Source organism: Telopea speciosissima, chromosome 4, assembly GCF_018873765.1.
Source record: "Telopea speciosissima isolate NSW1024214 ecotype Mountain lineage chromosome 4, Tspe_v1, whole genome shotgun sequence".
Taxonomy (NCBI): domain Eukaryota; kingdom Viridiplantae; phylum Streptophyta; class Magnoliopsida; order Proteales; family Proteaceae; genus Telopea; species Telopea speciosissima.
The window spans coordinates 37,213,647-37,285,044 of record NC_057919.1 but is presented as its reverse complement, the minus strand read 5'-3'; the positions used below and the strand labels follow the sequence as shown (position 1 = coordinate 37,285,044).

The following is a 71,398-nucleotide window of genomic DNA, read 5'->3' as shown; positions in this document are numbered from 1 at the left end:
CACCCATGCCTGTTACTTGTAGTTACTGATGAGATAGATCTAACATGAGGCATATTTGGATTGATCAGGCATGTTACACATGCATTGCTCATGAGTCATGCTCTCATGCCTTCCCAGTAGTAGTAGAAGTTAAAATAGGAAGGATTACAAAGATGACAAACATAACAAACAAACTGTTTTCCTTTCTGTAATCAACAAGAGAAGGATTACACATGACTTCACTGCCTCAAGAAATAATCTTTGGAGAAATTCTTCCATGAGTACTAGCCAAAGTCTATTGTTAGATTCAGGTGTGTCTGCAAGCTCTGGTGTGATACTATTGCAGTTCAATGGTTCGTGCAAGCCCACCTCCGTAGATGGAAATCTCAAGCCCCCAGAGACATAGTTTTTCCTTCTTGAACTCTGAAACCAACGAAGAGTTTGAAATGTGCTTAGGAAAGTGCTTGGAGGAAGAGGATGCCTTTCTATCTCTGAGGGCATCTTGTAAATGTAGAAAGGATCTTCGAGCAAAGATATTATGGGTACTATTATGTTTGTAATCCCATCATTAGACGTTCCCTGAAGCTTCCCATTCCTCCATCCCAATGGTTTGGGGTCTTTGGGTTAGCCTATGACCCTAAAATCCGACAGTATAAGGTTTTAAGTTGGTTTTTGGTTTTGGACATAATGGTTGCAACTGCATGGTGTTCACCTTGACTGATGATAGTTGGTGGGGTTACAAACTTGTCTGGTTCAATGGATCATTGAGATGTTGGAGGGAATTGGGTCTGTAGGTTACAAAGATTTGCTGATCCTGTTTTTGCAAGAAGGGGATTGCATTGAGTTGCATTCAATTACGAGCTTAACGAACCTTGCAACATTTCAATGGATGTGACAAGGGAGGAATTCAAGAAGATTAAACTACTGATATTCGAACAACCGTGTAATCATCCAACAACCATCAACTTTGGTGGGGTTGAAGGAATCACTGTAACTTGCGCACTCAACGTTCATCCCCAACACGTACCTGTTTGGTTCAACATCCTTATGGGTTCTAGAGGATGACGGCGACAAGAAACAGCACCCGGTTTAGACCAAGTTATGCTACATTGAATGTGGTGAATGGTGATTGTGATTGTGATAGTTGTCTTAAGGTTGATAAATTTGTTTCTTATGATACAAGCATGCTCTTAGTTCCATGGTTAATGGTTATTAACAAAGATAGAGTGCGATATATGGGTTCTTTTTCTGAAATCCATGTTAATAGTTTTTTGAGTTGGGATGGATTTGAAGAAACATTAAGATAAGACTTAAAACTTTCAAATACATCATCAATATCAATGTCTTCCTTGCTATTCGTGTCAAGCTTTTTTGTTTTTTTGGATGAAATAACAAAGATACATCCCCTGCTTTTTAAAACCTTACTTTCAAACCCTCTGGGACTAACAGAATACCCATTCCGTTAGGTTGCACTTGTTAAATGATGATGTCAGCAAGTCATAAATTTGTAAAATACCAAAATACTCTTATGGAGATAGGAGTTTACTATAATACGCTTTTGGATAAATTAGAGAGGTGGAGTAGAGTATTTGGTGGAGGACGGTTGCAAAGACACCGGAAAAGAGGGCGGTGACACCTTTAGTTAGGACGATCTTGATGCCAATGGCGATGGAGTCCATTCTTGGTGTTGAAGATGGCGGTGGAACATTTATGACGCCTGGAGTGGCGGCTGAAGATGAGGCATTGAAGGCGAAAGTTGCGACGGAGAGTCTGAATTGCGGACATGGGACTCTCCCTGGAGGCTGGAGTTGCATGTGGACCTTGATGAAGTCGAGTGGGTGGGTTGAACCCCTACAATAATCGAGCGATCTTGAGGTGGTCTCACAGGCGCCAGTAGCAGCAATGGTCTCACCAACTTCATAAGGCTCGATGTCAGTCGGAGCCTAAGCACATAAGAAACAGTTAGTAACCAAGATAAAATAGAAAGACAAGAAGCAAATGAGGTCAAAGCTTACCCGCGGACCCAAAGGAGTAAGCCGTACACACATCAGCTCCTTCAACCTATACCCACGGTAACAACCCCACAAGTTAGGCTCAACGAAGGGTTGAGCATCAATGCCCATCATGAACTGGTTCATCTCCCTCTTGGAGAGTCTCTCCGGCTCAAGCACCAAGCGAGGAGGCCTCATGGGAATACAAGGCCTCTCGACACCAGGCCACTACCTATAGGCCCGGTCTCCCAGATACCAGGCATACCTTGATGCCCCGGTAAAGACCATGTGCCATGGCACAAGCCTCCTAGCTGCCTCTAGCCGAGCCTACATGCCCAGCTCAAGAGACTCGAAAGGCTGCCACAACTTGTCAACATAAATACATCTAAATTGCGGTCAAAACCAAAAATCAAAGGCAAAAAAGGACAACATGAGCAAAAGAGAAACTCTTACCTCTTGAGGGAGAGTCACTCTAGCATCTCCCTCACCGGCCGACACTGTGCCTTCCTCTCCATAGGGCGGTGTTATCGGACAACCACGTCCCTACCCTAGGAAAGAAGGAATTGTCCCTAGTTATCAATCGGGGAGCCCACACTCCCAGGTAATCATAGCACCAGCACTGTAATCAAGACAACAAAAATTAGTACAAACAACTACAAATCAATTCAAAGTATAAGAGAGGAACAACGGATTACCTCTGGTATGAACCAAGTGCCACCGACGCACTGGGTGTGTCGCATGGCCAAGGAATCCAAGCATCCTTAGCATATAAGCATAGCCTGCTCTAGCCTAATCGAATTTCTTTAACTTTGACAAATCCCAAGTACCACACCATGGACATGTGGATCCTCATACCACTGTACTGAATAAGGTGTTCCCCAAGAGATAGAGGATGAAACACCTAGCCTGCGATCCAGCTCCTCACGGTTGGATGAATCGGAATCGTCTTCTTATCCCACTCCCGACGGAACCATTTTACGCCCATTGGACTCGAGAGGGGAGGGATCCCAAAAGCCTCATCAGCTCCTCATCTTCGAGCACCCAGCCATTAGGACGCCCAACCACGCTTCACCACCAAAAGAGAGCCCCATATATAAGAAATAGCACAAGGGGGTGATCGCCATCTCACCTACACGTAGATGGAATGTATGGGTAGTAGAGCCACCACCTCTCTGCCAAGGCCGACGCCAATGATGTGTTGAAGGACCTAGTCTGGAGAAGAGCTAGATCCTCAAAGTTAGCTGCGACAATCCACTGAGTGACAGCACCGCATAGCTGACTGTACCAACTCAGAACAGTCGATCGTGACCCATATTTATGATAAGTCACCAGTCCCTGCAAAACATGGCAACGATTTCAAAATCCCTAGTTGGTCGAACCAGGCGGTGATGGTAAAATATAGCACAAGGATCCATATAATAGCCCTAAGACAAGGACGGCATCCCCCAATGGTTACCAAAACCCCCAAAACATCTCAGGCAAGCATCAAAAGGCATCAAGAGCATTTAACCCCAATCGAACCCACTTCCAAATATGGTCAATCTTGAATAACAACGATTCCACCATAATCACATTAGGCAATACAAATACAACAGAGCCTAAGAACAATTAACAGATATCAGCATATGGCATTACACGCATACAAAGATTCATATGAAAAGGAAGCAACATGGCATCCAAAATAAAGAAATTCAAAATCTTACCTTGGGCAGCTTCCACGCCAGTGTTACAGATGTGCGTGGGTGTCTCTCTTAGTAGACGGCCCTCGTGCCATGGAGCCGTCGATGACTCCTTGCAATCACCCAAGACATCCTCATCGGGCTCGAACTCCGGATGGTGAGCCAAGTCATCTCTCTCCCAAATCACGACACCCAAACCCCTCAGCCTTTTTGGGGTTGGAGTTCTGCTATCAGATCCCATTGGTCTCTTTCCTTTGTCTCTCCCAAACATGGTGAAGAACACAAAAAGCAATGGGAAGAATGAAAAATCCAAGGAAACTTGGGCTTTTCTCAAAAATCCACACGGATGGAAACAGAGAGGAAGGAAGCATGATCGATTGAAGCCCTAATATGCATGATTTGATCCACTCTAGGTCTCACACGACCTAAATTGGTGCAAAATCTACTTTAGAGCCCTACAAATCCAGAAAGATAAGAGTTTGAAATGGAAACAAAGAGTGACTCTTCATCTTCTTAACAGAAAATTTTGCCTAGAATCAACATCGAACAAGGTATCCCTCGACATCGATGCCCTGTCGAGCAAAAAACTTTGATGTCGATGCGGGCTCTCACTGTCAAAGAATCCTTCTTCAATATCGAATTGCACATTTTGCCACCAATTTTCAAGTTTGGAGCAAGTGAGTCCACCCCCATGGTGACTTAGTACCCCTAGTACACCAATGCTCACCTTACACATGGCCCGTGCCTTCAATCAGGCAAGGTTCCCAATCTCCAATCACGCCCGCACAATCAACGATTACCAACTTGGGATTACAATCAGCATATCGTGTACGCCCTACATTGGAAAACTTACTACACTACCCTCACCATGGTCAGAGTTGCACAGCCATCCATTGTAATTATAAAATTACCCCTACAACATGCCCTATCAATGATGAATTAATCCCCAGAAGTGCCCGAACTATCGGCCTACAAGTACACCGTGCCCTATCAACGGTGATTACTCCCCAAAGTGCCTGAACTATTGGCAATCTTCACGCACCTTGCCTTATCAATGGTAATATTCCCAGTATGCCCATACCAATGGTAGATACTATTTACAACCCCAGAGAAAGAGCCCGCATTATCGGCCAAACTCGTCACCCCAGCCAGCATAGGTTTTACTATTGGCAGCCAGAGCATTACTATAGTTCAAACGATGGAGCCACCTACGTACGTACACCTCTATCCTGCACACTCCAGTGTCTCTGAGCAAGGTACTTATGAGTTTTTGCTCTATCTAATGAGGCGAAGTGTTCGCAAAATAACTTCTTTGACCTTCAACTGTGCACAGTCTCAGTCACAGAGGGGCATTCTGTAGCCACCATATTTTGTCTTTCCTCCCAGAGGTTTTTCGTAATGATGATGAGCACCCTCCAAGGCCTAGAGCCGATGTATCTGTAGATGTAGCGTCAGTGTGCATTTCCCGAATCCATTTATTGATCGTCCTTTCCCCTTATCGGAGTCCGAATCAGAGCCTCCAAGCCCTCCAAGAACCCCTGGAAAGGCTAGCCCTGACCCATACCCATTAGAACCAGCCTGGCCCAACTCAAAAACCTAGTCCAAACCACTCAAGCCATGCCCATCAACACTAGAACCTACCTCGACACTCAAAGGCCCCAAGTCGACACTGAACCTACCTTCTATCAACATCAAGCCAAACCTTCTCACTGTCGAGCAGTACCTTTTGACTGTCTATCTCTTTCTTCTTGCTTCATTCTTATGTTTCCCCATGCATATATATTAAAATAATATCTTTATTTACATGCATGTATCATGTCATCACATTTAGCCTAGAGTCAATCATGTTTAGGTTATTTAGGTTCATGAGTCCTTAATTTTACTTTCCTGTATACTAACCCTTACCTTGCAGCCGAACCTCCGGGTATGTGTTCCCTTCACCCTCCTTGTATTTTACTTTCTTGCATTTTACCTACATCTTATACACTGTTAAAGCATGTTTTTCATTCCATAATGCCTAGCAATAGAACGATCAACAAGTCCGGGAAGACTAGGGTGCCTAATTCCTTTCCCGAACCGTTACTTGACCCGTATCCAGACTAATGGACCATTTGTCCCCAGAAGGGCATAGCATGAGAGTCATTACATTTACATCATGGGTTCTAGACCTTCCTCTAGGTGGCGACTCCCAATGCATCACATATCCAATCCACCCCTCTCTCTCTTCTCCCCCCAAAAGAGGGACGAGGTGGAGGACGTGCGGTGATCCCCCGCCATGTCATTGTCCTTACACCAGGCCTTTTGCAACCATTAGGTGGATACTGCAAATCTCAGATCCAACTAAAAATATGTTTAATGATGCTGGCAGCCTTACGAGGATCCTCTCCATGTCTTCTCAAATTTCTCTCCCGCCATAATTCCCATAGAATAATGAAGGTAGTAAACCCTTGATAAATCTACACACCCCCTTGTGGTTTGCATTCTCAATCTAGAATAAAATTCTATGTCCTGAGAGTTAATAATGGTCACATCCATTAATTGACCAAAAAAAGCCCATACCTTAGAAGTTGTTTCCACTGCCAACAAGCAGTGATAAGCCGTTTCCCTCCAAAGATTCCCACAACAACAGCAATTGGAAATTAAAGGAATTCCTATCCTCATCAATGCATTGTCTGTTGGGATTTGACCATTAAGGATCTGCCAGCTAAAAAAACCAATTTTGGGTGGGAGGCTACAATTCCAAATCCATTGAGAGTACAGAACCATGCCGCCCTGAGATCTCACTTCATTCCAAACAAACTTAAAAGAGAATATTCCATCCGGAGCAAGCATCCAGATGAGCTTATCTAGCCTCCCTGTAAGCTTGATGCTATTGTTAATAATTGTTTTCTGGATTTCCATTTAGTCAATAAGCTGCAAAGTCTGAAGGTCCAATTGTCCCTCCAAATTGATCACCTCCTTGACATTGTAATCCTAATGTATGTGATCCACAAGATGAGAAAAGTCCCAAAGTAAAAGACAACTAAGGACCTAAATGAATAAACCCAAAAAACTAAGAGGTTTGACTAAAGTCATCTCAAATGGAAAATTGTGCTTAATATTTTGAGTCCATAGAAGGATATGACAGTCTTTTGTGATGAGCTTCTGACTAACCTCAGAGCATTGGTTTTGAATACTTGTTCCATGGACTTCGATGGGCATCGTACAGTCTTCCATGAAAATGCTTCGATGGGCATCGTACAGTCTTCCATGAGAATGCAGTTAATGTTGTAAGATTTTGAATAACCATTAATAACCACTTGGACTCTAACCACTTAAGTAGGATTCCTAAACATATCCATTGATGTCAAGGAGCTCCAACAGCTAGTTTTCTTGGAAAATACAGATTGATTTTTTGAGATCAAAATGAATTATTACTGCCAATTGATTTGAAATTAAAATGGACCTCCAATAGGTAGTTTTCTCTTAAAAATGAAAAGAAAATTCAAATATTTTAAAAGGAAAACTAAGCTTGACTCTAACAACTTGTTTTGTTGACTCCAACAGACAATTTGTTGCTTATATATAGGCTGAGTCATTTGACTATGATATATGTAAGACAAGAAGAAGATCAACAAGAGTATATCATTGTGAACAAAGCTAACACGATTATTATCTTAAGAAGGGCTATTTTGTGTTGATCATCTAAGCTTGAAATGTGTACAGGTACAGGCTTATAGAAGAAGAAGAAGTTATTTGCTATATTGGAGCTTAAGTTACTCATTGTATTGTGTGTACTTGTGGAGGAAGTCATTGGGCTAAGTAGCCTGGGTAGAAAATCCTTAGCATTTGTGGCTCATGTGTTCAATTCGATGACTGTGATTTAGTTGTGAAGGGCTTGATTCCTGCCAGTAAAAGGGATCCTAAATAATGGATTAAATCCTTTGTCCATATCAAGATAGTGGATGTAGGATCAGTTGGATCTGAACCACTCTGTATCTTTATGTCCCTCTCCTATCTCTCTTGCACATACCTTACTCCATGCATCTGCTAATACCATCCATGACACTCAATATGTTTGTTCCTTATTTATTTTTTATGTTTTTCCATTGGATGATGATTGAAATGTTTTTGAGTTTATGTTATATATTGTTTAAATTAGTTAACACTCAACTCATGCCTCTTTGGGTTGCATTGATCTAAAAATGACATTAAGAGCTATATGAAGAAGAACGAAGGCTGAAAAAGGAGCTCTACAAGAGCGAGACTGACGAAGAGTCTTGGGCTTTCCTTTTTTCTTTTTTTTTTTGTAGTTCTCTTTCTTTTTGTAATTTTGTTACTAACAATTGGATGTAACTTGACATTTTCACTTTAATGAAATTTTGATTGACTGATATCACAATCTTTTGCTTTCTCCTTTTTCTTATGATAAATGAATGCATTTGAATAGTTTGTGCTTTGATTTTTATCCATTCTTGTTATATGGATAGCCACAAGTGTTTTTTTTTCTTTCAAAAAGAACCCTAAATAGGGCCATTTTACTATTGTAAAAGGATGATACCAACGTCGAATAAAATATTGCTGACATCGGATGATTCTCTAACGACATCGGGGAGTGATCTACTAGCATCTCAGTCATACTATACTCTATACAGAAGGCGATAAATGTTGGGATCTCTCTGTGATTCGTATACTTGACAACTAGGATTGGATGGTCTTTGGCCAACGTCAATTACTCATTAACCGACGTCAGTGTACACCTTTTATGTCAAACATAACCTATTTGGTGTCAGGATCTATCAATGATCCTTCACATAGACATCTGCCATCAGTTGACTTTTTTTTTAAGTTAATTGGACCCTCGTCGACGTCGATTAATCCACTTTTCATATTGAGAAGAGTGCATTGGATGTCACGATTCCTCCATAGGGGCTGCCAACATTTTGGAGGTCTTGGCTAACATGTGATGGCTTGATAACGACGTCGGATGTGTGTATCATCTGATGCTTTAACAACGTCGAAAAGTTATCTTTGAGCGTCGCCCAAAAGGAATTCGACGTTGGTTATGACAATTTATCAATTTGAAAATGATTCTACATCCTTCTTATCCATTTCTTTTGGGATTTTGAAGGCCAAGCACCACCACTAGGGATTCTCATGCTATAAATACACCCCTAGGTGTAGACAATAATTTTTTTTCACTCTAGAGGACCCTCGAGATGATGATGGATTGAATCTGACACTGCTCTAAGATATCACATGTTAGAAAATTATTGTTTTTCCCCTAGGGTAACTTGGGTTTCTAAACCTTATCAAAATTGATCGACAGTTCTAGGATAACTCTATTTTATCATTTCAAGTCCGAATATAACCTTTGGTGCCAAAACGACACCGTTTGATTATCATTTCACATGAATTACTGTTATATGGGTCCCCTACTTTGAGCACACTTTTGGCTATGTTCCTGGTCAAATTTATACGAGTCCCCTACTCCAGCCCTTGCTTTGGGGTGTAAGGAGCATATGTCTCTAATAGATTATTTGGTTGTGCCGTTCGAGGCAATACCCATATTGATATGTGATGTTGTTTTTAACTCTCATACATCTACAGCTGGATGGGCTTCAATTGTTATCTTTAAATTTAAATTTCACTCTACTATAGTAAGTTATGGAATTTTACAGAACCTGTTGACAACGAAAGTCACAAACATTTTGTAAGGGCTGCAACCAGTATTGGGATAAGGATTTTGTCGAGTATAAGTGTGGATTGGTGATAAGTTTTGGTTAGATGGTTGACTCAGGGATCGACAAGATGGGTGGATAGTGGAGTTACTTAAACTTCTTTTGGTTATGTCCTTTTTGTTTAAACTTATGGATATTTGCATTCGTTAAAGATAACCAATATTCCTCGTTGGACGAGTTAACCTAGTCTCCACTACCAATATTCCTTGTAGAATAAGTTAACCTAGTCTCCAGACCTTCGAAGTGCCTGAAACAAAATGTCAGGACATTCATCTTCAACATATCCTTCTGCGGTAGATCCTTTTGGTTGACTAGCATTACGTATGTAGTCTTTAAGAGTCTTGTTGAACCTATGTTCACACACTCTTGAACTTAATTTCATACACTTTTGCAATTCAATACAAACATAACAAGTTGTGAATTAAGACTTCGGACTAACCTTTCGAAAGGATACATCCATCTACAGTGGTCCATCGAACAATGCCTCTCGTGGTAAATGGATCAGTAAATGAACTATACATCAAAGAATGCAGGTGGGAAAATCCTCTCAAGATGGCATAATGTTTCTGCGATACGTGCTTCAGGTTTTTTAAAATCTTCTGTTGTACCAACCTTAGTACCTAATCCACGAAAAAATCTAGACAACAAAAGTAACGCTAACTTAACATTCTTTGTTAGATGTACCCATAGGGCTAAAGGAAAGAGTTATTGCATTAAAACATGGCAATCATGACTCTTCAACCAAGAAATATTCCTCTCTTTCACATTCACACAATGTGATATTTTTCTAGCATAACCTTCAAGGAATTTCAACCCCTCTAAAGCTCTGCAGAATAGCTCTTTTTCTTTCTTAGACATTGTGTAGCTTGCAGGAGGTAGAATCATTTTGTTACTGCCCTCAATCCTTTGTGGATGTAGAGATGGCTTGATGTTCATTTTCACCAAATCTTGACATGCTTAGGTGTTATCCTTTGATTTATCTTTCAAATCCAATAATCTCTTATAAACATTGTCGTAAACATTTTTTTCTACATGCATTACATCTAAATTGTGGCGTATTAGATTATCTTTCCAGTAAGACAATTCAAATAATATACTTTGTTTCTTCCAATTAAGTGGCAACACTAGTGGACCTCCTCCTACCCTCTTTCTTTTGCTTGGATTTTTCTTCTTATTTGGATCCTTACCAAATGCAGAAAACGTGAAATTTTCCAATTGAGTTAATACAACAGTGCTTGAAGGTGGTTGAGGTGTTTTCCTTAATTCTACATGACCATTAAACCATCTCTTATCTCTTTAAAAATTTATGATTCTGGTCGAGGAACCGACAATGGCCGAGGTAACAATGTTTACTAACATGTTTCAGCCAAGTTGACATATTTTCTTGGTTTCAACAAGGACAAGCAAATGCCCCTTTAATGCTCCATCCTAATAGATTAACATAAGCGGGAAAATCATTAATGGTCCATAAAAAGCATGCACATAAATGGAATGATTTTTTCTTAAATGAATTATATATCTCAACACCAGTATCTGACAATACCTTCAACCCATCTATCAGAGGTTGTAAATACACTTCTATATCATTTAGGGGCACATAAGGACCTGGAATTAGCAATATTAACATAATTGATGTTTATTTCATGCACACCCATGGTGGCAAGTTATATGGCACCACAACAACAAGCCATGTACTGTGCTTACAAGTCAACGATTTAAAATGACAAAAGCCATCACTTGCCAAGCCAAGTCTAACATTCGGAGGATCTTCGCTGAAAGTTGGATGTAGTTTGTCAAAAACTTTTCAATCTTTCGCATTTGCAGGATGACGTATTTTTCCATCATCTGAACGCTGCTCTTTATGCCATCTCATCAAAGGGAAGTGGTGTAATATTTTTTCTGGTGACTTCTTGGAATCATACCTTGATCTGCCACAATTGAGACAAGACTCAAGTTTAGTTGTCTCTTTCCAATACAACATACAATCGTTCGAACATGCATCAATATTGTTATACCTGAGTCTCAAGTCTTAATTACCTTATTTGTTTCATATATAGACTTCGGTAAAGTATTATCTTGCGGCAGAGCTTCAACCCAAAAAAAATCTTGCGACAGACCTCTCTTCAATAAATCCAACAACATAGAGAAAGACTTGTTATTCAAATTATGGAGACATTTTATGTGATAAAGTGCAATAGTGAATGACACTTTATCTAATTTTATGATATGGTTTTATGGCTTTAGCCTTTAGTCTTTAGGTTTCAATGTTTCATTATATCCCCTTATTTGACATTTAAGATTTCATTTTTATTTGTCATTTCTCTCCCACGTCCCAGCCGATGAATGAACTATTTGCAATCTTGCATTATCAAGCCTACCTGCCTATGCCTTACTCTCCCAAGTCCCAGCACCTCTGCATTTCCTTGAGGTAAATCCTCAGTTTTTTAAGGATTCATCATCAAGCCTACGCCTTACTTCCTCTCCCAATCTCAGTTTTTAGCTTCTGCAACTCCTCTCCCAATCTCATCTTCTAGCTTCTACAACTCAAGAGCACGGAGTAGTGGAGGCTGTGGAGCACCTTTGTGTTTTCTTGAGGTAAAACCATAAGTGCATTATCTATATATGTTATATAGTCATGATGAATGCTATTTGGGTTCCTGGAATTAAAACTATGCTTCTAGTTCGATTAGTTCCAATTTGGAATCAAAAAAAAAAAAAAAACTTCAGCTGTGAGAGTTGTGCTTCTGGTTACCTAATTTCAATTGAAAAGGGAGTCCATGTTCCTATGATTGGTTCCATTTGAGAATCAGGACAGATTCATTCGAATTGCTATACTACTTTGATACAAACTAGAACCAAACCAAAACTTTGATTGGAGCAAGACCAAAGAAAAATAATAAAAAAAAGAGCACAAATACAAATGAACATATGTGTGCAACTTCTTAAAAAAGCAATTGGAATTGATCGTGAAGAGTCATTCCTATACCCAAACTCTCATTCCTCAAAAGGACAACTCTATCACAGAGTTTGATGAGACATTCAACATATCACCCATAAGCAAAATCCAATTCTGTAAAATGGCCAAAAAAATTATGATGTCTATGTTCTGCCCAGCATTTTTAAGTGCAAAACCTCTTCCAGTTGAAGATCAATCTTATTGGGTTGTTGAGGACTAGGAAAGGGCGTATAAGGTTTTTTCTTCTGACCCTTAACTTTCTTTCTCTTAATATTTTTGTTCTTGAAATTGGGGGACTATATTATTTGATTCGTTGTGCCTATTTGGGCATATAGTGCTATGATTTAAAGAACAGGTGTTTCACATTTTTTATTGCATAGGATGACAAAAATGACAAAAAAAACATCAGGGCCAACCCGGCCCAGCCCAGCCCGACCAGGGTCAATCAGGGTAGGCCTAGGCTGGGCTAAGCTAAGCCCGAAAGGATTGGGTCTGGGTTGAGTTTTTTAGACCCTGAGTCAGGGTCAAGGCGGGCTTGGGCTAAGCTAAAGGGTTCCTGGGTTGGGCTAAGGTTTTAAAAAACCTGGCCCAACCCAGACCTATTTCACCCTTACTGGCTAGTGGAATTGTTTAAACTTCTTTTGGTAATTTCATTTTTGTTTAAACTTATGGACTGCACATTCTGATTAAAGATAACTTTAATCTTCATTTGGTAATGTCCTTTTTGTTTAAACTTATGGACCGCATTCTATTAAAGATAACTTGGTTCAGTTGGATATAGAACTGTTTTGAAAGTCCGTTCTTTGAAATTTTACCATAAAAATAAAAACAGTCCATTCTTTGAAATTATGTGGTGTTGTTCAAAATGATTTAGACACTTTTTTATTTTAATTTTATTTGTTAATTTCCATTAAAAAAATGAATCTTATTAGGTGATTGCTGCTTGACCTGCCTTTACCTTCTCTTTCTCTTCCAGAAGATATTCTTTTCTACCTGCCACTCTTTCTCTGTTTGGGAATGAGGCACCCCAGGACTTGGTCCTCTCAATTGTACCTCCAAGACTGTCAAAGAAGAAGACAAGAAAATGCTTCTTGAAAGATGAACTCAAACTGAGATTCTTTATAACCGAGTTGTGATCAAGTTTGACCGAGTCATGCCGAGTCTGACCTATTCCAGGACAAATTTTTTATTGGTAACGTTTCCAGGTCAATTCGAATCAAGATATATGGAGATTAATCCCCTAAGTGATTCCTGAGCTTTAAAACCTTCATGGTTATTATAAGGTAGTGAGAATGAATAAGGAGGAGATTTTACTTATTAACTAATAAAAAAAAAAAAAAGGGAAAGGATGTTTCAAAGTAGCACCAATTGTTGTGCAACATAGTAACCACGGTTCTCTGCCTTCTCCAGTAATTTCGTGCTCTCTCTTTTTCTGCGAGTGAGTGATTAAGGTTTTGGTAAAAACCCAATGATCATAGGGAACTTGAATTTAAGGGAACTCAAAGTTGTATGTGTGCGTAGGATTCATTGCGAAAGTACTAAGATCGCGTGGAGGCTTTGCATTTGTGAGTAACAATCGAAAACCTAGTTTTGTTTTGATGATTGAATGATTTCTCTCATCGATTGCAACGATTCGTTTCGCATCTACCAGATGTATAAAATATCTCTTCAATCTTATCAGAGCCTTTTTCTGAATGGGAAAGCCTCCAATAATTTCTTTCTCTGTGTGATCCTTCAATTTGTTTTTTATTCGGATTATTAATAATAAAAAAAAAATTGTTCTTTAGTGGTAAAAGACGTTGACGAAGCACCGTCGCAAGGCCACTGATGGTTATCAACTTTGATGGTGGTAGTGGTGGTGGTGGTGGCGGCCATTGGTGGTTTTCTTTTTTCAAAGGAACAATTTTTTTGCTTATCTCGTGATTTCATATTTTAATTGATTGGGATCATGCATGTTGATAGTGCAAGATGCAATTGATATTTTTTTTTTTGCTAAGAAAATAATTAACAATGTTAAACTATGGCAGAATTAAACATTTCTTCTTCATAGGCATATTAATACATTTAAAATCAACTACAAGAAGAATACTACACTCCCCCCCCCCTTCCCTCCCTCCCTCCCTCCCTTACCCTTACCCTTACCCTTACCCTTACCCTCTCTCTAAAAGTAATAGAATTTTGTGATATGTTAGCTAGCCTTTATTCAAGGCTCAAGTATCCCAGGTCACAAGACTGTTAAGATGGATATCAAAATATGAACTCATATAAGTCTCCCTATCCCTCTTAATCACCCTCAACCATAGATCCTGAAGAAATTTAGTGTCATAAATAGAAACAAATTTATGAATCTTTGAACCATGATCTCCACCACCACCACCACCATTACATTCAAAGTAGCATAGCTTGGTCCAGACCTGATCTTTTTCCAAATCATCCTCTAGAATCCATAAGAAAGTAGAACCAAGATTATATGTATTACGAACAAATGAAGATTGCGCAAGATATAGTGATCCTTCCAATCCAATTAAGGTGAAAACTCGATTGATCGGTTCATACCTTGGCAATTTAATTTCCATGAAAACTTCTCTTGTGATGTCCATTGAGATAATACAATGTTCATTGTAGTCATGATTGAATGCTACCCAATGCAATGCCCCTCTTACTGAAGCTGGACAACCAAATCTTTGTAATCTACACCCTCTTGGTACAATCAATTCCCTCCATGATGATTTCAATGACGACGCAAACGATAATTCATTGTTGTGATTCATCATATTTGGTATTACTTCGAACACCATACACTTGCAGCCTTCATTGTCGCCGGTTCCAAACCAACCAACCACCTTATAATGTTGGTTCTTAGCATCATAAGCCAATCCAGAGGCACCAAACCATTGTGAAGGAGGGATAGGAAGCTTAAAAAATTGTCGAGTGATAGGATTACAAACATAGTAGTTACCGTCGTATCGATGTTCCATGATTCTTTCTGTATGGACAAGGAGTAGTCCATCACAAGAAGCTTTCAAAGATAGGGAACTATTTTCTTCTCCCAAGCACTTCTTTAAGCACAAGTCGAACTTCTCATCTGTTTGAGGATCTATGAATGAATAATCACCTTTGTTGATCGAACTTCGGGTTAGGATACCAGTAGTACTGAATGGTTGAGATTTGAGTCGATTGAGATGATCACGAACGAAGTGAGGATCAGAAATCATATCACACCAGAGCTTGCACACACACTTGAATTTAACAAGAGATTTTGCAGGGACTAGAGGAAGTATCTCCCCAAAAATGATTTCATGGGGAAGAGAAATCATTCTTCTTGAGGCCAAATGAACCTTTTTTAAGGCCTTTATGTTTTCTTGTTCATAAACGGTAACATTTGGTTCGTTAACTCAGGTAGTCTTTCATTATTTATAAAAGGTAGAAACAAGGCATGCTTATTGACTTCTTAGAAGGATATTCTTGACCAAGTCTACCTACATAGCTTTTGGCTTATATTCATGATTTTACATTTTTTTTTTTTTTTTTTAATAAATGCATTCTTAAGGCCGCTGCCTTTATAGACAATCTTTTACACGTCAATAATTTTAACGTACAAGCAACTTGGTTTTCAAATGTCATTGTAAGATTCTTATAGTATGTTGAGAACAGACAAATACTGCCATATGAAAGGTTTGGTGGGGCTTAAACTTTGTGAGCAAGTAAATCTTACGGTCCGTCCATTTTTTTCATGTCAAATTTCAGCCAAAATAGAATTGGCCAAATGACATGCACAATAAAATTATTTTAAATTTTTGAAAGACATCGAAGAGGGCTGCTGGGACTAATGAGAAAGGTGCATTACTTAGATATTCAATGGATGGAATTTGCTACATCATGCTTCCACGTGGCATTGCTAAATTGTATGGGCAAGAGATTGCTATCTAATCATGTGACGTCCGCACCAATGCGGGGACCAATAAGAGCACATACAAGAGCATTTGATTGACTGATATTTTTTAGTTCACTGGTAGCTGAGCGATAATTTCACATAGTGTAGTGTCTAAAAAACAGGAACCACGCAACTAGGGGTGTCAATCAGGTGGTTCTGTTCAGTTTTTTCGATTTCGGTGTGTTTTAAGGAAACCGAAGCCGAGCCAATAAGGCCGGCATGGGTTGGTTTCAGTTTGTGTTATTGGGTTCAACACGATTCGATTCGATTCGATTTGGAAAACGAGTATGGACTTGGTTTTCAATAGGGATTAGGCAGCGTTCTTAGGGTTTGTGTCAGTTTCAGGTTTTGGTTTGGTTCAGTTCGGTCCTATCGATCAAGCTAATCGGGGAATTTGCCAATTTAACCCGAACTGAGGCAAAACCAAATAATGACATAAATAGAAACCGAAACCAAACCAATCGGATCTGATCAGATTGGTTTGACCGGTTCAGCTTATGTTTTGACACCCTTACACGTGACCGGTTATCATTCTTTTTCCCAAATTTGTATAAATATAAAGCTATATTCTAGGTTTGCACCGGAAAAAGAAAATTATACTCTATATAGTCGTTCAACACAACCGGAATAAACTTAAGTCATGGAAGGAATTCGTACGCGGTAGATCAGATGAAGCGCCAAATTTGAAAAGCTCAAAAAGTTACCAGAAGGTGCTACATAAGCCAGACGTCTTTGGGCGACTGGTGGCCTGGGCGGTAAAGCTGAGTGAACACGACATCAGGTTCCAACCCCGGACAGCCATCAAAGGTCAAGCTCTAGTGGACTTCGTTGTCGAGTACACCCTATCTAAAATTGAACCAGAGGAAGAGGAACCAGAGGAACAGGACCGCGGATCGTGGACGACGTTCATGGATGGTTCGAGTAATGCAACAGGAAGTGGGGCAGGCCTCATACTCACCAGCCCCGAGGGATTCCGGATCCAGTATGCACTTCGATTCTCCTTCCCGGCATCAAACAATGAAGCAGAGTACGAAGCACTACTGGCTGGGCTCTGAGTGGCTAAGGCCATCCAAGTAACACACCTATCCATCCGGAGTTACTCTCAACTCGTAGTGAACCAGGTGAATGGAGAATATGAGGCAAAGGACGAGCGAATGGCGGCATACCTAGCACATGCCCGTCATTGATCGAGGGGCTCGTGAAGTTCGAGATGGTTCGCGTTCCCAGGATCGAAAACACCGCTGCTGATGCTCTATCCAAGCTAGCCAATGATGAATTCCGGAACCTGGCAGGGATGGTGTACATTGAAGAACTATATGAACCAACGTACCAAGAGAAGCAGGTTAATGCCATCGAAGAAGGGCCCAGTTGGATGGACCCTATACTCAACTACTTGCAGAATGATGTCTTACCAGAAGACAAGATCGAGGCAAAGAAAATAAGGATGAGAGCTGCAAAGTACACCATCCTGGATGGGGTGCTATACAAGCGGGGCGTCACAGCACCACTACTCCGGTGCCTGGGGCCCAAGGGATCCGAGTACGCCCTGGCAGAAGTCCACTAGGGGATATGCGGCAGCCACATGGAAGGACGAGCCCTAGCCTACAAGGTCCTCCGCCAGGGACTCTATTGGCCACGAATGCAAGAGGAGGCCATACAATATGTCAGGAAGTACGAGCAGTGTTAGTTGTTCGCCCCAGTACCCCATCTACCCGCCACCAAACTGATATCAATCCTCAACCCCATACCCTTTGCCATGTGGGGGATGGACATCCTAGGCGACTTCACGGCAGCATCAGAAAACAGGAAGTACCTGGTCGTTGCCATTGACTACTTCACCAAGTGGGTCGAGGCTAAGCCCTTGGCCAAGATAACAGAGAGTGAAATGGAGAAATTCATCCGCGACGAAGTCACCTACAGATTCGGCATGCCACAAATCCTAGTATCGAACAACGACAAACAGTTCGATAACCCCAAGTTTAAGGCATTCTGTCAGAGCTACAACATCGACTATCGGCCTGTCTCGATAGCTTACCCATAGGCCAATGGTCAGGTGGAGGTGACCAACAGAACATTACTAGAAGGGGTCAAGAAGAGGCTAGAGGGTGCTAAGGGGAAGTGGGTCGAGGAACTACCAAGTGTACTGTGGGCGTACCGGACCACGGTCAGGACACCCACAGGGGAGAGCCCATTCTGCCTGGCATATGGCATAGAGGCATTGGCACCAGTCGAAGTCCTCGCTATGTCCCATCAAGTCATACACTTCAATGAGCGTACCTACGTTGATGGACTACGGGCGAACCTACGTTGATCGAGTCGTACACTTTAACGAGCGTACCTATGTTGATGGACTACGGGCGAACCTAGACTTCATCGATGAAGTCTGAGAGAAAGCACTCCTAAGGAATGTAGCCTACCAGCAATGAACCGCCAAATACTACAACACCAGGGTAAGAGAGAGGTTGTTCCACTAGGTAGACCTGGTCCTGGGAAGGGCCAGTGCTTCCCAGCCAAGGAAAGAAGGAAAGCTATCAGTCAACTGGGAAGGACCATACATAGTCTTCAAGCAGATACGTCCAGGGACCTACCGCCTGAAGACTCAGGAGGGCAAGAAGGTAGAGCGCACTTGGAACTCAGAACACCTAAAGAAGTACTACCAGTAAGAGAAACACTAGCAGCAGTAGGAGTAGCAGAGTCACCAGTCGGCCAAGTAGCAGTAGCAGAGTCGGCAGCCAGTCATGATACACAGTAGATTTGGAATTTCAAGAGGTATTTGAAAATTTTATTTGAAACTTATATTGGGAAATTGGGATACACTTGTCTACTCCTGCTTGTTGGCTGACTACCATCAAGGTCCGCTGACCACCAAGGCGTAATGCCACCGAGGTCCGCTGACCACCAAGGCGTAATGCCACCAAGGTCCGCTGACCACCAAGGCATAATGCCACTAAGGCCCGTAGGCCACCAAGGTATAATGCCACCAAGGTCCGCTGACCACCAAGGCGTAATGCCACCAAGGTCCGCTGACCACCAAGGCGTAATGCCACTAAGGTCCGCTGACCACCAAGGCGTAATGCCACCGAGGTCCGCTGACCACCAAGGCCTTACTAATGCCACCGAGGTCCGCTGACCACCAAGGCGTAAGGCCACCAAGGTCCGCTGACCACCAAGGCATAATGCCATTAAGGCCCGTAGGCCACCAAGGCATACTGCCACCAAGCTTCGCTGACCACCAAGGCATAATGCCACTAAGGCCCGTTGGCCACCAAGGTCCGCTGACCACCAAGGTGTAATGCCACCAAGGTCCAATGACCACCAAGGCATAACGCCACCCAGGACCACTGAACACCAAGGCCCGTAGGCCACCACGGCATAAGGCCACCCAGGCCCAACGACCACCAAGGTCCGACAACCAGTACGGCAGGAGACCACCTGCATCCCTCGACTGCCAGGGACCGAAGACCATCAAGATCCTACGTAGCAAGAAGGCAAGTAGAAGGAAAACAAATCTACTACAAGTGACGAGAATCACAGGTACAACCAAGTTCAAAATCTCAAAGGTTCGCTATTCACAAATATATATAAAATCATGGGGCGTCGACGGGAGGAGTCACGTCGGACCCTGTGGGGGACATCATATCGTCCTCAAGAAGATGAGCCACACTCTCCCTAGGCACGGCCACGCTCTCCTCAAGCAAGGCCACGGTCTCCTCAGGCAAGACTGCACTTGCTCCAAGCACAACAGCATCATCCCCAGTGGGAGCGTGAGTCATCACAGACAGCACCGAGACAAACTCAAAGAATCTCGAGAAATTATAGCCAGGGGTCTCCTTCAAAACATGAGTCGCCAAATCATGGATACCCTCCTCATATACGTCCTGGGTACTCTCGTGGAACAAGTCTATCATCGCCCGAGACCCCCGAAACTCAGCCACAGCTCACTCCCCAGCCACTGACAGCTCAACCTCACGACTCTCCCTCAACGCACGGACCTCCTCCTCCAGGGCACAGACTCTAGTCAAACTCTCGGCCGCCGCAGCAGACGTGACTTGGAGCTCCTCAAACACCACCACAAGCTTCCCAGACGCCACCTCGAGCTCCTCCGACACACTCCGCGCGCGTGCTTTAGCCCTCTCGCGGGCAGTAGTATGCCCCTGAAGCTCCCTCTCCACGTTCCGCAGTGCACGCTTTATCTGGATCTCACGGAAGGCATGACCCTCCAGTCGAAGCATCGCCTCAGTAACACGGTGCTGGACCTATCACCAACATAGCAGACAGTAAACACCCCAAGTACAAGAGAGGCAATGACGTAAAGAGAATGAGAAGAATAACTCACAGAGGCCATGTCATGATAGAGGGTCTGTGCCAGACACGCGTCACTAAGCCCCTGTAGGGCTAAACTCACAACAGGGAGCCTCCCCTTATCCAACCACTCCCGGGGCACGCCCTGCCCAGACAGTGTAGCACCCTCCTCAAGGTCAAAGGAAAGCACCAGCGACAAAGCGACGGGCGGATCGACAGCCGTGCCGACCGAAGAAGAACTCACCCCCTTCCCCTTAGAGGGGGATAGAGTAGAAGGCCTTGGGGGAGCAACAGTGGGAAGCAGAGCAGGAGGTCCCGAAGCAGCAACGACAGAAGAAGAAGAGCATGGAAAAATGACACGTACGTCGGACCTCATCACATTGGAAGAGTCTGGACCAACCCTCCGCTTGGTCCCAGCGACCGCCAGAGAAGGAGCAGGGACCGAGGGAACGTCGACACCAGCAGCTCCAGAACCAGAACCACTCTCAGGAGGAACGATCGAAGACCCCTTCCGCCGCCTGCGGGACCGGTAAACGTTAAGGTCCGACCGTATACTCACTACATAACAACATCAAACTAAGACCATAGGATAAGTCAAACCGCTGACAAATTAGAAGATAAACGTGGATGCAAGCAAAAAAGGAAAAATCTTACCAGGACTCAACTTCCAGAGGCATAAGAAGGCCTCGGAATCCAACTGATGGACGTCAAATGGATCACGTCCCTGGCACTGCCGGAGGGTGTCGAGCTCAAAGTCACTCAGCGAGAGAGGGCGGTTCACACCCTTGATATCAACGGCCTCCCAGGTAGACCGCAACGCACATCGAGGGACCGTAACAAAAAAGAAGCGATCCCTCCAACGCTTCACCGAGTCGGTAATTCCTGCAATAGGATCAAATGTAGCAAGAGCCCCCTTGGGAACACAACCGGTGAAATGGTAACACCCGTCATCTCCCCTCCTCAGCTCATAGAAGTACGAAAATAGGGGAACAGTGGCGGCACACCTCGCCCGGGCAAAAAACACATGCACTCCTAAAATAATCCGCCATGAGTTGGGCGCCACCTGCCCAGGGGTAAGGCACCAATACTCCAAGACCAACTCCACAAAGCGGGAGACGGGAAGACAAAGACCGTAGGTGAAGAAAACACGGTAAAGGCAAACCTCGTCCACTCTATGGGAGTAGGCACGATCGTCAGGACCGAGGACACGAAGAACGATCTCAGGAGAGATATGGAACTCGTGACTGATGGAAGCTAGGTCCGAGGCGGTCAAGACACTAGCAGTCTGGGCCAACATACTGTGAAGGTCCCCAAACGAAGCACGGGGAACCCTACAACCCCTACTAACACCAGAGGCAGAGCCTCTAGGAACCTCCTCCTCCCCATCACTGGCAGGGGGAGAGGGTAGTGACAAGGCAGTACCCGCAGGGGAGGACCCAGACAAAGACCCCCAGGAGACTCAAGCGGGGCCGTGGCCGGATCAGAGTTGTCAGGAGAGGACATGAATGAAGAAGGAGGGATCAAGCTACTTACTCGGAGCAACAAATCTCCAATGCCCGAAGAGGGATGTCAACCTGTAACCACCAACATGTGAACTGATTAGGGAAAGACACCTCAAAAAAAAAAAAAAAAAAAAAAGAAAGAGAGAAAAATGACCAAGAGACCGTGACCGTGACAAGGTGGGCGCGACGATGGCAGGCAGGCGTGACCGTGACCATGACCGTGACAGTGTCCTGGACCATGATCGTGATAGTGGCCTGGACCGTGACCGTGACCGTGACAAGGCGAGCAAGACGAGCGTGACGCACAAGGGGCGCGACGGACGTGACAGAGCGGGCACGACGGGCGTGACCCACAAGGGCCGACGGACGTGACAAAATGGGCGAGACTAGCGTGTCGTATCGTGGGCACGATGGGTGTGACGGATAGGGCGCGATAGGCGTGATAGGTTCGTGGGTGCGACGGGGCACAACGGGAGCGACGAGCGCATCAGACAGGCGGGCACGCGACGGACGCCGGACGGCGACGAATAAGCAAGCCATAAAGCACCACAAAGGCAAGCCACAAGACACCAAGTCCCAAGGCTAATGGGCAAAGGAGGACATGTGACAAACACTTGGGGGGGGCACACCAAGAGAGGGACAAAAAACAAGGTGGAGAGAAGAGCCAAAAGACAAAAAAAAGTGAAAAGAAGAAGACAAGAGGAAAAAAGGAAATGAGTGGAAATGGAAAGTGAATGGGAAAAAGGAGAATGTGTAACTCTATAAAATAAAAATAAAAATAAAAATAAAAAAAGAAAAGGTAAAAAGATGTGAGAGGAGAGGTTTGAACCCACAACCTCTCCCTCACCCCCCAATTCGTAGACCTACCCCTTGAGAGAAATTATTTGCTACCAACCCCCTGGATAATTTACAAGTGTATGGAGGACTCTCTTGAGCACATTGTTCCAAGAGAGTGGGGGGCAAATGATGAACCACAAATCATCCCAACCTATCAGAAGATACCACGTGTCCTGGAACAGCGGGAGATCACCCGGACACCGACAGCATGAGATCCACTGGGGGATCACCCACACTTGGGCGCCACCTAGGGAGTCACCCACACTTGGGCACCACCCACTAGGGCGTCACCCACACTTGGACGTCATCCCCCTTGGGCCAATGTTGACTTGCACATCCTTCCCCCTCAGGCCTTATCCACTGAAGAGTTGGGACCTCGACAGGGTGCAAGTATGAGCTGGACTACATGACCACCACGTCGCCAACAAGATACACACCACCACGAAGGCTCCGGGCCCTCACCTACCACTTATGTAACCTAGATGGACTCAAGCACCAGGGACCCTATCTACCAGGTAGAAGGATCTATCCGTTAAGAAGCACAACCCTACTGGGACACTAAGTCTCACGAGAAGACATCCAACCAGGGAGGAGCCCTGCTACTCAGGGACTCTATCCACTCCGTGGCTCACTCTTCCATCTACGAAGAAGACTCCACATCAACTAGGGACTCTCCACTCCGCCATGCACCGCTATAAAAGAGGAGGTATCTCACACCCTCAATCCATCTTGAATAATCTCTATTCATCTGTTTGCTCAGGAGATCTCACTTTGGCATCGGAGAGCCCTAGGCCAGAACCACACCGGTTCTCTCTAGTGACCTCCTAGTCCTTTTGCAGGTGACGGCACTCGCAGGACCGCTCGACGATTTCTTGACGCAACACTCTCTATGGGGGGAAAAAAACTAAACATATACAAAGGGGGATCACTTTGTGGGTGGAGGCTGGTGCAGAGAGTTTTTTCAAGTTTAATAAAAAATCTTTGATTCTCTTGGGTGGATATAGGCATTCCTCCCAAACCATTTTATAGAAAAAAATGAAAAAATAAATAAATAGTGGTTTTTTGTTGTTTAGGGTTCTTACTCATTTTCTTTATTTTGAATATATCAAGTGGATATAGGCATTCTCTTTGGAAGTTCTATCTTGTGTTGATCATCTGAGGTTAAAGTGTGTATAGTTACAGGCTTGAAGAAGAAGAAGTCATTTGCTATCATGGAGCTTGTGTAACTCATTATACTGTGTGTACTTGTGGAGAAAATCATTGACATGTGTGGCCTGGGTAGGAAATCCTTAGCATGTGTGTCTCAGTTGCTCAATCCAAAGAATTGCGATTTAGTGGTGAAGGGCTTGATTCCTACTAGTAAAATAGATCCTAAATAGTGGATTAAATCCTTGGTTTGTGATCAAAGTAGGGGATGTAAGATCAATTGGATCCTAACTACTTTAAATTGGTTGTGTGTATCTTTGTCTCCCTCTCCAATCTCTCTCTTGCACATACTTTACTCCAAGCATCTGGTAATACCACTAATGGCACTCAATATGTTTGTTGCTTATTTATTTTTTATGTTTTTCCGTTGTGTGATTATTGAAATGTTTTTGGGTTTATATTATATATTGTTTAAATTAATTACAACCCAATTCACGTCCCTCTTGGGTTGTATTCGATCCAACAACGACATTAAGAGCTACAAGAAGAAGGTCAAAAGCCTAAAAAAGGAGCTCTACAAGAGTGAGTCTGACAAAGAGTCTTAGACTTTCCTTTTTGTTTCTGTAATTTTTGTAACTAACAATTGGATGTAACTTGACAGTTTCTTCTTGGAAAGCTAGCCTCCTCTCTTTTGCAGGAAGATGAGTGTTGATCCAATCAGTCCTGACATCCACCCCATCCTTTTACATGTCTCATTTTCTCCTCCCACAAAGAACTTGTAAGGACTTGGACAGCATCTATCTAAGTTTCTGGAATAATGACCCCAGTGAAAAAAAAAATGCCATTTAATTGGGTGGGATACAATCTGCAAGCAGTAGCCTTTGGAGGCCTAGGATTGCGAAAATCCATGGTCCATAACAAAGCTCTAATACTCAAACTAGGCTGGAGATTGCTATCTGAACCCTCTTCTGTTTGGACCAGAGTTTTGAAGGCTAAACACTTCCTTAGATCTTCTATTTTTAACCCAAAGACTATCCACAAAAAAAGGTCTTAGACTTGGAACAAAATTGCCAAGGTGCTTCCAAACTTGAAGCGCATAACTTATCGCCTCATAGGGAATGGTAAGTCTGCCTCATGCTGGTATGATCCGTGGAGTCCATCCACATCAGCTAACTTCTCCCCCCAGGTTATTAATCCTTCCCCTAATTTTACATTTGTCTGTGAGTTAATGCATAATAATGCCTGGGATCGTTTAAAGTTGCTTGCTTGTTTCCAACCTTCATCTGTGCATGCCATTCTTAGACTTAATTTCTCACAGAATGAAGATTCTTGGAGATGTACTTTAACTAACAATGGATGTTTCTCCACAAAGAAGGATGGCCGTTTCATTTCCAGCTCTAGTCCTCTCAACCCATTGATATCCAAGTGGTGGAAGTTTTTTTGGAAACTAAACATTCACCCCCGTTTTAAAATTTTTTTTTTGATGTGTTTTAAATGCAGGAATCCCTATCAGAGGCACCCTTTCCAAATGGATGGCCGTCGAGCCTCAATGTGTTCTTTGTGGCTCTTGTGTTGAGTCCATCTGGCATCTATTCTTATCTTGTGATTGGACTAAGCGTGTCTGGGCTTCTGGTCCTCTTGGACTGAGAACTGAGCATTTCTTTGCCCCATCTTTCCTCCACCTTGTTGCATCTTTGCCTGGCTCCCTTGATTTGGATAATAGTTCGTTAATTTGGTTTTTTTCTGTTTTCATTATCACTTGTTACTTTATATGGAATGTAAGGAACAAAGTTATCATGTGCAATGTTAAAGTTGACCCTTTGTTGGTCATCAAGAAGGTATTAAGATGGATGTCAGATTTAGATATTACTCCCCCCGCAAGGAATTCGGTCATTACCCATTCAACCCCTTTAGTACAAACTGTCCCTAACTTTGCTAACTTTAATTTGGACATATCTGATTTGTTGGTCGCAGGAATTTATGAATCAGATCTTAATTTAACAACGTTGACTTATTATATTTTGATAGATGGTCAGAGTGTCCTAATAGATGCAGGTAGACTTACAACACAGGATGCAGTAGAGGCGGAGCTTTTTGGACTTTGGCAAGGATGGGAGAGGGCAAAGAGAGAGAACATCAATCTTAGGCAGATCTGGTTATGCAATAGGAAACTTTTTTATTTTCTAACTTTTCAATCCCCATCCCCTCTACCCTGGAACATCATATCTCTGTTTTTTGGCCTAGAAGAGGCTACCGAAAACTTTTCTACTATAGTTTTTCAATTGTATAGGCAGCATAGACCTGATGGCAAACGGATGTACACAACCCCTTAACTTGTTTAATACAATCTTTATTTTCATAATAAAAAATAAAAAAAAAACTTGAGAGTTTCACTTTAATGAAATTTTGATTGACTGATATCACAATCTTTTGCTTTCTCCTTTTTATTATGATGAATGGACGCATTTGAGTAGTTTGTGCTTTGATTTTTATCCATTCTTGTTATATGGATAGTTGATGCAATGAATACGCTCAATGGCCAGGAATAAGAGGGGTTTAGTCCCACATCAATCGGGTAGTGTGCGGCAGTTTGTCTTATGACCTTGGAAGGGCCTCCCCACCCTAAAGCCCGAGCTTTTGGGTTGGACGTCATTAAGTGGTATTAAAGCATGTGGGGGTCTATGGCCCAAAGCTGGGGGAGTTGATTCAATGAATGCACTCCATGGCTAGGAATGGGAGGGGTTTAGTCCCACATCAGTCGGGCAGTGTGCAGTAGTTTGGCTTATGACTTTGGAAAGGCCTCTCCACCCTAAAGCTCGGGCTTTTGGGTTGGACGTCATTAAGTGGTATCAAAGCGGGTTGTTCGTGCACCGGCCATGTGGGGCCCATGGCCCAAAGCTGGGGGGGAGTTGATGCAGTGAATGTGCTTCATGGTTAGGAATGGGAGAAGTTTAGTCCCACATCAGTCAGGCAGTGTGCGACAGTTTGGCTTATGACCTTGAAAGGGCATCTCCACCCTAAAGCTTGGCTTTTAGGTTGGATGTCATTTATACCCACAAGTGTTTTTTCTTTTTCTTTTTTTCAAAAGAACCCTAATTCAGGACCATTTTGCTACAATAAAAGGGTGATACCAACGTCGGATTAAATATTTCTAACGTCGGATGATTCTCTATCAACACCGGGTGGCGATCTACTAGCATTGGCTAAATCATATTAGAAAAGGGTGACACCAATGTCGGATGAAATATTTCTAACGTCTGATGATTCTCTATCAACATCGGGTGGTGATCTACTAGCATTAGCTCAATCATATTATACTCCATACAGATGGCAATAAATGTTGGGATCTCTTGGTGATTCATATACTTGACAACCAGCATTGAATGGTCCTTGGCCAACGTCAATTACTCACTAACCGACATCAGTGTAGACCTTTTTATGTCAGACATAACTAATTTGGTGTCAAGACCTATCAATGATCCTTCACATAGACATCTGACATTGGGTGAGTTTTTTCGGAATCAATTGAAACCTCGCCGACGTAGATTAATCCACTTTTCATATTAAGAGTGCATTGGATGTCAGGATTCCATAATAGAGGCTGCCAACATTTTGGAGGTCTTGGCTAACATGTGATGGCTTGAGGCCGACGTCGGAAGTGTGTATCATCTGATGCAATAAATACACACCCCTTGGTGTAATTTTTTTCACCCTAGAGGACCCTCAAGACGATTAATTGAGTCTGACACTGCTCTCAAATATTACATGGTAGAAAATGACTGTTTTCCTCTGGTGTGACTTGGGTTTCGAAACCTTATCAGAATTGATCGAAACTTCTACGATAACTCTATTTTATCATTTCAAGCCCGAATCTAGCCTTGGTTCAAAGATGACACTCTTTGGCCATCGTTTCCTATGAATTACTGTTATGTGGGTCCCCTGCTTTGAATACACTTTTGACTATGTTGCTAGCCAAATTTGTATCTAATCTCTACATCATTGGATAGTAATCAAAATAACCTTTCCAACAATATATGGCTCGTCAAAATTTGACAATCAGATCTCCAGATATTATCATCAGAAAATCGACTAATAAAGCCAATTTTGAATAAATATAAGTGTGTATAGGGGGATGATAGTAATTTCCCCTAATTTCCCCTTATAAGATTAATCAATGTATTGCTTTAATAGTAATTGTCATTGGTGTGCTTTACTTAATAGTATTGGTTTATGTTTTATTGTCTGTTAATTCTCTAGTTGTAACTCCCTGTGATGATCCTTCTCCATCGGCATCTGGGTGTTCTAAAGTTGAATCTAGTCCTACTTCTGTCTATGTCCAAAACCGAGTCTAATTACTCCTACATGCCTAAGTCGTCTGTTCCTACGTGTCCAACTTCTGAGTTGCCTCTTGACTCTCACCAACGGAAGCATCAAACTTGTGAACCATCTTCTACTCTTGAAAAATTCAAAGTCTTTTGATGGTTCTCATTAGATCTACTCTCTCGGTCTAACCCTATACCTCATAATTCTTCCAACCCTATAACCCTGATGTATGAAATGATGACGGAGGAGGATTCACATCATTCCTCCATGAAGAATCGATTGGCGAAAATTAGCAATGCTTCGAGATGAGGTGCAAAGGTTGTGTTGTAGGAGACCCGATCCTTCGTTCGGTAATATCTTCCATTTTTTATTTCCTGAACTTCATGCCTTTCAATGTGTTTTTTACTGTCTATTGGAGTGTTTGTTTGCGATTTTTCTTATTGACTAGATATGCATGTGATAGAGATTTAAGGTGGGGGTTGTTTTCCTTCTCTATCTTTATTTGCTTGGTAAGGGGTTTTGTGTGGGCACATATGTTGTTTGCTACTCTGTGGGTGTGTTTTCAATTCTGTTTGTCCTGGTTTCGGTTTTCGGTCCAATTTGAATTTGACACCCTTAGGTGTTGTGCTTGTATTATTCCCATAAGACGCGAACTAAAACTAATAGGTGTAGGGATGAAACTGGGTCGGGTTGAGCCAGGTTTTTTAAAATCCTAGTCCAACCCTGAGTCCTCTTAGCTCAATCTAAGCCCAACCCGGCCCTAGGTGGGGCTAAGATATCTCAACCCACGCCCAACCCTGTCGGACTCAGCCCAGCCCAGCCCAGCCCGGCCCTAATTGACACTAATTTTTGCTAGGGCCTGGTTGGCTCTGACTTGCCCTATTTTTTTGACATTTACATTGTCCTATGCATTAAATAAATGAGACGCATGTGATTGGGTATTGGTTTGTTTCATATTCAATTGACTATTAGATTATTCTTTAGGTTAAAAAACTTAGCTCAATCTTAAAATTATAAATAATTTTCGTTCAATAGATAATCAGCCTTTTTTTGGTGAACCAATACATAATTAGATACTAAACAATAAATTGTAAAGTATAACCTAACACAGGGTCAAACCGAGCTAGGCTGGGCTTAGCCCAAGGCCTCAACCTTAACCCCACCAGACCCTGACCCTGACCCAAGGCCTAAAAATTTCAACCCTAAACCTCCTCAAGGTTGAAAAATCCAACCAAGCCCTATTCAGGCTCAAGACGGGCCCAGGCCAACAAGGCCAAACTTACACCCTTAAATAGGTGGAGGTGTGATAGGTATAATGATGTTTATGACTTTGTATCTTCTCTGTTATTTTAATTTGGACTAAGTTTCCCTCCACCCATAGTGGTCCACCCACCATCCTAGGGTTCACAAACCCCTCCTAGGATTTTAATATGTTCTAAAATACCCTCCTGATACCCTTTCCAGCCCTCTCCCGCCCACGGTGAATGGGATCCCATTCACTGTGAGTAGGTGGAGGGAATCTCGGTCCAATTTAATTTTATCTTCTGTTATTGAGTAAATTACTTGTACACCCCCTTAGGTTTGTCCCGTTGACTTGTACACCCCTTACTTTTTAAAATCTTACTTCCAGATCCCCTAAGACTTACGGTGTTAGTTAGGTGTTAGTTTTACAATGTAAAAGAACAAAATAGTCTTTGTACATTTTCTTCCAAATTAGCCAAAGCTAAAAATGACTGTTGTACCCTTATTACATCTCCAACCTTGAAATAACAATTTAAGGCTCGAGATTAGAAAGTAACGTTGGAAAGAAGAACACTGCAACTCAGTGGTGATGAAGCTTCTGCATCTCAGTGGTGATTTTTCTCCCCAAGCTGTCTCATCAGGTCTCAAAACGTCTAACCATGGATTCAACGACGATCCTCTTTGAGAATCCACAAGACGAAATGATTTCTATGATTTTTTTTCAAGCACATTTGAGCTTTGGTAAGGCCATGGATTTTACCAGAGGTTGAAGAAAAACTTACCTGATTCGAAGGCTTGAAGAATGAAACCAACGCCAATGTTGTTGCCAAATTAAAGGTTTTTTAATCCGGCTTCTCTCAAGCTCTGTTGGCCATTCGAACTATGTAACATAGGATTTTTGTGGCTCGCGAGAGATCGAAAAATATAAATATGAACATAGAACAATAGAAAAAGGTGAAACAGGTCGAGGATTTTTTTCCCCTAAGAAACCACAAGAAACACTACCAATGTTATTGGAAACTCGGGTTATTAGTTGAATCAAATCAAACCTAGATCTTTCGGATTGCGAGATGGGTCTCAAAGGTTTAGTAGTAGGAGGGATCGCTTCGATTATTGTAGGGGGTTCAACCCACCCACTCGACTTCATCAAGGTCCACATGCAACTCCAGCCTCCAGGGAGAGTCCCATGTCCGCAATTCAGACTCTCCGTCCAACTTTCGCCTTCAATGCCTCATCTTCAGCCGCCACTCCAGGCGTCATAAACGTTCCACCGCCATTTTCACCACCAAGAATGGACTCCATCGCCATTGGCATCAAGATCGTCCTAACTAAAGGTGTCACCGCCCTCTTTTCCGGTGTCTTTGCAACCGTCCTCCACCAAATACTCTACTCCACCTCTCTAATTTATCCAAAAGCGTATTATAGTAAACTCCTATCTCCATAAGGGTATTTTGGTATTTTACAAATTTATGACTTGCTGACATCATCATTTAACAAGTGCAACCTAACGGAATGGGTATTCTGTTAGTCCCAGAGGGTTTGAAAGTAAGGTTTTAAAAAGCAGGGGATGTATAAATGGTTTACTCTTTGTTATTTCATCCAAAAAAACAAAAAAGCTTGACACGAATAGCAAGGAAGACATTGATATTCATGATGTATTTGAAAGTTTTAAGTCTTATCTTAATGTTTCTTCAAATCCATCCCAACTCAAAAAACTATTAACATGGATTTCAGAAAAAGAACCCATATATCGCACTCTATCTTTGTTAATAACCATTAACCATGGAACTAAGAGCATGCTTGTATCATAAGAAACAAATTTATCAACCTTAAGACAACTATCACAATCACAATCACCATTCACCACATTCAATGTAGCATAACTTGGTCTAAACCGGGTGCTGTTTCTTGTCGCCGTCATCCTCTAGAACCCATAAGGATGTAGAACCAAACAGGTACGTGTTGGGGATGAACGTTGAGTGCGCAAGTTACAGTGATTCCTTCAACCCCACCAAAGTTGATGGTTGTTCGATGATTACACGGTTGTTCGAATATCAGTAGTTTAATCTTCTTGAATTCCTCCCTTGTCACATCCATTGAAATGTTGCAAGGTTCGTTAAGCTCGTAATTGAATGCAACCCAATGCAATCCCCTTCTTCTTGCAAAAACAGGATGAGCAAATCTTTGTAACCTACAGACCCAATTCCCTCCAACATCTCAATGATCCATTGAAAGTGTGTAACCCCACCAACTATCATCAGTCAAGGTGAACACCATGCAGTTGCAACCATTATGTCCAAAACCAAAAACCAACTTAAAACCTTATACTGTCGGATTTTAGGGTCATAGGCTAACCCAAAGACCCCAAACCATTGGGATGGAGGAATGGGAAGCTTAAGGGAACGTCTAATGATGGGATTACAAACATAATAGTACCCATAATATCTTTGCTCGAAGATCCTTTCTACATTTACAAGATGCCCTCAGAGATAGAAAGGCATCCTCTTCCTCCAAGCACTTTCCTAAGCACATTTCAAACTCTTCGTTGGTTTCAGAGTTCAAGAAGGAAAAACTATGTTTCTGGGGGCTTGAGATTTCCATCTACGGAGGTGGGCTTGCACGAACCATTGAACTGCAATAGTATCACACCAGAGCTTGCAGACACACCTGAATCTAACAATAGACTTTGGCTAGTACTCAAGGAAGAATTTCTCCAAAGATTATTTCTTGAGGCAGTGAAGTCATGTGTAATCCTTCTCTTGTTGATTACAGAAAGGAAAACAGTTTGTTTGTTATGTTTGTCATCTTTGTAATCCTTCCTATTTTAACTTCTACTACTACTGGGAAGGCATGAGTGCATGACTCATGAGCAATGCATGTGTAACATGCCTGATCAATCCAAATATGCCTCATGTTAGATCTATCTCATCAGTAACTACAAGTAACAGGCATGGGTGATGATGCCCTAATTAGGCAAATCAAGTGACCTTTTTTTTTTTTCATCTTTCATGTGTGTTTTTAGTAAACATATCTCACTCTCCAGATTTTTCTTTTGGCCATAGAAGTGGTCAAAAACAATGAGGTCTTGCCCTCATGGTGAAGCCTTCAAGAGGCTGTAACCCTGGGTATAATACCGAGTTTATCCACTGGTTTTGCTAATAAGAATTTTATAAGGCATGTTCGGGATCATCGAAAGCTCTGGTTTAACATATTTTAAATTCTCACTCTGAATAAATAATAAGCTTCTCTTTACACCCTCAAGAATCTGAACAGCTGTGAGATACCTGATTCACATTGGATGATGAAGACAGTCCAACATTACTATAGGAGTTGGATATGTTATTTACATAATTTGATTCTCATGACTAATTGCAATTCAGATCTCCAACTAAACTTGTGTGGATTCTGATTAATCATGGGAGGTTAGTATGTTATTTGGAATCTAATCTAACAATTATGTTAAGCATTATCTTAAATCGTCAAGAAACAAACCTGAGTAAAAGGGAGTTTTTAACTCTCACAATCCAAACGTAACACAAGAAATTGCCCTTCACTCCATCCTGCCTTCACAGTCCACATGCAAAGCTGATCTTCCAATCCTTCGATAATTAGGTTAGGCACAAGTACCTCACCAACCCCCAGCCCTCCCCCTCAAACAAACAAAAAAAGGGTTATTAGCCTATAGATTGGCCTTGTGACAAGTCTACACTCCATCTCAACCATAAGAGGCCCATCTGCCCAAAAGTGACTTTTAAACCATTTCTCAAAGATTTACATAGCCATGTAGCAAAAAAATGTTCGCACTGAAACTAAACAAGTTAGATGGTGACATAGCATAGCCATATAGGTATAAAGGAAAACTCACCCCTAACTCAGCTGACGGGTATTTGGTCATCAGACTCCAGTAAGCTGACCTGACTGAATTCTGAGCAGGTTACATTGTCTCTGTCATTGGTATGGGAAATCTTACTTCTCAAAGCTCCAGGAAAATAAAGTAACCATAATGAGTTGTCCTCAGTTTATTTAGATTCATATCAATAAATTAACATGCTCAATGGGACTAAAATGATTACAAAGTCAAAAAAAAAAAATCACAGAATATAAATTTACATAGAGCCACAGAAAATTACCTCTCTTTCTTTGATTTCACAGGAATTCCCTTGTACATGTTTACCCGTTCCTTTAATGCATCTCGACGGGGACGTGCTATCTTATTGTTAGGATCAAAAAGGAGCACTTCTTCAAATGCCTTCAGGGCAGATTTTAAATCTTTCTTTGTTTCATAGGCATCACCAAGGTTATTCCAAGCTATTACATACCCTGGTTGGAGGTTCACAGCATTCTCAAACTGAGTTATACCCTTTTCAAGCTTTCCATCGCGAACATAGCTGACACCGAGGGCATTGTAAACCTAATCAAATGGTAAAGAGACAGAAATTCGTTAGCATGGCACAAAGACACAGTCCAACCAAGGAGTAAAACAACGAACCCTGCCAATGAAATGAGCAGGCAATTAAAACGTAGATGGCATAAGCTACTTCAGATTTTCTTGTATGTTGTGTCTTGTTTAACAACGAAAAATACTGGAAATAGAACTAAAGCATGAACTAGAGAACCAAAAATGAGAATTTGTACCTGTTGTCAGAGATATGAGGCATCATAAATGCCATAACTTAAAGATCCTGGATACAAAACCCATTTTATATATTCTCAATTACAGAAAATAAATAAGATATTAATAAATACCTAAGAAAAGGTCCATTCCATCCAGATTTGTAGAATGGCTCCTGTTGGAAATGCATTCATGTTTGCTAAATAAAAAAATAGGGAAAATTACATGATTATCTACATTTGAGTTTCTCCTTACTAAACTAGCCTATCATTGTTTGGGTTTACAAAATTAGCCAAAATAGTAACCTTCACTCCATCAAAATATATTTAACCATTTTTAACCCCAAACTACCCTCCAACTCCTCCTTCTCCGATCACTCTTTCCTGAAATCACCTCGCCCAACTCTGCAATGCCCCACCCCTACCCGGCCCTCACCCCCTGTTATTCACTCCTACCGCCGTTCTGCAATCCCGCCCCACCTCCTGCAATTTCCGTCCCAACTCCCGCCCACACCACGACCCTGCCCCTGCTTCCTCACATCGCCCCCACCCGGTGCTTCTTTAAATAATTGTGGGGCTCTTATTGCTCCTACATTCCTCACCGAAACGACCAAAGTAGAGCCCCAAAACCATTAAAACCATCTATTATGGTCATCACAGGGGCGGATTTCAGAACCTACAAATCAGTTTTCATGGAGGTGCTTCTGCAGCCTGGGGAAAGAGCCTCAACCTCTTATTTTCCTTCATCCCCTAATTGATTCGTGATGGTATTTTTCATCCTCCCTGTTTTGGTTTTTATTTGTTTGTTTGTTTTTCACCTCCTCTAACTAGCTTGTGAATTTGCAAGCCATGTTGTAGATTCTGGAAGGTCGCAGACGTATCAGGCCCAGTTCTGTATACTTCACTCTCTGTTCGGTATACTTGGTCCCCTGCTCTGCAAACTTGCTCAATCGATCAGTAAAGAAGCTCCTGAGCATTCTGGGACCGCTCATTCCCATGATTTCAATGTTAGGTTTCAAGCAGTTGGGAAAGGCATCCAATTCAACATAAATAATCCAGATGTGAGATTCATGGTTGAAAGTGGAAGTTCGTCTACCTGCAAACCTCATATTCATACGGTAGATATGGGTGTCCAGTTGAATGAAAACAGGGGACTATCCACCGGTCGGTGGCCTCAGGTTCCCACCCCATCATTTGGGATTCCAACCCCCCCTTCTCCATGTCTCTCATCCACCACACCTTTCAGCAGCAAACAACGGAGCAGCTGTGAAGGTCCGATTTTGACAAATTAGGGGTAGATTCTGGTATGCTTCTAATTGTATGGAGGATGGGAGGGAATCAGGGAAGAGAGTGGTGAGAAGGAAATGGGGTTTGAAGAGAGTGGGTTACGAGCTCACAGCGAAGGGAAGGGCTGAGGTCGGCGGTCATGGTATGATCGAGAGGAGGAAAAGGCAAGGGATAAAATGTCAAATAAATATATGCCGGTGAGGGTGGGCTACTGTTTTGATTATTTTTGTAATACTTAAACTCGATCTGTCTAGTTCCATTAAGCTAAACATTGAGTGGTTAAATCATCTGTAAACCTAAAACCCAATGAATCTTTTCTCATCTTGTGGATCACATACATTAGGATTACAATGTCAAGAGGTGATCAATTTGGAGGGACAATTTACCTTCGAATTTATTGACTAAATGGAAATCCAGAAAACAATTATTAACAATAGCATCAAGCTTACAGGGAGGCTAGATAAGCTCATCTGGATGCTTGCTCCGGATGGAATATTCTCTTTTAAGTTTGTTTGGAATGAAGTGAGATCTCAGGCGGCATGGTTCTCGTACTCTCAATGGATTTGGAATTGTAGCCTCCCACCCAAAATTGGTTTTTTTAGTCGCGATCCTTAATGGTCAAATCCCAACAGACAATGCATTGATGAGGATAGGAATTCCTTTAATTTCCAATTGCTGTTGTTGTGGGAATCTTTGGAGGGAACGGCTTATCACCGCTTGTTGGCAAGTGGAAACAACTTCTAAGGTATGGGCTTTTTTGGTCAATTAATGGATGTGACCATTATTAACTCTCGTGACATAGAATTTTATTCTAGATTGAGAATGCAAACCACAAGGGGGTGTGTAGATTTATCAAGGGTTTACTACCTTCATTATTCTATGGGAATTATGGCGGGAGAGAAATTTGAGAAGACATGGAGAGGATCCTCGTAAGGCTGCCAAGATCATTAAATATATTTTTATTTGGATCTCAGATTTGCAGATCCACCTAATGGTTGCAAAAGGCCTGGTGTAAGGACAATGACATGGCGGGGGATCACCGCACGTCCCTCCACCTCGTCCCTCTTTTGGGGGAGAAGAGAGAGAGGGGTGGATTGGATATGTGATGCATTGGGAGTCGCCACCTAGAGGAAGGTCTAGAACCCATGATGTAAATGTAATGACTCTCATGCTATGCCCTTCTGGGGACAAATGGTCCATTAGTCTGGATACGGGTCAAGTAACGGTCCGGGAAAGGAATTAGGCACCCCAGTCTTCCCGGACTTGTTGATCGTTCTATTGCTAGGCATTATGGAATGAAAAACATGCTTTAACAGTGTATAAGATGTAGGTAAAATGCAAGAAAGTAAAATACAAGGAGGGTGAAGGGAACACATACCCGGAGGTTCGGCTGCAAGGTAAGGGTTAGTATACAGGAAAGTAAAATTAAGGACTCATGAACCTAAATAACCTAAACATGATTGACTCTAGGCTAAATGTGATGACATGATACATGCATGTAAATAAAGATATTATTTTAATATATATGCATGGGGAAACATAAGAATGAAGCAAGAAGAAAGAGATAGACAATCAAAAGGTACTCGCTCGACAAGGAGAAGGTTTGGCTTGATGTTGATAGAAGGTAGGTTCAGTGTCGACTTGGGGCCTTTGAGTGTCGAGGTAGGTTCTAGTGTTGATGGGCATGGCTTGAGTGGTTTGGACTAGGTTTTTGAGTTGGGCCGTGCTGGTTCTAATGGGTATGGGTCGGGCTAGCCTTTCCAGGGGTTCTTGGAGGGCTTGGAGGCTCGATTCGGACTCCGATAAGGGGAAAGGACGATCAATAAATGGATTCGGGAAATGCACACGACGCTACATCTACGATACATCGGCTCTAGGCCTTGGAGGGTGCTCATCATCATTACGAAAAACCTCCGGGAGGAAAGACAAAATATGGTGGCTACAGAATGCCCCTCTCGTGGATCGAGACGTGCACGCTTGAAGGTCAAAGAAGTTATTTTGCGAACACTTCGCCTCATTAGATAGAGCAAAAACTCATAAGTACCTTGCTCGAGACACTGGAGTGTGCGGGATAGAGGTGTACGTGCGTAGGTGGCTCCATCGTTTAAACTATAGTAATGCTCTGGCGCCAATAGTAAAAACTATGCGGCCGGGGTGACGAGTTTGGCCGATAATGCGGGCTCTTTCTCTGGGGTTGTAAATAGTATCTACCATTGGTATGGGCATACTGGGAATATTACCATTGATAAGGCAAGGTGCGTGAAGATTGCCAATAGTTCAGCACTTTGGGGAGTAATCACCGTTGATAGGGCACGGTGTACTTGTAGGCCGATAGTTCGGGCACTTCGGGGATTAATTCATCATTGATAGGGCATGTTGTAGGGGTAATTTTATAATTACAATGGATGGTGTGCAACTCGACCATGGTGAGGGTAGTGTAGTAAGTTTTCCAATGTAGGGCGTACACGATATGCTATTGTAATCCCAAGTTGGTAATCGTTGATTGTGCGGGCGTGATTGGAGATTGAGAACCTTGCCTCGATTGAAGGCACGGGCCATGTGTAAGGTGAGCATTGGTGTACTAGGGGTACTAAGTCACCATGGGGGTGGATTCACTTGCTCCAAACTTGAAAATTGGTGGCAAAATGTGCAATTCGATATTGAAGAAGGATTCTTTGACAGTGAGAGCCCGCATCGACATCAAAGTTTTTTGCTCGACAGGGCATCGATGTCGAGGGATACCTTGTTCGATGTTGATTCTAGGCAAAATTTTCTGTTAAGAAGATGAAGAGTCACTCTTTGTTTCCATTTCAAACTCTTATCTTTCTGGATTTGTAGGGCTCTAAAGTAGATTTTGCACCAATTTAGGTCGTGTGAGACCTAGAGTGGATCAAATCATGCATATTAGGGCTTCAATCGATCATGCTTCCTTCCTCTCTGTTTCCATCCGTGTGGATTTTTGAGAAAAGCCCAAGTTTCCTTGGATTTTTCATTCTTCCCATTGCTTTTTGTGTTCTTCACCATGTTTGGGAGAGACAAAGGAAAGAGACCAATGGGATCTGATAGCAGAACTCCTACCCCAAAAAGGCTGAGGGGTTTGGGTATCGTGATTTGGGAGAGAGATGACTTGGCTCACCATCCGGAGTTCGAGCCCGATGAGGATGTCTTGGGTGATTGCAAGGAGTCATCGACGGCTCCATGGCACGAGGGCCGTCTACTCAGAGAGACACCCACGCACATCCGTAAAATCGGCGTGGAAGCCGCCCAAGGTAAGATTTTGAATTTCTTTATTTTGGATGCCATGTTGCTTCCTTTTCATATGAATCTTTGTATGCTTGTAATGCCATATGCTGATATCTGTTAATTGTTCTTAGGCTCTGTTGTATTTGTATTGCCTAATGTGATTATGGTGGAATCGTTGTTATTCAAGATTGACCATATTTGGAAGTGGGTTCGATTGGGGTTAAATGCTCTTGATGCCTTTTGATGCTTGCCTGAGATGTTTTGGGGGTTTTGGTAACCATTGGGGGATGCCGTCCTTGTCTTAGGGCTATTATATGGATCCTTGTGCTATATTTTACCATCACCGCCTGGTTCGACCAACTAGGGATTTTGAAATCGTTGCCATGTTTTGCAGGGACCGGTGACTTATCATAAATATGGGTCACGATCGACTGTTCTGAGTTGGTACAGTCAGCTATGCGGTGCTGTCACTCAGTGGATTATCGCAGCTGACTTTGAGGATCTAGCTCTTCTCCAGACTAGGTCCTTCAACACATCATTGGCGTCGGCCTTGGCAGAGAGGTGGTGGCTCTACTACCCATACATTCCATCTACGTGTAGGTGAGATGGCGATCACCCCCTTGTGCTATTTCTTATATATGGGGCTCTCTTTTGGTGGTGAAGCAGTGGTTGGGCGTCCTAATGGCTGGGTGCTCGAAGATGAGGAGCTGATGAGGCTTTTGGGATCCCTCCCCTCTGAGTCCAACTGGGCGTAAAATGGTTCCGTCGGGAGTGGGATAAGAAGACGGTTACTGATTCATCCAACCGTGAGGAGCTGGATCAGCAGGCTAGGTGTTTCATCCTCTATCTCTTGGGGAACACCTTATTCAGTACCAGTGGTATGAGGATCCACATGTCCATGGTGTGGTACTTCAGGGATTTGTCAAAGTTAAAGAAATTCGATTAGGCTAGAGCAGGCTATGCTTATATGCTAAGGATGCTGGATTCCTTGGCCATGCGACACACCCAGTGCGTCGGTGGCACTTGGTTCATACCAGAGGTAATCCGTTGTTCCTCTCTTATACTTTGAATTGATTTGTAGTTGTTTGTACTAATTTTTGTTGTCTTGATTACAGTGCTGGTGCTATGATTACCTGGGAGTGTGGGCTCCCCGATTGATAACTAGGGACAATTCCTTCTTTCCTAGGGTAGGGACGTGGTTGTCTGATAACACCGCCCTATGGAGAGGAAGGTACAGGTGTCAGCGGTGAGGGAGATGCTAGAGTGACTCTCCCCTCAAGAGGTAAGAGTTTCTCTTTTGCTCATGTTGTCCTTTTTTGCCTTTGATTTTTGGTTTTGACCCCAATTTAGATGTATTTATGTTGACAAGTTGTGGCAGCCTTTCGAGTCTCTTGAGCTGGGCATGTAGGCTCGGCTAGAGGCAGCCAGGAGGCTTGTGCCATGGCACATGGTCTTTACCGGGGCATCAAGGTATGCCTGGTATCTGGGAGACCGGGCCTATAGGTAGTGGCCTGGTGTCGAGAGGCCTCCTCGCTTGGTGCTTGAGCCGGAGAGACTCTCCAAGAGGGAGATGAACCAGTTCATGATGGGCATTGATGCTCAACCCTTCGTTGAGCCTAACTCGTGGGGTTGTTACCGTGGGTATAGGTTGAAGGAGCTGATGTGTGTACGGCTTACTCCTTCGGGTCCACGGGTAAGCTTTGACCTCATTTGCTTCTTGTCTTTCTATTTTATCTTGGTTACTAACTGTTTCTTATGTGCTTAGGCTCCGACTGACATCGAGCCTTATGAAGTTGGTGAGACCATTGCTGCTACTGGCGCTTGTGAGACCACCTCGTTCGAGTCTGCTCTTGGGGTAGTCCCTCCTCCCGCTAGCGATATTGGTGCTAGGTCATCATCGGTACCTTCATGTTCTCACAAGGTACCCGATGCTTTCTTCCCAGTATCTGGGTGGTCCCTTATATGTCAGGACAGGGAAGTGCATATCCGTCGTCCTTCTTCTCCTGTGGCTGGCTATCCGTGCGGCTTTGACTTTGTAAGTGCTTTGTCCCTTCTCATTTATTATATTCCTCTTCTTTTATAACGGCTGACCATCGTTGTTGGTGTAGGTCCCTGGTTATAGGTATGATGACTTATTGGGGATGGTTGTTGGTTTGAAGGAGATGGCTGCCGGTTTGATGGAATTAGTTGCTTTGCAGAGTGAGAGGATCCTTCAGTTGGTAAGTAGCGGTTCTTATTGTGCTGGTACCTACATGGTTAGTATAAACATTTGAAATATATGGATGCTAATGCTTGTTATGTAATGAAGGAGGGTAACATTATGGGGTACGAGGTGACTACCAATCGGCTTCACAATGAGAGGGATGAGGCTTTAGCTGTGGCCTAGCCTGCCCCAGCTATAGAGGCTTATGTGCCTGACCCTCTAGCCATTCAGATTGACGATCCTATCGATGGCCAGGACACGAGGGTGGATGATGAACAAGAAAAGAGCGGGAGCAAGACTAAGGACAAGGAGGATGAGGATGATGAGGAGGAGGGGTCCGGAGAGGACAGTGATGATGTTGATGGAGGACAGTAGTTAGGTCTTATCATTTTTTGTTTTATTTTTTGAAAGTAGGAGGATGAACGGATGGATGAACAATTTCGGGCCTTTGAGCCCTCTAATTATTTTGAAATGATTTTCAATCCAATTCTACTTGATTCAATTTCATGGTTTTTGATCAAATATGTGGTTAGATAGGCCAAAATAAGATGTGTGGGTGTTTGAGTGATGGAGGATGGTCAATCATGAACCTAGGGTGTAGGATGATGTGTCAGAACAGCAAGGACCCACTGATGTAGTGTGGACTGCCCAAAAATGTGCAGGCTCAACTTAGATTGTAACAACACAGTATCGACATCGAAGTAGTGTTGATCAACATTAAAGGGCTTCTCAACGACATCGAAAAGAACTTCTTGACTATTGGGTATCATTAACTGGCTGTCGAATTGAGTTAGACAGTCAAAAGGTTCTGCTCAACAGTGAACCACTTTGGGTCGACATCGAAGTGGATTCCTCGATAGGGTCTCGACGTCGATGGTGACATGTTTTACTATCACTCAGTATCGACTTCGTATTTCCAATTTTGATTTGTTTCCTTTTTGGGATGCCTAGTTGCGAGATTTTTTGATTTCCTTTCCCTTCCTAAGCCTTTGCTCATCCTTGGGGCTATTTTAAGGGACTTGGGGAGTGTGGAAACTCTCTACTCTTGTTCTTCGTATTCTTGGGGTGCTTGCTTGGGATCTTCCCTCCTCCTCTCTTTATTTTGTTGTTTTCTCTCATTCAATGGACAAGGCTTTGAGTTTGTGGATGGATTCCATGTTGAGAGATGATCGAGAAGCCTTGGGGAGAGTACATCTCCAAACTTTGATGGGTTTGACGCACATGACGCTCACATGGGACTTGATTCAAGGTATTCTTGCTATTGGATCCCAGAAAATCATGTGCTCCGCTTTAGCACGGCTGAGGTATGTCCGATTTATGAAGAATTTCATGCATGCTTTCTCCCCCCCTCATGGTGCTATGTTACGTCCTCTTCTGAAGGACGACTATTCCAAATATATGATGCCCTTCTTTGGATTAGAGAGAGGACGTCTTCCCACTTTATGTATGGTCATCGTATTGATGTTCTGGCGATTATTCACCTTTTCGCTGGCCAACATAAAGGTGAGCATGGTTTCATAGAGTGTAGGAAGAGGGCTTTCCTGTTTTGTGTAGTTGCTCAATTCCTTCTTCGTTCTGGTCCTCGTGGTGCTTCCCTTGTACTAATGGAGGTTGTTAAGCAAATCCAACAAGGGGATGACATCATTCCTACTATCCTGGCAGAAACAATGAGGGGATTGGATACCTTGAGTGAAAGTCACACTCCTCATAGTGAAGATTTTGCTGGTAGCCCATACTTGTTGCATGTATTTCTTTTCCTTTGTGATTTTCTTTATTCTACCATACGTTTGGAATTACCCTTGCTTCTATGTGTATGGTAGGTTTGGCTTTGTGAAAGGTTGCAGCTTATGAAGCCAATGAGAGGAGATTTCAAAATCAAACATGATCGTCTCCATTGGTGGTGATGGAGTATCACCAATGGGATTCTTTAGAGCGTGTTTTATCCCACATTTCTTCTGATGACATCCGTTGGCAATGCTCTTGGTGGGATGTTAATGCACCGGTGCTAAATTCTTCTAGATGTAACTATGTGCGCCTGATGGGATTAGGTCACACTTCTTTCTATATACCCAACCGGTTGCGTCGACAGTATGGACTGACTCAAGATGTGCCTAAGGACTTGGTGAATTTTTATCCACTGGAAAAATTGGATCAGGAGTTTACGGGAAGGATTGCAAGTTTATGGCGATCCAAGACAATATTGAAGACTGTGGGAGCTGTTGAAGATGGTGGTATGACTGCTGAATACGAAGACTTGGTGAAGACTCAAGGAAAGAAGAAAAAGAAGGCTATAAGGAGGAGGTTGATATGGGAGCGAAAGAAGACTTCAAGCTATTCAAGTTCCAAGCATTCCAGAGAAGTGGAAGAAGAAGATGTTGAGGAGACAAACGACCCCGTGGTTTTGAAGGCAAGGATTGCAAAGTTGCAGAAGAAGGTGGAAGACTTTAGTTATTAGGATATTTTGATTGCCAAGAGTAGTGCTTTACTTTGTTTTGAGTTTTGCATTGGTATTTTGCTTTTTCTCTTTTGAACTTTGATGTGGCTCAGACTTTGAATTTATGATTGGACTTTAACTTAGCTTGAAAGTTTTGATTTTTTTTTTATGTGATGTGACTGGTCCTGATGTTGTTTCACCAAGATGCCTACGTACGCTTAAATTTTTAAGGGATTAGGTCGAACGTAGTTCCATTGTTTAGGAATCTTTAGACATAGTACTTCTGGAGCTGATCCATATTTGTCAGATAAGAGAGATTGATCCCATCTAGATCCACTACTCAAATTGCTTGGCCAGGTAATATCTCCTTGATCATGTATGGGCCACTCCAATTGGGCCTGAATTTGCCTCGTGGATCGTCTATGGGTGCTCTTTGTTCCTTGAGTTGAATGTTTGTATCATCCATTGTTGGTATTTCTTTATGTTGTCCATGGCATGCATCCTTTTCTCGTCAATGAGGTTTAGTTTTTGGAATCTAATTTTGATCCATTCTGCTTCTGGGATATCCATCATGACCCGAAGAGAGGGTATCTCCAATTCGATCGGAAGGACCGCTTCCATTCCATAGACTAGTGAGTAGGGTGTTGCCCCATTTGAAGTTTGGATGGATGTTCTGTATGCCTACAGTGCGTAGGGCAATTTGTTAACCCAATCATTGTGTTTGTCGGCCATTTTTTGTATTATCCTCTGGATATTCTTGTCGGTAGCTTCTACTGCACCACTAGTTTGATGTCTGTAAGGTGATGATGTATGCCTTTGAATGTTCATCTTGTCGCATAATTTCTTCACTTCTCTTCCGAAGTGTGACCCTTTGTCACACCCCAAACCACCCCCTGGGAGGATTAGGTAGGTGACCCGAATTGCGTAACGACAATCCTCCAAATCCCACGGATCTAGAAGTAGTTAATACATTCACAGGCCCACATTCATCACATTACTACAGGTAAGATCAAAGTGCTACAGATAAACTATAATTATAATATTCAAAGAGAAAGTGTAGCAAAACAGGAATGAGGTGATATACATATATATACAAAGTGTTCTGAAACATTCCCACCCAGATACAACCCACAAAGAGAAACAAGCTGGCGAAAGCTGAAAGACAGAAATACATACATACATATATATACAGGGTGAGATAACTCAACCCCAAAAAGAAAAGAAAACTAAAACTACACCACAAGCAAGATGGGGATAAACTCCTATAAAAAACAAAAAGGAGTCCCCAAGACAAAAAGCATCAGGTACACTCTTCACTGGTCTTCATCAATGACCACTAAGAATGCATGCATTATCGGCACGACCTCCGTCGGGGTCCACACCAATATCATCATAATAACCAGGGCTCTCCTCCCCGTAATGAGCCTCCATGCCATAGCGGCATCGATCTGCAAAATCATCTAAAGAAAAATAATGTATAATAGAGTGTGAGCCCCACTGAGCTCGTGAGCAAAACATATCATCATGCATGCACGTGCAACCACAATCCACATGATCCTACATGATATGCAAGTCCAAATTAATTATTAGCCACCTAGCAATACAACTAAGTTAGGTTAGTGCTACTACAATCCCCAATACATGTATCCCTGGTGCGTGCTTGGTTACCCCTTCCCGCGATACACCCATTGAGTTGTCGGAGAGGACCAGTCAGCTACCGCATCCATTCACCAAGGTCAGCCCGACCAGCCCTCTGTGATTAACCTGTGGGGCAATCCATCCCTTTTCTCTTTTCTTTTCTTTTCTGGCTTATAGCCCATATTCACCATTCCGGTGCAAATGTATTTCTTTTCTTTTCTCAAATATACATATGGTCACCCTCACAGGCATCCAACACCTTAACCCCTGTTGGCAAGGGTACGTAGCACGGGTGATGAAACTCTAGCCCCATGTCTATATGGCATCATATGAGTCGGGTGGTGTCAATCGTATCCCATACTACGGGCTAGCACCAGCCTCATTTCCAAGCCGACTACGACATCTAGTCTAACATTCACAATCATCAGATAAGATTCACAGTATTGATCAACAGACAGTCAATATGTAGTAATTTGAGTAATTGAATAAAATTAGATAACACAACATTTATAATTTAAGATTCTTAACTGTCGGTATAGTAACACAGTTACACATACATATATGATAATACTTCACTCACCTGGGTCTGGTTCTAAGAACTCGGCTACAAATTCAGTTCCAACTGCAGTCTGGTTGTAGGCCTTGAGCGCGGGATCAAATCCTAGATATAAATCAGAAATTGTCATATTAATATTCCAATCTATCTTTGGAGGTCCTAGGGTTGATCTAAGCTCACTGGGTTGACCTGGTGTACAGTTGGTCTTCACTTGGAATTCTCCGGGCCTTGCACTGGGCCTTGGGTCTATGTCCCGGTGCATCATCCAGAGATGGTGGCCTAGGGTAAAATGGCCATTTACTAGATTAGTACCTGACCCTAGGTCACAATAGGCTTACAGTGTTGTCCTCAACTTGACAGTACTGCAGGACCAATCATAGGCAGGGTTTCCAAGTCCTGCAGGGCCCACTTGGGTTCCCAAGCATTCCCCCATATGGACAGATGTGGGGAAGGGCATTTAGGTCATTTTCCACCTTCCCACACAGTACCATGGCCAATGGGTGAGGTACCCCAAGTCAAAACATCAAAACAACAAGAATTCATTCATCGTGATGTCTCTCGGGCGTTGGGTGCATCGCCCGAGATTTCAAAACGAGATTTGGCTAAGTTTCCAAGGTTGCTGGTTATGGGCAGTGATCAACTCCTTCCCCTATGCATGTTCGGGTATTAGGTGACCCCAGGGGTGATCTTCACTTTGGTCCATGTGGATTTTCCACTGGGCCCACCACTTGGCTGCCTAGACAGCCCAGTAAATAGTGTCACAGGGTTCTCCTCTGTTGTAGATCTAGATTTTTGCCACATGCAAGGCTGGATTTACATATGAAATGGTAATCTAGGGCTACTACCACCAAGGGCTAGGTCCCATACAGCCAGGGCTTGCATCCAGGGCTCCAAACAGCCGGCATAACGGAAACGGGCAGTGCGGCTATGCACACCGTGTTTCGGTTCCAAGACCAAGCACAACGTAGACTTGTAAAATTACATGAAATCCCGCATCTTCCATGCTTCATACTTGCATGGCAGATCTGGAGCAGTCCTGGCGCTTCCCAACTATTCTGGGCTGCCGCGAGAGCAAAACTCATCAAAAATACATGAATCAAAGAGGGCAGCAGTATGTGCCTATATGTTTATACCTGAAGCAGAGCTAAGGAGGCACGAAATCTGATCCCGAGGTGTAGGGGTGCTTCTCCTCCCTTCCTTCTTCCCTTTTCTTCTTCTTCTTCTTCTTCTTCCTCTCTTTTCTCTCTTCTTTTTCTCTCCCACGATTAGAGCAGTACCAAGAGCTCTAAAATGAGCTGAGGTACATCTATTTATAGGCCCAATCTGACTAAGGCCTGTTTGGCTGGTTAAGGCCCTTTTTCAAAATGAGTTTTTAGACTAATTCTTAATGATTTCAGGCACACTGGTGGGGTCCACAGTGGTCCAGGGGTATGAGGTGGTCCCTCAAACTCCCCTCAACCTATGGAGGGTGCCCATGTCCAATATTAGTGGTCCCCATAATTTAAAATCATTTAAATATGCTATTTTGCACTTTGGGCGATGTCTCTCGGGCTTTGTCTACATCGCCCAGGTGATCGCCCGAGATTTCAAGCAAGGCTGAATCTCAAGGGCTTGCACAGGGGTTTGACCCATGGTTAGGGCATTGTCCCCATATGCCAATTAGAGCCTTTACACACATTTCCGAGGTGGGTCCCACAGTTATGGAGATGAGAGAGATTACTTGGGATCCAGGCAGTACATTATACTGTGAGCTGTGCAGTTGCAGGGTTCAGCTATCCATCTTCTGACAGGTATGTACGAAGACATGCATAGGGTTTCTTAATCAATCCAAATCACTGGAGTGATACTCCACAGTGTACTTGGTTGCCCGGTCAGGGGTTCCTGTTCTTCAACCAAAATTCCAGTCAGTCAGGGGCAGGGTTTGACACCCTTGATCTGATATGAGTTCGTGAAGGATTCTTTATTGGCATATGATATTGTTGCTTATGAACTTGGCTACCGTGAGTTTGGCATAAGATTGGGCCTCCACCCACTTAGTGAAGTAGTCAATGGCAACTAGGATGTATTCGTGACCATTAGAAGACTTAGAGACCACTTAGCCGATGACATCGATACCCCAAGTGACAAATGGTAAGGGAGAGCTTAGAGTGTGTAACTTTAATGGTGGCGTGTGTATGAGGTTGTCGAATATCTGACACTTGTGACATTTCTTCACGTATTGTGCACAGTTGGCTTCCATGGTGTTCCAATAATATCCTAGTCTAAGGATCTTTTTGGCCATCATCCTTGCATTCATGTGAAGCCCACATATGTCTTGGTGGATTTGATCCATAACTAGTTTTGATTGTTCTTCATCAACACATAATAGTTGTACCCCGTCATATGACCTTTTGTATAGGATATCTTCCAATATAATGAACTGTGAAGCATATCTCCTCAAGAAACTCTTTTCTTTGGTTGTAGCATCTTTAGGGTATCGTCCTTCTTTGATGAGATCCACTATGCTCGCATACCATGGTCTTCCATCAACCATCAAGGCATGGATGTGATTAATATACGCTGGTTAATCTCGGAGGTTGATTGTGAATGGATGTACTTTTGTTTCAGATTCCATCTCAACCATGGATGCCGATGTGGCTAATGCATCAATGAACCGATTGTTATCTCTTGGCAGGTAGGAGAGATTGGTTCCCTAGATAGTGTTTCAACATGTTCTTGATAGGAAATTAATTTCTCATCCTTTATTTTTCATTTTCTTTGCATTTGGCATATGACCAAGGAAGAATCCCCATAGACTTCTAGTCTTTTGAGTCCTATTGATATGGTGGCCTCAAGTCTTATAGCGCAAACTTCGTATTCAGCCATGTTGTTGGTCCACTCAAAGTTTAGCTTAAACGCCCAGGGCATATGGGTCCTATATGGAGTAATTAGTAATATGCCGGATCCATAACCCTTGTGATTGGCTACTCCATCGAATAGTAGTTGCCAGACAATATCGGCATCTTCTGGTTCTAGTTATGCAATATCCTCATCAGGAAATATATCTTCCAATGGTCTAATTTCAAGGGTTGGATGTGTTGATAAGTGATTAGCGATTGCTCGTCCTTTGATTGACTTTTATGTCACATGTTTGACATCAAATTCTGATAATAAGAGCAACCATCGTGCTAATCTTCCCATTAAGGCGGGCTTCTCAAATAGGTATTTGATTGGATCCATCCTCGAGATTAAAAATACTTGGTGGGCTATCATGTAATGCCTCAACCGCCTTATGGCCCAGATCAGCCCCGTGCAGACCTTTTCGAGTGGTGTATACCTAGTCTCATATTTGCTCAGGTAGTATATGGCTTGTTCTATTTTGCCATCTTCCTGATGTGGGGCCAACGTTGCTCCCATGGCCGTGTCTGTTACAGACAAATACAATAATAGGGGTTTGCTAGATATTGGGGTGCCAATATCGGCGGGTGAGCCAAGTATTCTTTGATTATGTCGAATGCTGCCTGGCATCGTTCATTTCATTTCTTTGGTTCATTCTTCTTGAATAACTTGAAGATTGGTTCGCACACCATGGTTAACCGAGAAATGAAACGATTGATATATTGTATTCTTCCAAGAAATCCTCTAATTTCCTTTTCGGTTTTGGGTGGTGCATATCCAGAATTGCCTTGATCTTGATGGGGTCGACCTCAATGCCCCTCTGGTTGACTATGAAGCCTAAGAGTTTTTCAACCATGGTTCCGAACACACACTTCTGGGGGTTTAGCCTTAGCTTGTATGTCTTAATTTTTTCAAAGAATTTTCTTAAGGCTTCAACATGTCCCTTACGTTCTTTTGACTTGACGATCATATCGTCAACATAGACCTCAACTTCTTTGTGCATTAGGTCATGTAAAATGGTGGTTGCCACTCTTTGATAGGTTGCCATGGCATTCTTAGCTCCAAATGACATTACTTTGTAGCAGTATGTTCCCCATTGAGTTATGAAGGATGTCTTTTACATGTCTTCGGGTGCTATCTTGATTTGGTTGTACCCTGAGAAACCGTCCATGAAAGATAGAAGGGCGTGCTTGGCCGTATTGTCTATGAGTATATAAATGTGTGGTATGGGAAAATCATCCTTTAGACTTGCTTTGTTCAAGTCCCTAAAGTCTGCACACATTCGGACTCGCCCGTCCTTCTTGGCTACCGGTATAATGTTGGCCAACCATTCAGGGTATTCCGTCACTTTTAAGAATCCTGCTTCGAGTTGTTTGGTGACTTGCTCTTTGATTTTTAAGGTCCATTTTGGTCTCATCTGTCTGAGTTTTTGCTTTACTGGTTTCATCCTAAGGTATAAAGGTAGACGGTGTGTGACAATGTTGGTGTCAATTCCGGGCATGTCATCGTATGACCATGCGAATATTTCCATGAAATCTTTTAAAAGTTCATTCAAAGGTTGGACCTCTTGTTCGTTCAAAGTTGAGCCGATTTTTATTTCTTTTGACAATTCTGATGATCCTAAATTGATGATTTAAAAGCTCTCAGGCATGGGTTGAGCTTTTTATTCCTCATTTTGAATTATTTTTAGGAGATCAGGTGGAGGATCATTAAACATCTCGTCCTCATTTACGTAAACAAGAAGAGGCACAATGTAATGAGAAGAAAGTAATTCATTGAAATCAAACTCAAGGTCTACATCGGACTTAGACATGGACTCATAAGAACTAGAGGAAGAACTGGACTTCAGACTCGGACTCAGAACTAGAACTAGAAGAGCTGAAATGTAAACTAGGACTAGGACTAGAACTGTCGACATTTTCGTAGAAACGGTCTCTGAAAATTGGGTCCTATTGGGTATTACTCCTTCAGCTGGGTAGATCATTGCTTGCAAATTTATATTCCAATCTTCAGGGCCATCTAGCGCTGCGATCATTCCTTTGAATAGGTCTTTAAGTTGGAAAGAAGCCGCTTCATTTTGCTAGCCTTTGTTGGAGTCCACACGATCTTCTTGAAGGATCTCCAACTAGTCTGTTTGATCTGTAAAGAAGATTTCAAGTCCTGGCATTAGTGCTGAGAAGTTTCATCATACCATGGTTCATTAAATCCACAATAGGGTAAGATGTAGTGACATTTACCTAAGCTTTTGGGCTCTTCGACTTCTTTACCTTCTTGTACTTTGTGGGGTCTTCTTTGTATAGCTTTTTCATGTAAGCTTCTGTCCCCTTCTGTTTCTCTTTCTGGACCCTTGTGAAGAGATCCTCTTTGGTCGGGGTGTAACCTTACCTTTCAACTTGAAGTTTAATGCCAAGTGTGATGAAGGAGCTAGTGAGGGAATGTTCTTGAATGCTTGATGAAGAATGCACACTTCAATGCTTTGGATGATCAAGTAGTGCCTTTTGATGCCTTTGATTAGCTTTGATTAATTGTGTTTAGCTTAATTAAGCTTACCTATTTATAGGCAAATGTGCTTAAAGCATCCAAGAATCATTGCTAATTTTGGATACAAATCTATCCTAATCCGGTATGCCGTTTCCCAATTCGGTATGCTGGATCATAGAATATATCCGTTGACCAACAGCTAATTCATAATGGTCGTAAGCCAATTTGGTATGCTGGATCATGATTCGGTATGCTCGATTGTGATTCGATATGCCGGATCATGATTCGGAGCATTCCGTTTGCTCTCTGTGAGCAAAACCCTGAGATTATGTTTTGTAGGGAAAATGGAATTCAGCATGCCGGATTTGGATTCGGTATGCCGAATCAGCTGTTTTGCTGAACAAGTGTAAGTCCTTGGTTGGACTGACTTGGGTCGATTCCATTGGACAAGTCCAGGCCAATTTCTTTGGTTTTAGTCCATGTGGGAAGAGTCTAAAACAACCTCCTAGGGTCACACTACAGGTATGTATGCGTGAGTGTGTGCAATACATTGGTTGTGACTTTAACACATGATTTAACAACATAGTACAATTCTAAGTCTTCAATCATCTTCAAGTCTTGAACTTCACTTCTTTACATGAATGTCTTCAAAGTGAGTTCCTCTAACTTGTCTTGATGATTCTTTGATGTCTTGAAAGATTGGACAAGGTTCAATTTGCTTTGAGCATCAATCTCTTGAATTGAGTGCTCCCCCTCACTTGGTTCTATGCTCTTATCTAAACATCCTAAACAAGAGTTAGTCCAATTCGGTTTATTTGTTATCATCAAAACATATATATCATCATAATAGATGATTGGAGTTTATGAATGAGGACTTTTCCTCAACACGTGCCAATCGATCTTTTTCTGAAGGACGTGACTCGCCCTTCCCTTCTGGCCGACTCGTTGGGCTAAAGCTCTGCTGTCGACTCGTCCGCCGTCTAATCTCTCACTCCTCTAACCAGTGTCTTAACCTCAAAGGTTGCTTCTTGGACCCTGTGACCACGAACGTCGCGTCGGCCTGCCTTATCTTGGCAGCCCTGCAGCGGCCCATGCTACCTTTGCGTCTCTCCCCTTTGACCAAGAGTCTAATGGTAAGGCAACTCCTTCTGCTGGTGACCCTTTTTCGTACAACTTCTTGCAGTGCACGCACACTCCCCATTGGAATTGTTGACCTGGTAGTGGCTTCATAGCATCTATGCTGGCAACTCCCTTGTTCTTCTCTTCATCTAACTGTTGCAGGTGACGCATGGTGACGACTGGCTCCTTCCTCTTGAGTATGCATAGCTTGGATAGATCTGCGTCCACCATGTTGACCAACGGGAATGGATTCTTGTCGACCAACATGACTCCCTTCCCTTTGTCTGGGAAATTTAAGTGACCGTCATTGATCGCTCTCTAGAGTGCCATTCGGAGAACAATACATCTATTAGTAATATGAGTATAGGAGTTATGCCATTTACAGTACCTCTTGTCTTTGACCTCCTCCGTGGGAGGTATATGATGCCCCTTTGACAATTTAATCTGTTTGTCCTTTAGAAGGTGGTCAAAGATCGAATCGACCTTCGATGTATCGTATGAGTACCAATTCCTGACATCAAAATTCCTGGCCGGCATAGGTCTTGGAGGTGGACTGTTCCTTGATCGATCGTTGGCCGGGGCCAACGCTTTGCATATATAGGGCTTACCAGGAATGATCTTAGCAATGCTGACCTCATACTCTTCATCGGCTTCTATGTCCAAAAATTGATTGGCTTAAGGTCGACTGCCCCCATTACGACCAAGGCCGGTTGCTTATAGTAGGTGCCTAAAGATGATGCTTTCTGCTCATCCTCTTCCCTAAGCAATATTTCATAACTAGTGGCTTGGGCGACCAACTGGCCTAAGTTAGGAAATTCTTGGCCAGTGAAGCATTTTCGCAACTCGAAAGACAAACCGCCCAAGGCCATTTTTGCATGCTCGACCTCTTGTAGGACGGTCAAGCATTTATGTTGGGCCATCTTAAATCTATTCACAAACTTTGCGACCGATTCATCTGGTAGTTGGCACATACGCACCAAATCGGCTATAGATACCATTGGTTTGGTTCGGTAAAACTGGGCATGGAATTGACCCTCCATCTCTCGCCAGGTTTGGATAGAGTTGGCCAGTAGGTTTATATACCATGTGAAGGCCGACCCTGTCAAGGAATTTGGGAACAATTGAAGTTTCATAACCTCGTTGGCCCCCAAATTCCCACACTAGACAACAAATCGTGTTATGTGCTCCACGGTGGACATGTTGTCCTCCCCAGAGAACTTGGCAAACTCAGGAATTTTTATGTTCCGACCAAAATCAACGGCGTCATAGTGCTCGGGGTAAGTCTTTCTGTACACTGGCCGAGTGACAGGCCGGAATAAAGGATTTATTTGCTCCTAAATTAATTGGGTTAAATCTACTTGATTCATGAGTACCTGATTAGCCTGGTCTGGAATGACTAGCTGCCTCTGTCTAACTTCCTCCTGCCCATCGTTGGGTAGTGGAGGATGCTGGATGACGTACGGCCACTCCGGCTCTGGCAGATTTATCCTAGGGATTTCCAGCCTTTGGTAAAGCTTGTGGTCGTTCGTCCCCCTGGCTCTCCCCCTACGGCCTATTGTCCTGCCAAGGATCCTGAACTAGTTGAAGGGATGGCCGGGTTTCCAACCTACGGTACAGGTGTCATGGCTCCGTTTCGAGGCTGTGCATTCCAGGCCGAGCCGCTTTGGTTCGTTGGTCTACCAAGTGACCCAAGGTCTCGGTCTGAGTAGATGCTGAACCACTTTCGGCCCCGGCCACCTGGGCCTAGCGGATGCGCAGCTGATTGGTTGGAACTGGCTGCTGCTGGGTCAACACCACAAAAATCAACTGCTCAAAATGGGCCCGAGTTCCATTGTAGGTTTGGACCATCGTAGCGGCAAGATTCCGCATGTTGTCCATTCCTGTCTTCACAGAGGCCTGAGTTTCAGCGGCCGCACAGGCCTGCTCCTGTAGGATCAAGGTCACGTAAGAAGGCACGCCAGCTTCGTGTTGCTCTTCCCTACGTACCACCAACTGATCCTCGTTTCTGCCGTCAGATTCTACTTCCTTATCCTTGTTGCGTTGACTCGCTCTCGTGTCTGGCATCATGCATTGAGCATCCCACTGGGCATGCCAAATTGTTTCCCCTAAACTTCACGGCTCAAGAACTTGGAACAGGGGAGAGTTAGTTGCTCACTATAGGTTCTACTCTCTCCTCGGTAATCCGGGGACCTCACAAAGATAAACAGTAGACGAAGATAAAGGAAACGTGTATTCATTGTAACTCTTGTCTGGGATGAACAGTCTATAGTGTAAAGCTTAAGGATACAGGGAATGAAATTCCTTAAGATCACACCATTGCTAAACTAAAGCTGCGAAAGTAAAGATAAATAAAAAGTACAAGTTTTTGATATTTGATTGATGCCTTCTCTACATTCCTCCCTTGCTATCTATGAGATGAGAACAATAACGAATTGGTTGGTTACCGCACTAGCCACTATCTCCCACGCTCCCTGATTCTGCTTTAACTGTTTGCATGAAAATAACCACTTAGCCGATCAAAACCGTTGGCGCTGACCGATTGCAACTACCACTTCCTCTTGACTGAGCACAGTAGACACACCCCTTCTGCCCGAGCTCCGTGACTTTCGATCAGCATCCACTTAGGCTTCGTGATCGGAGATCTTGGGTAAATTTTGGGTGTAAACATATACGTCGGCACCTCCTTGTGTCTATCTCTCTCCTTCCTCCTATGGAATGACCTATCTATGATAGAGGAGAAAGATAGACACAAGAGAGGCTAATATATGCTACGCAGGACAGATTTATTTTTTTGAGTAAGAATGTTGATTATGAAATTGGGGCGATGTTCTATTCTTGGGAGCGCACGAGGGCACAGCTGTGCCTGAACACATAGGCTGGTCATTTCACCCACCCTTATGTGTGGGCGGAGGATGCAGAGAACATTTTCCCTGTGAAATTACATAATAGTACTAAACGTACCTGACCAAGCTTTGCATTGGGAATCAAAGCTCTGAGGGCATCCTCAAGCTCCTTTCCCATGGGTGCCGGTCCTAACATAACTTTCGTGATAGACGATAGATCATAATTCTCAGCAACGGAGCTCTCCGTGATCGACAACACGATTGGCGGAACCAAAGGTGCAAATGTCACCTTATACTTCTGCACCAATTCCATCAAGCTTACAATCTCAAACTTCTACATGATCAGAATTGCAGCTCCAACTCGTAACGCACACAATAACACAGTATTGAGTGAGTAGATATGAAACATAGGCAACACACATAGCAAATCATCCTCACTTGTTAGATACAAGTTAGGGTTCTCCCCATCAACTTGCTGAGCCACACTCGTTAATAAACCCTTGTGACTCAGCATCACCCCCTTTGGTAACCCGGTAGTCCCAGATGAAAATGGTAGTGCCACGACATCATCGGGAGAGATCTTGACACTTGGCATGTCATTCTCGTCCAACTGAGTCAACTCGGAGAAAAGAACACACCCATCTGGAGCCGACTCAATACACACAATCATAATATCTTTCTCTTGTGCCAAGTCCTTCACCTTGTCTACATAGCAAGATTGTGACTATGAGTCTAACGTTGGCTGTCTTTGCTTGTTTTGCAATCTCCACCGGCTTATAAAACGGATTGGCCGCCGTCGTCATGGCATGGCGATATGAGGCCCCGAGGAAAGCAAAGACGAATTCCGGCGAGTTTGGTAGTAAATTCATGATCACTTCGCCTTGTTGGATGCCTAGCTTGTTGAGCCCGGCCGCAATTTTTCGAGATATGAGCTCGACTTCGGCGTAAGTGTCTATTTCGCCAGTGGAACCATTACTGAGACATGGACGTGAGCTGAATTGTGATATGTTTTCAAAGAAATAAGACTAGAGTGGGAGATTATTTGAAATGCAAATATCGAGGAGTTTTGATCAGAAAAGGAACATCGCCTCTTGCTTTTGTCTCTAGTTCAGTCATCGGAACTGTCAGTTTCACGGGTTCCATTAGAAGAAGTAAAAGAGCCAAACGTGGAAAGATAAAGAAGTTGGTTTTTTGTTGTGTAGAGTCTGTGAAGTGGAGAGACTCTGAGGTTCATTGAGAAGGAAGAGACGTTCAATATAGAAGTTGGTGAGGGATGGTGGACAGCTTAGAGAGGATACGAGAGGAATTTTAGGATTTATGTATGGTGGAAATGGGAAAAGAATTATTTGTTTAGTTTTTTGTTTGTTTTTGGATGAGTAGCAAGGGTTGGTGAGGGGGAAGGACTCAAGTGTCTTTAGGTCATTTGCTATCCCTTGCTTGGAGCGCGAGGTGATTGCTGACGGTGGATTTCGCGTTGACCAAAGGCCATTCCTAGTTGCCACGTCGGTTTTCACCTACCACTGTTTGACTGTTTACTGGAATAGCCGGTCAACACTTGAGCCGAACGACGTTTACCTACCGCCCCTGTCACTCTTTGGTAGATTGGCTTCCGGTTCGCGGCTCGACTCTAGGCTCGGCTAAGCTCCAAAATATGGCTTGCTTGAAGTTGAATTAAAATTTTGGGCAGGCAAGAGATCGCCACTTGGTAGTGTAGCCCTTGCATCAATGCGGCTAATGAAAACATACACAACGACATCATCATAGATGGGATTTTTTTCTTTTAGGAAGGGTTGGATGGTAATTTTATATGCTTTTGTATCTGGACACATGAGCCATTCGATCAAATAACTTTCTTTTTCCCTAAATATTTATTACGCACGATGACGTTGTTTGGTCATGTAATGCATGCACCAACGTGGCACCAATGCGAACGTGTGCTATTTGATGGATGAAATGCTTTTAAGATCATTGGGGCTGAATGGTAATTTCATGCAATCATGCATCTAGGTGTAGGAACCACAGAAATGATTAGCGTTCAATTTTTCATATTTATTTTCATGATTTATTGGAAAAGGAAGCATAAGAAGGCATGCTTTGTCTCAACATATAAGGGAATCTTTGCAGAACAGTGATGGATTGTGAGAGACAACCAAAAGATCAAAATCTCAACCGTTCATTTGAATCTGCGATCAAATGGTTAATATCCCAACTAAAGTAGACCTACACTGTTAAGTGGTCTTATCATTTGAGAATTTCATCTGCAACGCCCCTGACTTGTGCTTCTTAGGGACATCTATAACCAAAATCCATGTACCTGGAGAATGTGTGGCTTTGCCCTTTTACATCAGATGGAGCCTTTTCAACAAAAAAGAAGTTGTTCGATGGTTGCTTAATAATTAGTATGGAATGGTTGTCAAGTATAGTTCAGGATGCTGTCGAACTTTGTATGGCATTTTACCCAAAGTTCCGAATGTTTCTATGAAAAGTTCTTGTTCGAGCTTTTGGTTTTTTTTTTATTTGGAACTGGAGGTGTCCAGCCTTTGGTCGACTAATTCTCCCAGGACTCGTGCACGACCCCACAACACACACAAATTAGGAGATATTGGGGCCCCCATGTTCACCAGGGTGTTTCCTCTCAGACGGGTGGCCCCAAGGGGGGAGGTAGAGTCGACGAAGGACCTTCAACTCTTACCTTTCAAGTCAATTGATCCTTGTTGCTATTTTTGTAAAATGGAGCTTAAAACGAAGTGGCACTTATTTCTGTCTTGTGAGTTTTATTAGCATATTTTGACTACTAGAAGTCTAGACCTTCGGTTCTTAGATCTGAATTTTTAATATTTTCTAATCTTTGTGATTTATTTGATTCTTTTGTTAGCCTTTGGTCGACAAATTCTCCCAGGACTCGTGCACGACCCCGCAACACACACAAATTAGGAGATATTGGGGCCCCCATGTTCACCAGGGTGTTTCCTCTCAGACGGGTGGCCCCAAGGGGGGAGGTAGAGTCGACTAAGGACCTTCAACTCTTACCTTTCAAGTCAATTGATCCTTGTTGCTATTTTTGTAAAAAGGAGCTTAAAACGAAGTGGCACTTATTTCTGTCTTGTGAGTTTTATTAGCATATTTTGACTACTAGAAGTCTAGACCTTAGGTTCTTAGATCTGAATTTTTAATATTTTCTAATCTTTGTGATTTATTTGATTCTTTTGTTAGCCTTTGGTCGACAAATTCTCCCAGGACTCGTGCACGACCCCGCAACACACACAAATTAGGAGATATTGGGGCCCCCATGTTCACCAGGGTGTTTCCTCTCAGACGGGTGGCCCCAAGGGGGGAGGTAGAGTCGACTAAGGACCTTCAACTCTTACCTTTCAAGTCAATTGATCCTTGTTGCTATTTTTGTAAAAAGGAGCTTAAAACGAAGTGGCACTTATTTCTGTCTTGTGAGTTTTATTAGCATATTTTGACTACTAGAAGTCTAGACCATTGGTTCTTAGATCTGAATTTTTAATATTGTTTTATCTTTGTGATTTATTTGATTCTTTTGTTTATAATCATAATCTATGTAAGACTGAGAAAACTTGCTTTATTTCAATCCTAGCAATAACTTTTTATTTTTTAAGGAGCCATGGAGGTGTCATAATGAGGTTATGTTTAAAAACTCTTATCCTAATTCAATTAGGTTGTTATGAGTCATTATTGTTTGGGTTCTGATATGTCATAAAACTACCAGCCAATGAGAGGCTGACATGTGTATTAGGGACGAGGTGAGGTCGTGTAGAACGAGCATGAGCTGTCCCTGTCCAGAAGAGCGAGATCGAATGCATACTCGAGACCCCAAGGATCGTGGGCATGGAGTCAGACACGATCTTACAATGAGAAGTCAGCAGAACAAGCCGTCCAAAAGGTACAACCAAATCAGGATCCTGACCACCCTATACAGGATGAGGACGACCTATACAGGGCGACCCATATACCACACTTCATGGAGAAAGAGCACGATTACCGACGGGCCCTGATGGTCCGAGATTATTTCTCATACGCTGCCTAATAAGGCGTAAGGGGATAAAGGGATTAACCTTATCCCTAAAATCACTCCTAAATTATCTCACTCCATGCCGCGGACTCTCCTTTCCTAATAGGGCACGACTCTACCCATAAAGCTTCGCTCATCACCTATAAATAGCTGGGTAAATTCCTTCCATGATCATCTGAATTCTAGCTTTATTATCTGTTGCTTAGAGTACTGACTTAGGCATCAGAGTGGCTAAACCTGCTCAGCCCGGCCTCCCTTGCTAATCTCCTACTTGCAGGAACAGCTCACTCCAACACCAGTTCTTAACCCAACAGATTGGCACCGTCTGTGGGAACGACATATTACAAGCCTTTCAAAGCTCTAAACCAACCAAGAACCATGGCCGGTGAACAGAACGTCATTTCCACCAACCCTGGTGTTCCCCAGCCAGAGGGTAATGTAATAACCCATCGTGCAATGAAAAACACTCACGGTGAAGGACAAGTAGGGAAGCAAACTGCAAGCCAAGTAGCGGCGGCGGTGGCTGGGTCTCGGCCATCAGCAACTGCGACAGCGGCAGGGGGGTCCCAACCACTACCCGCAGCCGCAACAAGAGCAGCGGGACCAAGCGCAACCCAAGAAGGCGCTTGAGAGACCCAGGGTGAGGGATCTCTCCCCCCTCCGCCACCACTACTGGAGGGATTTGTCCCGATAAGCATGAACCCCGATGCGCCAGCCACGGTGGGCCAAATCAACGATCTACAGCAGCAGGTGCTCCGACAGAATGCCCTCTTTAGGGATATGGTCAGGGAATTGCAGGCGGCAAGGACGGTCAATCCAACGCCCGTTATAGCACGCGCGCCACCCCCGCTACCAGCTCACCCGAGGTTAGAACGAGAAGAATTAAAGAACTCCGAGGGATGTGGAGGGAAAGAGAACCAAAAGTCGTGCCTGGTCGTCCCACCCCTCTCGGAGAAATAATCCCCCTCCATTGGTCGTTTGGACCGGAGACCTACCTGCCTGAGTTCGAGAGAATCCATCTCGTGTGATAGAGCCATCGGTCTCAATACCCAGAGAGACCCATGGCCGAACAGAGCTGAGTCGTACTAGACGTTCAGACTCACATACCCCGCGGGTCAGCCTCCCAAGGTCGGTCAGATAAGAGAATCGATGGGAGCCAAATGGGAGCAATGACCATGGTGGACTAGGCACGAGCCGGGTCGCAAAGAGCGAGCTTGACCGTAAGCTCAAGGAGATCAACGAAAAACTGGAGGCCTTGTAAAGAGGGGCCGCCCCAGGGGAGAATTTTAGACCCGGCCAACATCCCTTTACACCCAAGTTCATGAGAGCAGAGCTTCCTCGGGGCTTCAAGCCGCCCTCCTTCGAGGCTTATGACGGAAAGACCGACCCTAATGACTACATAAGCTACTTTAATGCAATGATGATAGTATACAGTGGGTCTGATGTCGTTTCATGCCAATCCTTCTCGACCTCGCTAAAGGGACCAGCAGCGCTCTGGTTCGCCAAGCTAAAACCCAACTCCATAAGGAGCTTCACAGAACTGGCCAGGGCTTTTGTGAGCCGATTCCAAAGCAATGTCAAGCAAAAGGAGACGGCTACGAACCTGCTAGCGGTGAGATTGCAACCCGACGAATCCATACGGGACTACATTACTCGCTTCAATGGGGAAGCCCTAGAGATAAAGGACCTAGACGATGACATGGCTTTCAATGCCCTACACAATGGGGTCACCAACCATGACCTGGTCAAATCACTCACCCTAGAATCGATAGCCACCATGGCACAGCTGCTGGACCGATGCTATCAATATGCCAATATGTTTGATATCATGAAGGCTTGGAGAACAGCTGATCCCAAGGTGACTGAGAAGAAGAGGACGGGCGAGAAAGAGGAAAAGAAGGATAATAAGAAACAGAAGTCGGATTGATACCTGGACCGAGATCGAAGCCCCAATTACATGCCTTTGAACACCTCCAGAATGAACATACTGATGGAGGTCTATGATCGGGACCTCTTGCAGTGGCCCAGGCCGATGTTCTCAAATCTCAAGGATAGGAACAAGAAGAAATATTGCAAGTTTCATCGGGATGTCGGGCATGACACGGAGGATTGCCAGCAATTGAAGACAAAGATCGAGGACGTGATCCAAAAGGGCCACCTCCGACAATACATCAAGGAAGATCAAAGAGACAACTCTCGGGGTCGGGGGGAGCGAATAGCGACCCCAAAAAAGATGACCGGACCTGAGGTAGGGACGAGCGAGATCGCTGGGAGGATCGTCAGGAGGATCATCGGGAGGACCGAAGGGAGAACTGGGGAACAGGAGCGGAGGCCAACACCTCCAATGCCCCAGCTATCCTCACTAGTCTGGGAGGCCCCGGATAGGAATAGTCTAAAAAATAAAAGTCCAAGGCGCAGTTCGTGGCAGTAGCTGAAGTACCAGAGAAGAAAATGCAAACCGACCAGATCATCTCCTTTTCTGATGAGGACCTAGAAGGGCTAAGCTAGCCACACGATGATGCTGTCGTGGTTCAGGCAGTCATAGCCAATAGACCGGTGCACTGTTTGTTGGTGGACACTGAGGCGTCAGTGGACATGCTGTCATACAATGCCTATCTGCAAATTGGATTCTAGCCAGGGATGTTGAAGCCAAAGATCGCACCTCTGTACGGATTCTCGAGAGCACCTGCCCCGATCGAGGGGTCGGTCGAACTTCTGATGATAGTGGGGACCCCCCCATGCCAGAAAACCATAAAGGTAAACTTTATGGTAGTTTGGGTCGCGATAACCTACAATGTCATATTGGGAAGACCAAGCTTGAACGAGTTTGGAGCGGTGGTCTCCACCAAGCATCTGAAGGTAAAGTTCGCCACCCTGAACGGCATAGGAGAATGTCGGACCAAGCAGAAGAAAGCACGAGAATGCCATGTTGCCTTCTTGAAGTAAAACAAGGGCAACTGGTAAAGGTATCGATCGATGATAAGGACCCCACAAAGACTGTGAAGATCAGGGCCTTGTTAAAAGAGGAAGAGGCAAGGGAGCTCAGGTCCTTCCTCAGAAGGAACGCTGATGTGTTCGCCTGGACAGTTGTCGACATACCAGGCATTCCACGTCACATAGCAGAACATGCCCTACACGTGGACCCCACCAGGAAGCCGATCCAGCAGAAAAGAAGGAGCTTCCCCCCGGAGTGACAAGCGGTGATGATAGAGGAAATAAAGAAGTTAAGGTCATCAGACTTCATTCGAGAAGAACAATTCCCAACCAGGCTGGCTAACGTAGTGATGGTGCCAAAACCGAATGGAAAGTGGAGGATGTGTGTGGACTACACCGACCTCAACAAAGCTTGCCCAAAGGACGAGTATCTGCTCCCCAAAATGGACCTCCTGATAGATGCAATAGAAGGGCATGAAAGACTGAGTTTCATGGATGCGTACTCTGGGTAGAACCAGATTCAGATGAAGGAAGGGGACGAGAAGTACACAGCGTTTCGACCTGATCAAGAAAAATTTTACTATAGGGTCATGCCCTTTGGCTTGAAGAACACAGGGGCAACCTACCAAAGGATGGTAGATAAGATGTTTAAGGTTCAGATCGGGTGAAACATGGAGGTATACGTAGATGACATGCTCGTGAAGAGTGTACGGGCAGAGGACCACCTGGCCGACCTCAAAGAGGTGTTCCAAGTCCTGCGTGCCAACCAAATGAAGCTGAACCCTACAAAATGTGCTTTTGCGGTAAGCTCAGGGAAGTTCCTCTGATACATGGTGTCCCAGTGGGGGATTGAGGCGAATCCCACCAAAATATGGGTAATACAAGAGATGACCCCACTAAGGACAGTCCGGGAAGTACAAAGGCTGAATGGAAGAATAATGGCCCTATCCAGGTTCGTGTCTCAATCGGGAGATAAGTGCCTGCCTTTCTTCAAGACCTTGAAAATCTTAGGGAAACCAAGGACTTCGCTTGGACCGACACCTGCCAAAAGGCATTTGAAGATTTGAAAGAATATCTGGCCAGCCCACCATTGCTGGCCCGGCCCAACCCAAAAGGAGAACTATTGGTTTACTTGGCAACTTCGCCTATGGGTGTAAGCATGACCTTGGTAAAGGAGGAGGACGGATTGCAGAAACCAGTCTACTATGTCGGCCACGTCCTCCTCGAGGTAGAGAGCTGCTACCTAAAGATCGAGAAGCTCGCATTCGCGTTGGTCAAGGCAGCACGAAAGGTAAGGCCCTATTTCCAAGCCTACCCCATTACGGTAATGACGGACCAGCCTTTGAAGAAGGTGTTGCACAAGTCGGACGTATCAGGCAAGCTTGTAGCCTAGGCAATAGAGCTGAGCGAGTACCAAATCGAGTGTAAGCCCCGGACAGCCATAAAAGGTCAGGCCCTCACCGATTTTGTGATTGAATGCACATAGGGAGAAGCCGAGCACGATTAAGAAGAACAAACACCTGAAGGAATCGAGTCCAAAGCATCATGGATGATGTTCGTAAATGGCTCGAGCAACTATGGGGGGAGCGGAGTTGGCTTTATGCTAACTAGTCCAAAAGGCTTCAGAATACAATTCATGCTGCGTTTTGGATTCCAAGCATCCAACAACAAGGCCGAGTATGAGGCATTGCTAGCAGGCTAAGGATAGCCAAAGCCGTCTAGATCGATGGACTGATCGTGAAGAGCAATTCTTAGCTGGTCGTGAACCAGGTGAATGGTGATTACGAAGCAAAGGATGATTGAATGGCAGCCTACCTAGCCAAAGCGAAGGATTTAATAAAGGTGTTCAAAGCGTTCGAGATCCACAGAGTACCGAGGATCGAGAACACTGCAGCCGATGCACTTTCGTGCCTCTCAAATGACGATTTGGCACAATTGGATGGGTCGATGTACATCAAATAGTTGCATGAGACGTCCTATCAAGAAAAAGAGGTCACGCCAATCGAATTGGAACCGAGCTGGATGGACCCAATAGTCGCTTACCTGAGGGATGACATCTTGCCCGAAGACAAGGTAGAGGCTCGAAAGGTACGAGGATGAGTGGTAAGATATACCCTGATCAAAGGGGAGTTATACAAGAGATCAGTATCAGCATCCTTGCTCAAATGCTTGCCACCCAGTCGAGCTCGATCTAACCTGGCACAGGTACATGAAGGAATTTTTGGAAGTCACATGGGAGGACGTGCCTTAGGCTACAAGATACTCCGGTTAGGCTTCTACTGGTCAAATATGCAAAAGGACGCGATCCAGTACGTGAAAACATGCAAGTAGTACTAGAAGTTCACACCAATACCTCATCAGCCTACGACCGAATTGACCCAATACTCAGTCCTATATCATTCGCGATGTGGGGAATGGACATACTGGGTGACTTCATCCCTGCCTCAGGAGGAAGAAAGTACCTGATGGTCGCAATAGCTTACTTCACCAAATGGGTGGAGGAGAAACCGTTGGCGAAGATCACGTAACAGCAAATGGACAAATTCTTCAGAGACAAAGTGATCTACCGGTTTGGGCTACCTAAGGTCCTGGTAGCGAATAACGGGACTTAGTTTAACAACCCAGAGTTTTGAGGATTCTGTGCGCGCTATCATATAGAGCTCCGGACGGTGTCAGTGTCGTACCCATAAGCGAACGGATAGGTAGAAGTCACGAACCGAACTCGGTTGGCAGGAATAAAGAGAAGATTGACTGGGGCAAAAGGAAAGTAGGTACATGAGCTCTTGAGTGTCTTCTGGTCATACCGAACTACCATTCGAACACCAACGGGGGAGAGCTCATTCCGGTTGATGTATAGAACAGAGGCCTTAGCACCAGTCAGGTGGTGGCTGGGTCACTCAGAAGCCTCAACTTCAATGAAAGAACATATCAGGACGGGTTGAAAGCGAACCTGGACTTCCTAGACGAAGTAAGAGAAGACACCCCGATGAGAAACGTAGCTTATCATAAGAGGACAACCCGCTTCTACAACTCTAAAGTGAAAGAAAAGAGTATTTAGAGCGGGAGACTTGGTCTTAAGGAAGACCAGCGCGTCGTAGCCACAAAACCAGGGAAAGCTGGAAGCAAATTTGGAAGGTCCATATGTGGTCTCCAAGTAGATAAGACCGGGCACATATCGCTTGAAGACCCCAAGGGGCAACAAAGTACCCCAACCTTGGAACTCAAAAAATTTAAAGAAATTTTATCAATAAAGTTGTACGGACAACCTTCTTCAATAAAGAGTCAAAGTTCGAGCCAAACCTCTGTTCAAATTCAAATTTTTACCTTAAGACCGACCTCAGCGATTGACACGAAAGTCCCTAAGGGGCACTAAAGACCAACCCTAGAGGTCGACACTAAAAACCAACCCCAGTGGTCGGCACAAAAGACCAACCTCAGTGGTCGGCACGAGAGTCCCTAAAGGACAATAAAGACCAACCCTAGTGGTCGACATGAAGATCCCTAGGGGGCTACCCAATCTCCATGGTTGGCACGAGAGTTCCTAAGTGGTAGCAACACCAACCCTGACCCCATGAAGGCAAAGAAAGAACGACCTAAGGAGTTGGACAAATTCAAAGAAAAGATACAAACGCGACACCAAAGATAAGAATAAAAGATTTCATTAAATAGGATCCCAATGTTTACATTCCAAAAAAAATAAGGAAGAAGAAAGAAAAGATACAACATCCAAAAAGAAAGAAAAATACAAAAGGTTAAGATTCAGCGGGTGGAGAAGATTGGTCTGTAGGAGCAACGACATTGTCAGTAATAGGAACAGAGTCACGACTTGAAGGGTTAAGCTATTCTGGAGAGGTGATGTCAGTAGGAGCAAGCTGTTCCGGAGGGGCGACGTTTGTAGGAGTGGTCAGAGCTGGAGACTTGGGAGGAGGAGGAACATAAAACTCGTACTTATCAAAATTAAACGTCGGGCTCTCGTCGAGGACGTAGTCGACTGTGTCACTCACTCCAAAATCGTAAGCCTCCCGCGTCTTTGCCACAAGAAAGTCAGTTAGCTCTATTGACTTCTTGAGTTCCTCCACGGTCGTTGCGCTGATCATGCTCTCCCTCGCCCTTTCTTCCTCCAAAGCCTTCTGAAGGGCCTTAATTTTCTTATCAGCCACGGTAGCCTCCTTCTCCAGCGTCTTTCCTATCAGTCAAAGATTTGAACGTCCCCTCCAAATCTCTGACCCTGTAGTTAAGTGTGGAGACCTAGGTTGCCATGTCTAGAGACTGCTCCTCCTTAGCCTTGCGAGCCTTCTTTTCCTCCTGATACAGATCGTGGTAGAACTCCATCCGTTGGCAGATCTCGCTAGCCTTGGCGACAACCTGAAAGAAAAACACCTCGTCAGTACACGAAAAGGTGCGACATAAACTGAAGAAGAAAAGGAAAAGGGGCGACCCACACCAAAAAAAAATTAAATAAAATATAAACAGCTTACTCACCAAGGCGAGATCAGGTGCAAAGGAGGTGACAAGATGCTCGTTCGACATCGCTCGATCAGCCAAAAGATCCTCAGGGAGCGCGTGATCCAACCACTCCTTGGCAACCGCAGGGTCCTCGAAGGCCGAGTCACCGTCGTAGATTTCCCACTTGAAGTTTATCCGGCACCTCGCCCCTTTCCCTTTACCTTGGGGCGAGCTACTGGAGCTCGTGCCCTGAGGCAGGATGACCCTCTTCAAGGGCCGCCCCTGTTCGAGGTCGATGACCTCGTTCCCCTTCCTCTTGGGAGGAGGGGGGAGGGCGCTGATCAGTGCGACCCTGCCCTGGAGGTGGAGGAGCGACCATGACGCCACGACCCTAATCCTTGGGCGGGACTTGTGGGGCGCCACCAGTGGTCAGGGTCTTGGAGCGTTGTGCCTGCTCCTTGATCGTCTTCTTCTTTCGCTCTGACACAAATGACCTGAGCACCCTGCGGTCTACCTGAAAGTCCACTATAAAGAAGAGAAGATGAATTAGAAACATAAATCATATAAGCACAAGAGGACCAACACCAGGGACCAAGAACACTCACACTGAGTTGAACTCAAGCCATAGTGGACCAGTAGATCCTCGTTCTTCACCTCGGGCATGTCAAAGAGCACACCATTCAAGCACAAGCTGAGAGATTTTCGATCATACTGGCTCACCTCAAGAACAATGTTCACAGTTCTCAGCTGGATCTTCCCCCATCCCAACTTGAAGGGGCTCCCAGGTATCCAAGCGAAGAAGTAGCATTCCTTCCACTTCTTGGCAGACTGAGGAATGTGGCCAATGAACTGGACAGACTTCAGCGACCCCTTCCGACCGCAAAGTGCCAGGTAGTACCACCCGCCCGAGGACTTCTTCAGCATGAAGAAGTAGGAAAAGAGGGTCGCGGTCGGTTCGCGGCTGAGCTGAGCAAAGAAGAGGTAGAAACCGACTATCTGCCTCCATGAGTTCGCCACCAACTGGCCCGGGGAGAGGGTGTAATGACGGAGGGTGTTAACTGTAAACGCCCGAATGGGCAGACGGAGGCCGTAGATGAACACAACTTTGTACAAGCACACCGCGCCCTTGCGCAGGTGATTCGCCTTCTCCCCAGGACCTGGGACCCAAGCACGGAACTCCTTGGGGAACCCGTATCGGTTCCACAGAGCAGTCAGAGACTGATTATCAAAACGCTATCGTAGGAGTCTACCCCCCTGACAGCCTCGCCAGCAGGCTCAGAGTTGGATTCATCCTCGTCATCCTCCTCATCCTGCGCCTCACCATCGTCAGCAACTTGCTCCTCTAGGACTTGGGCAGGGGCTGGATCACTCCTCCTCGGAGGGTCAGAAGAAGAACTGGCCAAATGGCCATACTAAGCAGCGAAACGCTTAGACCCAAATAGAATAGATTGCTCGTCGTGAGTGTCAGAACTCACTTCTGGGTCAAAGCCCTTGCTCATCCCAGAAATGTCTCCGGAGCCCCTACTAGGCCCCTACTGAGAAGAAGCTGAAGACATGGAAGCAAAAAAAAACGTACTGGAGAGAGTTGGGTCGAAGGAAGGCACGAGGTCGAAGCGCTTGGAAGATGAAGAGCGACACGAGCAGAGAGAGTTGAAGCTGCTACAGATTCAAAGACACTAACGATGTGAGCAAGATAGCAGAAGAGAAATAAACGCAAGAAAATACAGAGCAGCAATAGAAGAGACGAAGGAGCAGGGGCTCCAAATTTATAAGCAAAAGGAGAAGGGAAATCGTCAAGATCCAACGGTCGAGAGCGAAGAACATCAAAGGCTAAGAACGAGAGATGACAGCCCTACCCGAGGCGCCATAATGGCCCAACACCACACGTCAGCTAATGCGTGGAACATCAGATGTTGCTGAGAGCAGGCGACGGTAGCCCTGCCCGAGGTGCCATAATGACCCAGCGCCATTCGACAATTCGGATGTGGAACGTCAAACGTCCGACAACCCTCAACCATCAACCATCACGTTCGCACGCGCAAAGGCAGACATTGGGAAGCGCTTAAGTCGATTCAACTAACTCCCCCGAACGAGAACGTCCAGAGGAGTGGGGGGCTCATGATACGTCATAAAACTACTAGCCAATGAGAGGCTAACACGTGTATTAGGGACGATGTGAGGTCGTGCAGAACGAGCACAAGCTGTCCCTGTCCAGAAGAGCGAGATCGAATGCATACTCGAGACCCCAAGGATCGTGGGCATTGGCCGGTGTTGGACACGATCTTACAACGAGAAGTCAGCAGACCAAGCCATCCAAAAGGTACTACCAGATCGGGACCGTGACCACCCTATACAGGGCAAGGACGACCTATACAGGGTGACCCATATACCACACTTCACGGAGAAAGAGCACGATTATCGGACGGGCCCTGATGGCCTGAGATTATTGCTCATACGCCGCCTAATAAGGCGTAAGGGGATAAAAGGAGTAACCTTATCCCTAAAATCACTCCTAAATTATCTCACTCCATGTCGCGGACTCTCCTTTCCTAATAGGGCATGACTCTACCCACAAAGCTTCTCTCTTCACCTATAAATAACTGGGTAAATTCCTTCCATGATCATCTAAATTCTAGCATTATTATCCGTTGCTAAGAGTACTGACTTAGGCATTGGAGTGGCTAAACCGGCTCAGCCAGGCCTCCCTTGCTAATCTCCTACTTACAAGAACAGCTCGCTCCAACACCAGTTCTTGATGCAATAGGTTCATTATCTTCAACTTCTTTCTTTTAATTTAAACCACCTTTTTTCTTAACCAATGTCTTCTAAAATGTGTGAGCTATTTCCTATTGAATATTCAAGGCTATCAGACGAGGCATTACAAATCATTATTTGTAGTGGTAGCTTTGATCCAATGACGAAAATTGCAAGATATGCGTTTACATTTTTTTTACTGTCTAATATTGTGACAACATATCTTAATCATGGTTTTCTAAGAAATTCCCAAGAATCAGAACTTCGGGGATTGCATCAGAGCTTACAAGAAGCAAAGGCACATGGATGGTCTCAACTAGAAGTTTGGGTGGATAACCAAGAGTTAGCGGACTTGCTTATGCAGGGAACTTGTAGAGGATGGCTATGGAAGAACTTTTGTTTACTTTTAGATATTACTGAGATAATGAAGTCTTTTGATTTTATATGTATTATTAAAAGGTTTTAGTTTGAGGTTTTGATTGCCATAGAGGGACAAGTAGAGTCAGGATTGAGAAACGCTCGGCCGTAGTGACTGATGATGTTGTTAGGTTTTTCATTCTTCCTAATCAAAAGAATTGCCAAACCACTTTTTTTTTTTCTTCTAATTAGGTAGGTTGTACAGGGAGAGGGGAGAGTCCCTTGTATAGAGGGTGCAACTATGCAACTAGGTCTAGTTGGGCTTGAGTCTTTGAAGGCCCAACCCAAGCCCAGGGTAGCTTAGTATGGTTGGGATAGCCTCATCCCAAGCCCAGCCCATTTTACTTTAGTAAGGGCCAGGCCAGGCTCGGGCTGAAACCCCAATATAATTATAAAGTTTTAAATAAAATCAAGTCTCTTATTTCATATAAATTTTACGGGTGATGTTCTCTATACCGCAACACATGGGGCGCAGGCTGCACCCAGACACATGGGGCGGGGCGAGGTGTAGAGATCATTTCAGCCATTCAAGGGGACGGAGCGGTCATTTTCCCCACTTTCCATGTGTCTAGGCACAGCCTGTGCCCCCGGTGCAGAGAACATTTTCCCTAAATTTTATTACACTACACCTTCCATATTAGAGTAGATTCTAACTTGGATATGCTAAATTAATGGCAGTACTATCTAATATGCCAAATCAATGGTAAACTTCATAAATAGCACTGCGTTATATCATATGGCAAACCTACTTTATACAAACATATGGGCCAGGCCGGGTGAGGCCTAGCCCAAGCTGTTAACCCGAAACCCAACCCCCCTCGACCTCAGGTTAGGATTTCTGGGCCTGAGCCCGCCCATGGTCCAAATAATCCTAACCCACTTTTACAGGTTCAAGCCGGGCAAGTTAGGCCACCTTTAAGAAAATCCACCCAATCTGATGTCTAAAATGCCTAGCCCATGTAGAAAATTCCTGATCTAGCCAGCCTACATGTGTCAGGTAGGGATTGAGATATTGGTATTGGTATCGGTCTTCGTCTACATCAATTCGGATCGACCTGAATCAGCCCAGATTGGTCAATTTTACCCCTGATTTTTATAAAAAATTGGATTTTCTTTTTTATAATTTTACCCTTGATTTGATACCGATACCTAATCCAAGATCGACCAAGTATCGATATCGGCCTCCACCAATATCGATCCGATCTGATCGATCCAATACCGATACCTCATTCCATGGTCTCAGATTGGTAAGTTAAATGGGGCTGGAATCTTGTAGGCATGGACCATCAAAGGGGTGCATGAACAACATACCTGGGAGGTTATAAATACGTGTAGGAGTGTATATAATTGAATTGGAGTCTAAAATTTTAACATAAGTCAATCCAAACCATGCGGTATATATCCAACAGCAGAAAGAAAGTTCAAGTTGGACTGAGCCCTGTGCGTCAATCCTAAAGCCAGTTCGGGCTTGGATTTCTTAATCTTCGCGCAGCCCACAGGTTGATAATCCCACCCCAAGCTCAAAAATGGGCAATGTCTTGGGACCCAAGTTGTACCTTTAGAATATGTTTGACAAGATATATACATTAAAATTAGAAAGAAAAACTAAAAAAATTTGATTTTTTTGTTGTATTATTATTTCTAAAAGTATTTTTTAGAGTCAAAATTTCAAATAAATTGCTTAGTACTTTTTAGAGTCAAAGTTTTAAATAAAGTGTTTTTTTTTTTTTTTTTGTACATTCCCTCCTTTTTTAGCTTCCCTCCGTTTTTTTTTTTGAATTTGTTGTACACTTTTGTGTGCAAGAGGCAACATGTAGCACAAGAATAATCTCACATTGGTTGTGGGAAAGTAACTTGAGGGGTATATATCTCTGGTTGGTTTCTTAAAGGTATGAGCCTCTTGGAGGG

General features: G+C 43.8%; 1 protein-coding gene and 1 pseudogene across 1 annotated transcript; both read right to left on the bottom strand.

Moving 5' to 3' along the window:
* Nucleotides 1–14,535: 14,535 nt before the first annotated feature.
* On the bottom strand, nucleotides 14,536–15,540 carry LOC122659266 (F-box protein At5g07610-like). The gene has a single exon (XM_043854398.1). It carries the CDS (start codon nucleotides 15,538–15,540, stop codon nucleotides 14,536–14,538), a length of 1,005 nt encoding a protein of 334 aa, XP_043710333.1.
* Nucleotides 15,541–55,169: 39,629 nt separating this feature from the next.
* LOC122657496 lies at nucleotides 55,170–56,002 on the bottom strand (annotated as a pseudogene).
* Between the last annotated feature and the right edge of the window lie 15,396 nt (nucleotides 56,003–71,398).

Bases quoted from the DNA above. Each gene is read 5' to 3' on its own strand.
- LOC122659266 (XM_043854398.1), bottom strand. From the start codon at position 15,540: ATGATTTCTGATCCTCACTTCGTTCGTGATCATCTCAATCGACTCAAA.